General features: G+C 34.6%; 4 protein-coding genes and 1 long non-coding RNA gene across 7 annotated transcripts; 2 read left to right on the top strand and 3 right to left on the bottom strand.

The window, feature by feature from the left end:
• Positions 1-30849: 30849 nt before the first annotated feature.
• On the top strand, positions 30850-34095 carry LOC118681851 (17-beta-hydroxysteroid dehydrogenase 13). The gene is made up of 6 exons (XM_070105573.1): positions 30850-31097; positions 32860-33015; positions 33078-33254; positions 33338-33410; positions 33475-33781; positions 33861-34095. Exons 1-6 carry the CDS (start codon positions 30939-30941, stop codon positions 33925-33927), a joined length of 939 nt encoding a protein of 312 aa, XP_069961674.1. The 5' UTR covers positions 30850-30938; the 3' UTR covers positions 33928-34095.
• A 365-nt stretch (positions 34096-34460) lies between these two features.
• Positions 34461-35953, bottom strand: LOC118681092 (uncharacterized). Of its 3 annotated transcripts, none has more exons than XR_011394810.1 (5): positions 35852-35953; positions 35588-35609; positions 35226-35489; positions 34820-35100; positions 34461-34760 (listed from the first exon to the last, which is right to left on the bottom strand). It is a non-coding gene; the product is annotated as an uncharacterized lncRNA (long non-coding RNA). The 3 variants fall into 3 exon arrangements; XR_011394809.1 differs by having other exon boundaries at positions 35796-35924; XR_011394808.1 differs by lacking the exons at positions 35588-35609; positions 35852-35953 and having other exon boundaries at positions 35226-35581.
• On the top strand, positions 35837-40648 carry LOC106617296 (17-beta-hydroxysteroid dehydrogenase 13). Its single transcript, XM_070105574.1, has 6 exons — positions 35837-36143; positions 39507-39662; positions 39738-39914; positions 39976-40048; positions 40114-40420; positions 40489-40648. The coding sequence occupies exons 1-6, from the start codon at positions 35985-35987 to the stop codon at positions 40535-40537; spliced, it is 921 nt and encodes a 306-aa protein (XP_069961675.1). The 5' UTR covers positions 35837-35984; the 3' UTR covers positions 40538-40648.
• A 13199-nt stretch (positions 40649-53847) lies between these two features.
• LOC106617284 (uncharacterized) lies at positions 53848-55046 on the bottom strand. The gene is made up of 2 exons (XM_014234373.3): positions 54270-55046; positions 53848-54200 (listed from the first exon to the last, which is right to left on the bottom strand). The coding sequence occupies exons 1-2, from the start codon at positions 54960-54962 to the stop codon at positions 53985-53987; spliced, it is 909 nt and encodes a 302-aa protein (XP_014089848.2). The 5' UTR covers positions 54963-55046; the 3' UTR covers positions 53848-53984.
• Positions 55047-56025: 979 nt separating this feature from the next.
• On the bottom strand, positions 56026-71878 carry LOC106617285 (estradiol 17-beta-dehydrogenase 11). Its single transcript, XM_014234374.3, has 7 exons — positions 70838-71878; positions 60545-60700; positions 60034-60210; positions 59899-59971; positions 58382-58559; positions 56983-57108; positions 56026-56653 (listed from the first exon to the last, which is right to left on the bottom strand). Exons 1-7 carry the CDS (start codon positions 71156-71158, stop codon positions 56566-56568), a joined length of 1119 nt encoding a protein of 372 aa, XP_014089849.2. The 5' UTR covers positions 71159-71878; the 3' UTR covers positions 56026-56565.
• Positions 71879-72089: the final 211 nt, after the last annotated feature.

The raw sequence follows: 72089 nt of genomic DNA, 5'->3' as shown, positions 1-72089 counted from the left end.
TCAACACCCGATATCACCGGTCAACCGGTTTTCCGCGCAAGAGGACGATTTTAATCAAAATTCCAGTCGAATCGACGTCGTTGTTTGATTTGACCACGTGCGGAAGGGTGGATTTTAAAAAAGTGAAAAAAGGAAAATCGGTCGGGTACGCAGTTCTACAGTGATTTTTCGCCTTCAATGGTGACCATCGAAAATTAGCTTAACGATTTTAATATGATTACACATCAGTTTTTTATTAACCATACCCAGGTGCTCCGAAGGTGGGCATCTAAACGATCGCAGAGTCATATCGTACTAGAAATTTTGGGCATAAGAAAGTTGTGACTGCTCAGTACAACAATGGAGACCGACCACTTCGCAGCAATATTTGAAAATATAGTGTTTGAATAAGAACTGCTGCACCATCCATCGTATTTCCCTTATTTGGCATCATGCGATTTCTTTCTGTTTTCCGAACGCCCAAATACGTGATTACAAAAAAAAAAAAACAATTTTATTCCCACATACTGGACTTAACAAACAATATTTAAGGATAGTAGCATCGGCGCGCTACTTTCAGAGTCACTTCTCTGAAGCAGGCTACACTCCGAGGGAGTAAGTACACCGCCACCTTAAGGCTAAGACTTAAAATCTTAGTTTGAAAAACGCTACACTTGATTAGACAGTAAGAATTTAAAAGTCACTACAATATCAGGTAGGTGCTGCTCGGGATGCTAGTGAGTCAATTAACTGGCTCCCACTATACAAAAAATAGTAATTTGCGTTTACAAAGAAATAAATTCCTGAGCTTTAAAAATTAAGATAGCCCTTTAAATATGACTAGAAGTTGTTATGTAAAAGCCGGTTGCACCCTGAATCAATTGCATACGAGGTGTGTTCAAAGGAAAAGGTGAATTTTGTATTTTTTTTAAGTACTTATTTATTCATCAATATCTATTTTGTCCCCTTCAAAGTAATCCCCCTCGGATATAATACACTCGTGCCAACGCTTTTTCCAATCCTCGAAGCACTTCTGATTCTGACTTGATCTCATCAATTGTGGCAAAACGCTTTCCGTTCATTAGTTTCTTTAATTTCGGGAATAGGAAAAAGTCGAGGGGAACCAAATCTGGTGAATACGGTGGTTGAGGCATGATTACGGAGTTTTTTTTGGCCAAAAAATCACCTTCTGAGTGATACTAATGCGACATTGCTTTTGCTCAAAAATTTAATATCGGAACAAACTTAGCTGTAGCACGTTTCATGTCCAAAACATTCGAGAATTTTAAAAAATTTAATGGCATGATCCGATTGATATGCCGATATCCTCTGCAACTTCCATAATAGTGATTGACCGATTTTTAAGAACATTTTTTTCACGGTTTCGATGTTTTCTTCGCTTGTTGATGCGGTCGCACCCGCAGGATGCTCATCGTCATCAACATCTTCCCCGCCTTTTGTAAAGCGCTTGTACCACTTATAAACACTTTTTTGAGACAAATTGGACTCACCGAATGCCACAGTCAACATTTCAAATGCTTGGAGCACTTTATTACATTTTTAACGCGAAATGCATATTCTTTCTGATCCATTTCTTTCAAATGTCAAAAATCGAAGAGTACACAAACTAACCTTTTCTGTTGTCAAAAACAAACTACCTATCGAAATTTAATGCAATGATTAACATATGTGTCCGATTATAACAAAAACAAAATATTGATAATCGAATGTACGCAGCCCGCGAAAAATCAAAATTCACCTTTTCCTTTGAACACACCTCGCACATTCCCGACTACTAAAAAAAATACCCTAGACTGATTTGCAGTGCAAAAAACTTTTATTTGAATTAATTTTAAAATATTTTATTAAAAAGTTATACTTTTTCAGTGAAAGTATGAAAAAAGTTATCACATACAAATACACCAAATATTCCATTAAAAACTCTCCGATTTACCAATTCTTTTAACATATTTTCATGCCACAACATTTCCATGTACATACATGCATACATATGTTGCAATATAGCCATAAATAAATACATGTACGTATGTACGTATGTGTGCGCCTACAGACATTGTCTACTCCAATTTGCCTCTTGTGAAAACATTCTCAATCATTTGGCGTTGAACATTCATAATGCCATTGACAATGTTGGCAGGGCTCAGATTTCAATTGCAGCACCATAAACTTAAATAAACATAACGAAAGCATTGAATGAAAACAATGCAATCCAACAGCAGCAACAGCAACAGCAACAACAAAGTCAAATGAAGCATACAATGCATTTGGGTAAATAAAATAAAATAAATAAAGCGACTGCGCTTGTGTGAGTGAAAAGCGAAAAGAAAATAATAAAAGTAACAACAACAACTACAAAACGCTGACACAAAAACAGAAACACGAGTAATTGGTGACATTTAAAAATCATCCTGTCGAAAGGATTTGTGCACCAATGCACGTCAACTCACACACACACATATATGAACATGTAAGAGAATTTATGTGCACTTGTCAGTGCAGCGAAAATAATTGTACAAACATTGTAAGCCACTTGAATGACAATCAATTGCATTTTTTTTTTTAAATATTTTTTTTTGGTGGGTTATTGCTTTTTTTTTTGTTTCTACTGCTGTCTGTCTGTCTCTCGTGATCGCATTCTGCTCTTATTGTCGCACATTAAAAGGCTACTTGAGCTCATTTGGCTGCCAATTGTAAGTATTTTGCTTACTTAAATGGCCAACAAGTGCATTGGTCCAGCTGTTGGCATTGTTGTTGTTGTTGCTGCAGACACCACAGGACGCGTTAGCGAGGCATTAAGGACATTGAAGACATTGTAGTAGTGCAAGAGCAGCATTTAATTGAAATAAATGAACTACTTATATTCAGCCAAAAGTTTCGTTAATAGAGGCGAATGGAATTTTATGTGCAACAGTTTTCAAAGATGCTCCAATTGTTGGCAAGGACTTTGAAGCACAATGAGTGCTCTTTCGACAAAAATTAAATAGCATCAAACTCACCCTATTTAGTTTCCGATGAAAAGAGCGAATTTAAAGCGTGATATCTGATGAGCCATCTAGATCCGAATTTGATATTTACATTTGTCAGCCTGCTAACTCGAAGTTTTTTATCTGCTTATTTTTAAAAAGACATTACAATAACACATAAAGCAAGTAATATGTTCTATGAAGTGTATGTAATACAAGTAGCTAGTCTTGATTTGTCAACCGCCAGAGAGTAAAATATATCAGTTGTTCAAGCAAACTGACAGCACTTGCCTTGCAAGCCTTCGCTAATATGATTTCTGGCGCATGCGCAATAGTGTTGCGCTTCTTTTATTGTTTGAAATTTTTTTCTCTCCGAGAGTTAGAAGCATTTAAATAACCTCTAAGTTTTCGGGACTTACTTGTCTATAAACAGTTATAAATTATTTCAAGTCTTAAATTTGTGAAAATCACCAAAAAAAAATTTTATATTGTCATTTTTGGAACAATTTCTTATAATCAAAATGTCTAAAACGAAACCACATGTTCTCTATTATTTGTTGTTGGTTTTACAGAAAATACATTTTTTGAGAAGAGAGCAGCTCGCAGAAATATTGAACGGATAAATTACGAATCGAATAGAGCTAATAACCTCCTCTGAAAGTTATTTCTAAGTAGCCGGATCGCTCCAGTTTTTAATCCGTACAAAGGCTTTCGACTCAGCATCTTTCTCTAAATCTAATAGAAAGTATTTTGTGCTGTTTATAATAAAAAACGTCTAAAAAAATTAGATTATAAAGATGAACAACACCATAAACAAAGTTAAAGTAGGTCATACGCTTAGTTTAACCACCTAAACTCAATATAAGATGTGATAACTCCAGCCTAGCTGTATAAAGTACTATTTACTCTCCCTCCTCTTCTGTGTGTCATCAGCAATATCTACCATAAATAGGCACTTCGTTCAATATTATATACATTCTTGAGTTGTCTACTTTAAAGTGCTTTTATTATTTATTATGAATAACAAATTAATACTAACTCCTAACAGTTATTATCGATTCAGGAAATTCGCATTCTTAATGCAATATTTTGGACAGTTCTCAATTTGAACAGTTTTGAACAATAATGCTATATAGGAAATGGTAGCAAATGTTTTCCGATTTAATCTATTTTTAATTCATAGCATAAGCGTATTGGTAAAATTCAATATTATGTGAAAGTTCGTTTCGGATCCAAAATTTTGTAAAATATGTGTATTAAACTCACTAAAGCCTTAAGTTAGCTGAATACGATTACCACTATGTTTGAAAATCGATTTATAATTCGGTTTGGCTAAACTTCGATATTAACATTGAGTGGGGAAAGATTATAATTCTAGGTGGCCTTAGAGATAAATTACTTGCAACAGTCGTAGGCAGATATTCTTTATTTAAACCAATAAGAAACTGACTTTAAATAACCTGTCGAAGAGCTTTATCAAGGTCTTAGGTGTTCTTGTAAAATTCCGAGACGAAAATTCCAGTCACAAAGATGAGCTATCTTTTAGAATTACTTAATAATAAATTATACCATCGAAAAATGTCTGCTTAAAGTACAGGATCGGTTTAGGTTTGCTATTTGTTAGAGAGAGATTGTTGTCAAAGCAGATGTAAAGTGAAACCATATATATTGGACATTTTGATTCTGAGACTGGAATATCCTTATATATAAACTTATGGAAAATTGTTTTCAAAACTTGTGAAGCCATCGCACTATTGAGACGAGTTTTTGGTGTCCGAATCAAGACACAAGACTACTAGACTTTACTACCGTAAAATGATAAATTTTACATCTTCTGTAAGGGCAAAAATGCAAGCCAGGCGACAGAAAATGTGAATAGTTTTTGCCACGAAGTTTGTTACACCTAAAAGGAAACGTCGGAGAACGTGCAAAATATATATATTATTGATCAGCATTATGAGCTTAGTCGATTAACTCGAACTAGTCCCTCAATTTTAGAGATATCGACCACAAATTTGCACACATACTTTTCAAGTCAAGAACTTGCTCATTTGTTGGAATAGCCGATATCGGACCACTATAGCATATAGCTGAACGATCGAACTTAAGTGCTTGCATCGAAAACTTTTTCATTTGATTAGGTATCTTCAGGAAATTTGGCATAAATTATTACTCAATACTCAAATCGAATTCTAAATCGAATGTTTATTTACGACAACGTCAGTAGGAAACGGTTGTCATCGACAACAGTCACAATCAAGACTGTCTGAAGGAATCAATCGCCCAAAAGCTACCAGCTTTGGCCAATAAGAGTGGAATTGCGTACCTTCGGAACAACGTCTGGCCACTCACAGTGATAGTAAGTGCGCACATGACACCAACTGATTACTACATATTCCTGTCGCTGGCGAATGACTTTGCTGCTGAAAAGTTCTTGTGAAAATCGGCTGTCACAGTTTTTGTCAAAATGGTAAAGCGTTTCTATGAGAGTAGCATAATGAAATTACTTTCAAATGCCGTCAATTTATCGAACAGTGCATCTTTGACCTAAATCGGGTCATTCTAACTATGCTAAAAAAATTCAATTTAACGCAATAATAATGGAACTGTGTTACATAAATGTTATCCAGATGAATTATATATAAGAGTATATGAAAACCTCTTTACACGTAGATACTCGCTCCTACAACTGAGTTTGAGATTTCGAATTTAAGTAAATTTAAATGTGTAGAAATTCTGAAACTTAAGTAGGTCGTGGCAAATCGTGGTGCCTATTTTTAATATTGAAAAATTTTTAGTACAAAATGTCCAAAATTCACCATTCTTTAATAATAAACAGAAATTATTTTTAATGAGCCAAATTGCAGACTATTTTCGAAAAGTCAAAAATGGTGAATTTACATATTTGACTTAAATTATTTTGCAAGCATGTACACACATGCATATATGTACGTACTTTAAGACACATATGCCCAGGGTTATGAGTTTGTATGCATGTGTACACTCTTGCTTGTGTCAACATTTGCCGGTATCAGTGACATTATTATTGTTATTGTTTGCGTTTGCATTTACCACTTCCAGCAACATATCAAGTGTTTATTTTGTTCAAAAACAAAAGAGCAGTCGTATATACCATGTCAGACCCACTACTCGACACCTGTCAAGGCATCCTCTACAGCACACTGAAGCGCTTGACCTTAGCCATAACTGCTCAACCTGCTCGCAACCACAACCGCACTTAAGGCTTTCATGCAACATTGGCAAGAGCCACGTTCATCCTACTTGCCTGATATAGGCTGTCTTTTTTGTCGCCATTTTCTTTCGTCTCTTTCCTTCTACTCTATTTTTTCAATTTAATTATTCGTGCGAAATTTGTTCCTGTCATTCGAGGGACTTGTGGCGCTTTTGTGCAATTAACACTGACTTGTCTACAAGATATTTGTACACTTTGCTGTTGTTGCTACAGAGACAGTAAAAATGGACGTGGTTTCGTTTTTGCAATTTCCATAACGGATTTTGGATGGAAAATTCTCACAATGGAAAATTACAAATGTTCTGATGGAAAATATGAAGTACGAAATGCTGCGGGGGCAGAAGATCGTCTAGAATTTAAAACCATTTTTGTGACAACTCACATGTGTTCGTAGCTGTCGTATGCCCTTAATAATGCTCGTATTGGTTTACATCTTTCGTGACAGATGTGCATTAGACGATTTTGTTTCTAATTGGAATGGAATAATAATGAATAAAAGAGATAGAAAAGGTTTAAGAACCTTGTGTAGGAATTTTTAGACAGAGTAAGAGGTTAGTAGAAATATCAAATGAGGTAAGAAATAAACAGTGAGGTGAGAAGCAAAAATGTATATACATATAAATTTTAGTCATAAATTACGACTATTCGCAGAGTCTGGTAGTAGAAGGTAAAATCAGTTTAGTATTATCTTTTTATAAATACAATGATATGAGCCTTATTATTATTATAATCATAGCTCTAGTCAAAATAAATCCATTATTCTAGCACTTAATTGATGCCGTTAGCATAGTTAAAATGATTCGATTTAGATCAAATATTATACAATATATATATAATACATATATACAATTTACTAACAAAACCAATCACTTGGTACCAGGTACAGTCTATAAGGTGGATGCATATTAACCTCCATGTCAAGCTCCCGGAACTTCTGGCGAATCAGTTTTGTGGTGGATCATTTTAGCATGAATTGATTTGGGAGCGATTCTGTCGGGTTTTTTACTAAATTCACTATAATGTCTGCCTAGAAAGGTTTGCTTAAATATCAGCTTAAGGGTTCGAATTCATATTGATTTACTTATAAATTTTTTTTTATCTAAACCTTACCGTACAAAAATATTACGACTTGCTAGGTTCCCATTGTAATACATGGTAACTTTAATAAACAAAATGACTGTCGAGATGTTTCATACGCAGTCTTGTTTAACAACGGAGAAGAAAGTGCCTGCATATTTTCACATCCCTTCCTCCATACAACTTGAGCCATTTACGCAGTCCGATAAGATTTTTAACTTTGGCGTATGAAATCAAATTTGATAATGTCCAGTAAGAACTTCTACTCGTGAGAATGATTGTGATAAAGAAATGCGAGTAGGATAATGCTATTGATAGTGAGGACAAACACTGCTTGATTAACTATGAGCACACAGTGAGCGAGCACAACGCGGATATTGCGGCTCTACTGTCGGTGTTAAGGCTCTCTGAAAAAGGCGGCTCCTCGGAACGTAGTAATCCACTAATAGTTTTTGAGAATGCTGTAGAAGTAAAAGCGTTCAGTAAGTTAGAAACTCAGCCCATTTCAATTACTCTTACTGAGGACGCCGTAGCGGTGGTAGGAAATAATAATGAAGGTTAAAACAAAATCTGAGGCTTTGAGTGTATTTTTGATCCGAAATAACTCTTCTCTCTGTAAATGTCAAATTACATAAAGAAAGTAAATGACGGTCTAATAAATACCGTACGTTTTGTCAGAGAAACAAATTATTGCGAATGCCAAACTTGTTTGCATAACTGATACTCGGAAAATGACGAATAATAAGTTCTTTAACACTTCTGTATGTAGTTAGATTAAAAGTTTTACCGCAAAAGTAATAGGCGAATGGTAATTTTGCTCCAAGTCATGAAGAAAATGTTTACTATGTAACCTACATTTACAAGAAAGTTCAAACAAGCTGAGTTAAAGTAGTATAGAACTGCTCCATTTGTATTTAACAAATGACACTGACTTTCAGTGAACCAAAACGTGTCAATAAATAAGAGTTCTAATATTTATTTTTCTTTGACTTATATTTCACTTAACGTAAATCAAGAGTAATGAACCAGAACTAGGGCAATGTCTTGGCAAGCCCATTGCACATACATAGTATTAAACTACTTAGGAACATATGTGCGTGTGTTTAGACTTACATACGAGTATTTGTGGAAATCTGAATATGTGAGAGTGCAAACAAAGATACCCAGTCGGAAAATTTTGTCATTAAATCGATTTTGGAAGTTTATAAAATGATAATATTTTATATTTCATGGTGTCTATCATTTATAAACTACGATAAAAACTTGTACCAAGTTGATAATGCTAACTTGGTAAATTCTTATAAAATACGCCTTTAAATGTTTTGATTGGAATTTTAAGTACTCTACTCATAAGACGTCAAATTTTAAGATACCAGATGAAAATGCTTGGGTAAAAGCGTCGTGCCGTGAAATAAGATAAAATGAGTGCTGAGTATAAGAAACATTTAGAATCAGCCTTTGTAACGAGACACTTTAAGTTGCTTCCAAAAATCCCAAATGGACTATTAAAACAAACTACAATACAAAGCATTTAAATACGAGTTGTACATTTGTGAAGAGGTGGTTGCATCATTATGGAGAAACTGGAAACGTCGATGACAAGCTAGGAAGTGGAAGGAATCACGTAACGTCTAAAAGTGAGTACACAGAAATTGTTCTATTTTTTGAAAAGTCATCAGATATATCTCTAAATACAATAGGGGACAGACTTCAGACATCTGACGCAGCAGTGCTGTCATCAAACCCCTATTTTCAAAAACGCACATTGAGCAAAGGTAAACACAGCCTTCTCTGTGGACGAAAACTAAAACAACAAAAAAAAAAAACAAGGAAAAATGGTAACTTCGGTTTCACCGAGGCTATAATACCCTCCACAAATTCAAAAGATACCTTACGACTCTAAGAGCTTGATTTTGATCGTTCAGTTTGTATGGCAGCTACATGCTATAATGATCCGATCTGAACAATTTCTTCCGAGATTTCACCATTGCCTTGGATAATACATACATGCTTTTAATTCCGATCGTTCAGTTTGTATGCATTGGCTGACACATGACGAATTTCGTGACGATATCTTGTTTTCCATACAAGAACTTAATTCCGATCGATTCCGACAAATGAGCAGCTTCTTAAAGAGAAAAGAACGTGTACAAAATTTCAGATCGATCTTTTAAAAACTGAGAGGCTGGTTCGCGTATATACAGACAGACAGACAGATATGGCTGAATTGTTTCAACTCGTCATTCGGATCATTTATATTTATACTTTATAGGGTCTCCGACGTTTCCTTTGGGTGTTACAAACATCGTGGCAAACTTAGTATATCCTGTTCCGGGTATTATTATTTAGAACATATTGTTATTGCAATGACTTACAGCCGAAAAAAATCTGCAAAATGGCGGCATTTAAAATAATTGAATTTCACCCAAAATTTTGGTAATTTTTGGCCTGCCAAAATTCGATCACAAGTATGTAGAACCTTACATGTATATCGCATTATTTGTCTCTGAGTAATGATTCAAGAAAATTTGAAAAATGCAGTTTTGAGGATATCACATTTAAAAATAAACTGATGGAGCTAATTGAATTGACCGGCTATACTTTAAACGGATGTAGCTCAAAAACTATTTCAGATATCGTTTTAAAATTCTAGTATGTTATTTTTAAAGGTTTGACCTATCAAAATATAGACGCAATAAATTTTTGATTCAGCTTAAATTCCATCTTAAGGCTTAAATAATTATTGACAGTGAATGCATGCTATTAGAATTACCTCCGTCTAAGTGATTTCCTACAAGGCATTCAAATTATGACAGTTTACTGTCAAGTGTAGTCCTATGCGGTGCAGCGCAGGATGCGTGAGAAAATTTTATACTTGCCAACAAAAACAAACAAAACATGTAAATAACTAACTGTGAACATATATGGATATACTATACATATGTATATGAATGTACTAACATGAATTCAAACAGACATAAAATAATCACGTTGCAATAGAACGAAGCAAAATAAGAAGAAGCAGAAGCATAACAATAACAAAGTCAAAGAACAGCTAACGGTAGCTGACAGATATTACACATTATTTTCGCAGGATGCAGTGTAAATAGTTGCTCAAGGAGCTGCTGCTTGTTACACACACACACACACATGGCCCAAAGGGTATTTACATGCGAATGAGAGTTGCCGAAAAGTACAATGAGGTGATTGTGTATTTGTGTGGGTGTGTGTTTTTCATGCAAGGATATTTATATACATATATGTGTGTATGTGTGTTTAGTGCACTGAAGCATTCTAGCTACTGGTACATCTTGTTGGCTCACATTACATCATCATAACAGCGTATTGTTGTCTTTGCCTCTCCTCCCCTGCTCTCCACAAACGTTGCTACCGCAAGCACTGTGCAACGCTCGCCACCTTCTCCAGCGATTTCACTTGCCAATCCTCTTATGTGGCTTGTGGTTTCACAGTTTATTGAAAATAAGCTGAAAGTGAATACTTAGCATAGAAAATCACAGAAAAGTAAGTAAATAATATGAGTTAAATTGACAGTTGTCCATTGAGTTAAGTCTTTTTTTTCGTCTTTGTTGTTTTTTGTGCGCAGGATAATGAGCATTTATGTCAACTGTGAAATGAAAAAAGAAAATAAAAATATTTCTGTGCTGTAAGAAGTAATAAAAATTAACTAGGCATATCATTTTCAAACAAAAATATTGCTGGTATTTAGTGGAGAAAAATGTTGTGGAACGAAATTGAAAATGAGCCACAGCCATGAAGTACAATTGTGACATTGTATGTGTCAATTAAGGATATTTTTACTAAATATTTTTTATATATATACATATATAATTTTTTCATGTCACTTTGATTGGTTTCCCATATCCTTTAGCCTGAAAACGCATATTACTCACTCTCAGAAACTTGTCGCTTCAAGTGTTTAAGGGCATTGGCTTCTCAATCGAAAACAGATGGTTGCATGCAACACAGCTATTAATGAGTTTTACGTGCTAACAACGGCAAATGTGTATAGCAACAAACATACACATACATACTTATGTCTGTATATATTTCTGTGTATTGCACGTGCAAGGATGTGCACTTGCTGCATAATGCATTGTTGTTGTTGCATAACAATTACTTTCATTGACGCTCACTCTTTTCCAAACGAGTTCATCAAGTTCCCACAGTAATTACAGTTCAATACCATACACACACACACCTACGCAGGACAATAGAAGGTAATCACTATTGCTGTACTATTGTACAGTTATTAAATCTGCCACATGTACATACATATGTATGTAGCTGTTTGTTGCAACACATGCTTGCGTTTATGCGAAGCACTTAAAATTCGTGTTGACAGCTCTATGAAAAATTACTTTTTTAAGTATTTGCCAGGTTTATACTCGTTCGAACACAAGAAATATGGAAAACTAATCAATTCTGCTCTTAATCCTACTACAATGAAATTTTCAAAAAAGGCGTGGGAATTCTACAACACCTATGTAGTACATAGAGTACCATACTAATGTTATTTATATATAATATGAAGGCTTGACATAGATTAGATTAAGTTTAAAAAATTAGATCGTCGAAGATTAGATCAATCGATTTCTTGTGTATTTCTACGCCAGACAAATGTTTTACGCTATAAAAGCAAAATAACACAGCCTTCTTATTCTTCATTGACACCTATACGATTTTAGCCTAGTCTAAATACAAGTATAATGGCGCTTACTCGTTTTATAGCTTTCTTGAAACGATCGAAACAAATCAACAAATTAAGTAAAGCCAAGTATCCTTCGAAAGCGGAGAAAGTCACTCTCTTCTATGCAAACATCAGCTGGTACCTTGTAGAATAACTGCAAAGCTGGAGGCCTTCCATCCATTCGAAGATTCGGCGCACAAATTCCTAATTTTCAACTCACTGCAACCAGTTTGGTGGCGTATAATTAAGGTTTTCAATAAATATTTCACAGAATATGTCCCACAATCCTACATTTTTCTAAGCTAAATATCAGGGAGCAAATAATGTCAGTCTAATTGAGTAAATTTTATTAAGCACTTTAGTTTTAGGTTGCTCATTCAATCCAAAAGAGCACTTCTTGGCTAGAGTATGTCTAGGTTATATATATTTTGATACTTTTGGTGGTCCACAAAAATTAAAAAAGTTGCCTGCAACTTTGAGTATTAACGAACTTATAAACTTTTCTTAATTTCAGGCGTTGGCAAAACTTTATATTAACACTAAGGGGATCTAAGGGAAGTATTAATTGGTTCTACCCATATTTTACATACAGACATAATATTAGGTCAAGTAAAAAGTTCGTTCGGTTTTTATCTAAGAGATGGCGTTATTGTCCATAGTACTAGTGTTACGCGTCGCATCATGTCATACTATACGGCGCTGAAAACGTGTTTATTCGCGCTAAAAGTTTTCAGTTTTTCGATTGATTTACTCAGTTCGTTGTGAGCGCTCGTCAAAGATGGACACCAGCAAAGAGAAAATTCGCTATTCGCTTTCGATCAAAGCGAAAAAGCAGCCAAAGCGACTGAAACAATTAATTTAGTTTATGGGCCCGATACTCTAAACGAACGTGTAGCACAAAAGTGGTTTGCTAGGTTCCGTTCCGGTAATTTCGATGTCAAAGATGCATCACGCGTCGGGAGGCCTGTCGTCGAAAATTGCGATAAAATCATGGAAATAGTGGAAACAGACCGTCACGTGAGCACTTAATTGTTAATTGCTGAGGAACTAAAGATAAGCCAGAAAACCGTTTGGAATCATTTGCATAACCTTGGATTCAAAAAGGAGCTCGATGTTTGGGTGTCACACGAACTAACGCAAAAAACATGATGACCGAATTTCCATCTGCAAATCGCTGCAGAATCGCAACAAAATCGACCCGTTTCTGAAGCGGATTGTGACTGGCGATGAAAAATGGGTCACTTATTATGACAACATCGAGCGCAAACGGTCGTGGTCAAAGCTCGGGGAAGCGGCCCAGATGGTGGCCAAGACATAGGAAAGTGAAAGAATCAGATGGATTTTAAAATTGTGTTATATGGGAAATAGGTGGTAGTCCGATTTCTCTCGTTTTCACACTGGAACATCAGAATGTCCAGATTATATTACATACCAAATTTAGTCAATATCGCTTTTAATGTTTTTAACAAAACCGTTATATGGAGTGGATTATGAATCGATTTTTACAATATCGGTAGAAGAGCTTAAGGAATTTATCCTGGGCAAATTTAGTTATGGTATCTTAAGTGGTTTAGGAGATATGTGCACTAAATCTCTTAGAGGGCGGGCCATGCCCAGTTTTTGAAAATAAATAAATAAATTTAACCCACAGGTGATATTTCCTACTGCGATAACGTCTGCCAAATTACAGTTTTGTATCTTAATTTAGTGCTTAGTTATTGTACTTTATGGGTATTCGTTAAAGGAGTTTTGTAGGCGCGGTATTGTTCCGATTACGCCCATCTACGATACATCATGTTAACTACCCAGATGTAATTTTATAATGATAATTAATGAGATGCAATAATTAGTAATATAGATTTTGCGACAGATGGGCCTATTGGTGGGACTCACACGGCAGTCATCCAATTATTTTCAAGAGCATTATTATTCTATAGCCACATTAGTCCAACTTCAACTTCTTCATCAGTTAGGTAGAGGACGGTATAAATTATCTTCTGTTAGAAAGTAGGGTTCGTCTTTCTTTAAACCTCATTGATATTTGCATTAGCAGTTTGGAGAAGTAGTCCGTGACTACCAAGTCTCTTACAAGAAATGTGACTTTCCGCTTTCTTTTGTCGCTTTTTCTGCAATCGATTAATACATCTCACTATATCGCATGAGGGTAACGCAAATTAGATTGATGAACCTTAGTCCATTTATTGAATTGCATTAACTACGACCGAATTTTGCAAGAGTCCGTACCTTCTCCAGCCATTTTGACTTTAAAACAAGAAAACAAATACCCTTTACAAATAGAAAGGCTCTATACAAGAACTTGATTCCGACTTCATTTCGTGAAGATACCTCGTCAAACAAAAAAGTTTTCCATGCAAGTACTTTATTCCGATGGTTCAGTTAATGTGGCAGCAATTATGCTATAGTCATCCGATCTATACAATTTCTTCGGAGTTTACATTATTGCCTTAGAAAATAACTCATGCCAATGTTCAGTTTGTATAGTGTATAGTGGTCCGACATCGGCCGTTCCGACAAATGAGCAGCTTCTTAGTGAGAAAAAGACAGTTGCAAAATTTCAGATTGTTAGCTTAAAAACTGAAGGACTAGTTCGCGTATACACAGACGGACAGACGGACAGACAGACAGACGGGCATGACTAAATCAACTCAGCTCATCATGCTGATAATTTATATATATATTTTATAGGGTCTACGACGTTTCCTTCTGGGTGTTACAAATTTCTAAATCAGCCCACCTTACCTATTTGTGAACGCCATTTTAAGCCCCACCCCAAGTGTGAAATTAAAAAAAAAAACGTTATTTCATATTTCGTTAGGTCATACCGTTAAAAATAACATAATAAGAGGTTAAGTCGATATCCGAAATAATCTTTGAGTTACAATCGTTTTTCTGAAAACTACATTTTTCAAATTTGTTTGAGTGAAAACTCGCAGATAAATAATGCGATCACTATCACTTTTTTTGAGAAAATTCTATTTTTTTAAACTTAAGTTCGATTGAAAAAATGTTTAAATTTTGCAATTCAGTAATAAAAGACAAACTTAGGAGATTTTCTTTTAGTCAGTGGTGGCGCATAAAAGTATGCAACAATTGCTATATTTAGCGCTATATGGTAGATGATACCCAAATGAAGAATACTTGTATCAAAATGAATTACTAAAATTAAATATAATAATAATATGTATGTATACACCACGTAGCATGCAGCATTTTCACATAATCCAGCAAAAAAGCGCCACAGCTACGCACCAGGTTCAAAAATAAAAGAGTGTCACAGCCAGAGCAAGCACATAAATCAATGTGAAATTTTTAAAGAGAGAGCACATAAGAAACTCACAAGTATGAATGCCATGAAAAAGTGCATAATTATACGAAAAGTGTTGCACATGCAACACGCGCAAAAAGTGTGACCTTAATTTCGAGACGAAAATTTTTTTTTTTTTTTCATAATAAATACTTGCATTAAAAATAAACTTTGCAGGAAGCAATTTGCATAGAGGCTGAAAGGACGGAAGGCGTGAACGTGTGTTTATTTTGGCATATATACAATTATGTGTGTGTGTGTATGTTTTTATTTATTTATATACTTATTTGTGTATAAAAAAAGTACTTTCAAGCCTGACCATAATGTGTATTGCTTTTCAACAGGTCAATCACACACACGCACACTGTCATATACTTGCTGAAGGAGCAGCAGCAGACTCGTGCGGTTTTAATCAGCAATTCATAATGAAGCAACTTCACACTTTTGAGGCGCCACAACATGCTTCCTTAAATACATATTTGAGTATGTTATATGTGTAAATATGTATACATATATACATATTTATATACTTCCAATTAACACACCTATATGTGGATATGTATGTATATTGACAGCAATAAATATGCTCGCCTCTGCGTGCCACGAAGATGAAAATGCTTGCATTTTATTGAATATTTTTTGTAGAAAAGTCTGTGTTTTTTAAATTTTTATTTTTGCATCCTTTTTTATTTCTTTCTTATTTTCCATAACTCATTTATTATTTCAATCGTCTCGAAATGGAGAACAGCACACGTGCAGAGTTGTCAATACGCTTTGTTGTCGCTGGCTGTGCACAAATACATACAAAAGTGTGAGCGACACGCAGCTACAACAACAACACGGAGCCATGCTTAACAATATTGCTTTATACTTCGATGAAGTGATTGAAAATATCAATAATTTACTTACCGCTCAGTTGCTGTTGTTGTATGACGAGTGGCAAAAACGCTTCACCTCGACCAATAGCTTTTGGCGTGGCATAGCATTTGCCTTAGAGTGGCAGCAGCAGCAAAGCAGCTCGTGCAATTTAACCACAATGCAACAGCGTGATAATTTTTTGTTGTTATTGTTGTTTTTTTCTTTATAAATGCATTTAAAATACAATTTTTTCTTCGATTTTAATTTTACTATACATATTCATAGGCATATAGGAGTACATATAAGCAGCTGCAAATATGTCTGTGCGTATAAATATCGATTTGTGTATGTGTTTGCCTGCATGTGTTTATGTGTGCGTGAATTTGAAAGGCTTAATTTACGCTGCTCGCGGCAATTTCACGTCAAGTCAACTCTCAACTCATTTCATAATTTTACTTGTTTATTTAAACACACACATACGCAACTATATAAATACATATATATACATATACGTATATATGTATATACATATATGCGCATAGTTCTCAACTCAGCAGCATTAATATAATATTATTTCTTTATGATTCTCCAATTTGTTGTCATTCGTTTACAAGCGCAATAATTCCAGCCTCTGTGCAGGAGGTGAGTTTTCTATTTATTGATGACATGCGTGTCGCTGCTAGAACACGCTTACGCTGCTCCACTGTGTGCTTATGCCGTTCTGACTTCGTTTATAGTTATTAAAAGTAGCTCTTTTCCAAATCATTTTTGTTTTTTGTAGTTTCGTGATGTGTTTCTTACGACTTGAAGGCTATAAATATTTTTCTGTGTTTTTTGTTTTAGAACTGTCAAGTGTTGTACGGTTAATGATGCAATAACAACATATTGTTTGTATTAAGAAACAAACGTATGCGTTTTGGTTCAATTTAAATTTTTTCCCAAAAATTATAATTATTTATGTTGAAAATCTCATTTATGTCAACATATTCTAATTCATTAAAGTCGAAAACAAATGCACACGTCTACATATAATTTTTACTATATACATATGTATATAAATACATACACGACGATTTCTTTTGGGTGTTACAAATATCGCGGAAACTTAATAAACGGAATCAAGTGTAAAAATGTTTGTATGGAAAACTTTTTCATTTGACGAGGTATCTGCAAGAAATTTGGCAGAGTTTATTTTCAAAGGCATCGCTACAATCTAGAAATATTGTTATACAACCGACCAATCAAAGGCAAGTCCGTGTTTGGAATAATATTTCATTGTCAAGGCATCTTCTCGAAATTTGGCGTAGTAAGGTATCGCTAAAATCACTAAAGAAATGATTCAGATCGCCTACTATTATTCTATTATATTCTTAATTCTACAAAAATGCACCTGTGAAGGGTATTATAGCTTCGGTGCAATCGATGTTAACGTTTTTTCTTGATTTTCTTCTAATATTTTTTTGTAAACCCGTTAAATTTTGGAAAATTATGTCATTCAAATTATTACACTGCTCTACAAAAAATGTTTTGTTACCAAATTTTGATGTTTTCACGTGTCCAGATAACAATCTTATTTATGAAAGTATTGAATGTGCTATCGTTTTTATGATTATGACATATTTTGATAATTTAGCAACTTAATATCCCCATCCTCCGGCTCCGTACCAAAATATAATAATAATTTATATTTTAATAAAGAAATATCTATTTATATACACTTATTGTAAACAAAATGTTCTATTTTACTCAATGGGAATCCCGTTTTCGTTTCAAAAGTACTTATATTGGACTACTCAGAAACAATGATTTCGTACAGTCTACCGACGTAAGTGAACAGGTGAGTGAAACATCTACACCAAAATTATTTTCTCAAAATGAACTCGGTGATTTAATACGTGATCAAGTTATGAAAGATAAAACAATTTGTCAAAGCGTTGGACGTAGAAAAATATGCTTTTAATTATATTTGTAGAAAATGTCCGAAGTTTAGCATAAAAAAGTCGAATGGTGAAATATTTGATAACCCAATTAATGAAATATCACATTTTATCATAGTTAAGGCTGTTCTGGAAAGTGAATGGTAGAAAAGTTTTGTGTAGATAGTCGAAATGGTGTTAAATATGGCAACAAATTTTTAAACTCTAGGAGCAAATATGAGAATCAAGTTACATTATCTCCGCAATCATCTGGATAATTTAGGATATTATATTGGGGAAAGAGGAGAGTTATTCTACCAGGATCTATAAAAGATGGAAGAAAGCCGACTGAAAACTTATTTAAAAAAACATCATACACATTTTAATGAAATAACATATGTTTTCGATATTTGCCTCTCTGTTCACTTCCAAGAATTCTTAAACAAATTGAGATTATAAATATAATCTTGTTATTGTGTTTCATGTTTTTTAATCTTAAAATTTAAATTGAAAATAAAGATGTAAAAATAAACTAGAGCAAATCTTACAAAATATTTGATGCTATCATGAACTGTGGGAACAAATATATCGAAAATCGATCTTATACATATAGCGCAACGGAAGCACTCGAGACCAGTGTTTTCAATATGTTCTAAATAAGCTGAGTTTAAGTAAATATTAGCTTGCCACCCTGTAATCACATTTTACATATTCTTGATAATATTTAACTTCATAAAGGGAGTTTCTCATTGTGTTTCAGGTCAAGTCCTGATGTTCACCGCAGCAAAGTAGGCTTTATTTTCGGGAGTCGAGAGCAGACTCTCTTCTTTGTTTTATTGTTAAAATTTCTCTTTTAAGACATCTACACGATTTGTATTTGCAAAACATCAATTTTCTAAATTTAAGTCTGGAAGTTAAACGCCTAAAATCTAAGACATGAACCAAGCTAATGATACCGTACCGGTATTAATTTTTTACAGCGTTTTCATTTTTCATCGTATTGTTTATTGAAGGTTCTGGAAGGCAGTCAGAGCAGTAATTTCATTGGATATCCCAAACCTCAAACAAATAAATATTTATTCGTAGTAAAATCATTATTCCGATTTTCAAAAAACATTTACCAATTCAGAAATATTTTTTTACCAGTTCTATGCTCGCACCCAATTTAAATTAACAATTCAGACTTCATTTTCATCAGAAGCCATGAAGTCAAACATCAGACATTTCCAGAGAGTGAAATATGTACGTGCCATTAATTTATATCCCACAACTACTGATCTTTTTTAACTAACTTATAAATAAAATGTATATAATACAGAATTAGAATAGTTAACAATTTACAAAAGATCCGGCTGAAATCTCTTGTATTTTTTAGCCCATAACCTTATTTCAATTTACACTAGATAACACAAACATTAGAAGGCTTTCAAACCAAAACTTCATACCTCGAAAATAAAAAAAGTTGACTTTTGGTGTGGATTTAAAAATTTTCTGCACACTAAAAATATCAAATAGTAAAACGTTGCCTGCAAGTAGGCACTGAAGTAAATTTTTCCAAGTCGCATACCCAACCTGACTTATCTACAAGAGCGATTAATCCTATTTATAGCCATATATAGCAACAATGAAAAGAATAATATCTTGCAACATATCAAAAATTTATACGAAATCGTTCTCAAATAAATTTTATTAAATTTTTAGAAAAAAATGATTTAAATTACTAACTCAAATAAAGCAACGCTGTTTATAGACATTTTGAGGCACCTGTGAGGAACAACATGAAGCCATATTTTTATGATGTATTCCTTTTTTTCTTTCAGCTAAAGAAAATTGAAAAAAAGCGCATATTAAAACAATAACGCCCACTTGTCGCCGACTTTATTCACGTTGTGGTTGTCATGTCAGCATTCTTTTTGACTGCGCGCTCTGTTTCTCGTCGCACTCCTCATGCATATTAATAAATATATATGTAGTTCTTTTTATTTTCATTGCGCTTTCTTTATTTTTATTTCGCAAAATTAAAGACTCTCAACAAAAGCACGAAAAATATATGGAAATGCACAATTTTGCTTTTCGTAGCATACATTGAGGCGTTGCGGCTGCTTTGTATGTGTATTAATAATGGTATGAAAAGAGATAGGCGTGAGGTATGCATGGAAAGGGAGTTACGGAGCGCTGTAAAAGGCATGTCAGCGAGAATAAAGCGCAACGCAGCAGTTTAAAGTAAATATTCATACCTTCATAAATTTATAAAAAATATATAAGAGGATGTGGGCAACCACCGCGCTTAATAAATGCACAATATGAATACAAAATGCTTGCACTTGCCCAATTGAATGGCATACGTACAAACATATACATATAGACATGTTCGCATATATATACCCCTATAATATATATATGTATATGTTATATATATATGTATATATAGGTATATATGTACCTTGTGATGTAAGTGCGAATATTCATAGAGATGTATTATTGCAAACATGACTATTTTACACACAGGTTTTTGTTGGTTCTGCCACTTGGAACCTTGCAACCAGTCAACTGCCAACTGTCAATGGCATGCATTTAGTTTTAATACCGAAATTCAACTTTCAACCTTCTTTCTGCCTACTTTGCAGTTTGTTCTCGGAAGTTTTCTTGATTGTCGCCAAAATTGCTGTTGTTGACTGCTTGTGTTGTAGTTACAGTTTGTTTTAACGCTTAACAAGCAGTGTACTGCATGCTTACACTGTTATTTGAGCTTAAGTTGATTTGTGGTGGGGGAGTTGCCACAGTGCGCGAAATTAAAAAATTGTTTTCTTAAAGTATGTTAGTGCTGGTTCTGGAAGATAATAAGATCTGCAATATACAATATAATATTAATGCTTTGGAAAATTAAGAGAATTGCAATTAGGGTAGGTAAAATGAATTTCCTTTCACTTTATAATCTGAAAAATTGTTTGTAGAGACCTCAAAAAATACTCTCTAATATGAGTGCTTAAAGAAAGATTCTCCGCTTTACAGTTTCTTACTTTCTCTTTATTATTGGAAAAAAAACTCATATTTTAATATGTACTAAAAATTTAAATAAATGGTATCTTGCATTTTTTTCGTAAACCTAACCGTTCAAAAGTTATTGAAACAGTTGATTTTTTTTTTATCGTGTTTCTCTTCTGGAAATGAATTAAGAGCGCGAAGGAGTTATGTTATGTTATTATATGTTATAAATATGTTATTATATTGAATATGTAAAATGGTATAATTTGCAGTAGGAGTAGGGAAGGTTGGAAGCAGTAATCACTTCGGCGAATGAAGGTCTCAAGCAAATCCAAGTTAATGCGAGATACACAGCGAATAAAAAAAAAGTTCTGTGATTACTTGGAACACTTGAAAAAGATATCAAAAACAAAATATTTGCTACAAATGTAAAAAAAAACTGCCGGAACAATGAAAATAGGCTGATCAACTACACCGATACTATAAACATGACTACCTTCAGCGCTAGGTTTTAGAATAGAAACACAACACAAGATTGTCCCCAAATCGAAAACCGCAGAGACGAATTCGATCGTTTTTAATAATATCGACTCGAAAGCTCACATTTTTTTAGCCAAAATACTCACCATCTCTCAACATATTATCAACATCAACATTACAAGAAATTAATCGATAGTGTAATTTAAATCGGACCATCAGACCTGAACGGTAGTTTTGTTCAATGCATATGAATAGTAATCTAAAAAAGTCCCCAATCATATTCGTTTCACCAATTTCTTAAATTATATATGACCGACTATAAAACTCATGTTGGAAATTAAAATGTTGAAGCTTGCTATTTAAGTTCGAGGTACAGAGAAGTATATAAATGGCTTTATAACGACTCGCTCTCAAATAATGTCCCTATAATAAGCAACATTTAAATATTGGGAGCAAACTTTTTCTTCGCTGCAAGTCTCCCATGAAATGATTTGGCTGTGAGCTCGTAAAACTTGTGCACATCCATTCATCAAAGAAAATCACATAAAATCGACGAAAAATTATGGGCACGAATTCCCACAAGCCGCATATAATTTAATCAACTTTTTCGAGGAAAAATTGGAGGAAGAGCACCTGCGGCTGAGGAAAACACGATATATGTATGTGTGTAGAACAAATATTTCATGCATTTGTAGGCATGACTTCACGATTATTGTCTTTCGCGGCTTACTCCCTAACAGCTAATTACCGATTGTTGACACTTTCTCACGCCAATCAATCGCTGCTGCTTTCCTATAGCGCTATAGCATTTGTTATAGACTTAAGTTGTTGCTGTTATTGTTTATGTTGCGCACATTGTTTGCTTTGTTGACATCGAATGTCACTGTGCGGCAGTAATTAACTCCTTTCCGATTGAATAGGACTGCTAGCGCGCCAGCGGAAATGTCTTGTTTGTCAGCGCGCGCGTTAATGACGCTTTCAACAAGGCTATGGCTGTGTATTTTGACAAGGCGTGATAAGCAGCGCTCGAGGGTTGCTTCTTAACCCCACCGGAGCTGGCCAACAGTGCTGATCACTCAGTTCGGCAGTGAAGCGGCAAGTCAAACACGAATCGAGATTAAATGAAGGCGCGACTCCACTTTTGGGCCATTTTCGGGCACATAGCGGTGGGATGAGCTGGGAACGACAAATTTACTAGAAAAATAGATATAATACATATATACATTGGAATCAAAATACGAAATTAAAGTAAAACCAAAAGTTTCAACTGTAATTCCGTTCAAATGATTGCCTTGTGCACATGATTATATAGTTATTCTAATCCTACTAGCTTTTCCAAAAGACGCGTCAGCGAATGTATAACAATATAATTTCTATTTACTTTAGCAAACTTTCAATGGAGGTCACCGCAACTGCAACAAATGTTCGGTATTTTAGTATTTGCGAAATGAGTAATCAACGAGTTTTAGCGAGTTATTCCTAGCCTAATCGCCAAAATAACACAAACTCGCTGAAACACATTTAAATATATACAAAAATGCATGAAAAACTTGCCAAATTGAAATTTAAGCCGCAGAAAATTAAGACGTTGTACATTACGTTCCACACTCGAATGATATTTAAGTGTGTTTTTCACTGCTAGATGATAGCTAACAGCATCGTCGTCCCATTAAAATCACACGATTTTATTCTCTCAACGAAAATCTTAAATGTTTTGTTATCATTTTAGTTATTGAACAAGAATAAGATTTTTCGTGATATTTGCTACGACAGACTGTCTATCTCAAATGCGACTCACATGTATTCTCTTTGTACTCGCATTCCAACTCTAACTCTCATTCTCGCTCTAACCTAACTCTACATCTAACTCTAACTCTAACTCTAACTCTGACTCTAACTCTAACTCTAACTCTAACTCTAACTCTAACTCTAACTCTAACTCTAACTCTAACTCTAACTCTAACTTTAACTCTAACTCTAACTCTAACTTTAACTCTAACTCTAACTCTGACTCTAACTCTGACTTTAACTCTAACTCTAACTCTAACTCTAACTCCAACTCTAACTCTAACTCTAACTTCAACTCTAACTCTAACTCCAACTCTTACTTGCATAATGTTACGATCAAGAATTTAGCTAAGATAAAGATTTTAAAAAACGATTTGGGGCAAGTAACCGTCGCGGCTGAATATTCTCTTTCGAGGCGTCAATCACATAGCACCAAAATTAATAGTCCAGCGATGTTAAATCGTCCGATCTTGGAGGCCACGCCATAGGCCCACGACGCCAGATAATGCGCTCATCAAAAATTTTCTTCAATAAATTGATAGTTTCATTGAATCCAAAGGTCCTCCACATGAACATTCTCCAATTCAAACACGAAAACGTCATTAATCATGGTTCCATAACCTAACCCATTGACTGTAACAATATGGTCGGTTTCATTTTTGTAGAAATATGGACCAATGATTCTCTCTGCCTATATAGCACAAGAAACAGGGGTTTTTTAAGGATGTAACAGCGTCTCAACAATGGCTTGTAGATTATCATCACTCCAAATGGGCCCATTCATAGAGCGTGCGTGCTTGATGGTCGTTAGCCTTCAATTCTTGCATGAGTTGGATTTTGTAAGCCTGCAAACCAACATCCATCCGCGAATGCTCCAATTATTGTGCGTGGTACTGGACAGATTCATTCGGGTCTACTTCGATACTCGGCTCCACAGCAGCAATAGCGTCTTCTCCCCAAGAAGTTGCTCATTTGTTGCAACCGCCGATATCGGACTACTATAGCATATACCTGCCATATAAACCGACCGATCAAAATAAGTATCTGGTATGAAAACTTTTTTATTTGTGAAGGGTATTCTAACTTCATTGCAGCCGAAGTTAACCTTTTTTCTTGCTTTAGGTTTTTATAAGCCCAGCATTCCTCGAAAATTAGAAGGCCTTGAATGTTACAAGGAATTATATAGCTAACATGTATAAATAAATCTCTAACATTTGAATACACTCGCATATTCATTACAAAGTTCTTAAATAATATTTTTCTTGAAAATGCAAGTAAACTTTAAGTGCTCTTTTAAATTTTCAGTCAAAACATTTTCATCCCAATAATTTATCCAGCAACACTCGACTACTTAATATGCAGCCGCATACGGAGAATACTCGTTGCAATGAAGTATTTATAAGTATATCTACTACTTAGTGGGAAATAATTGCCCATAAACCACTTGGAAGAGCTCCCCTACAATTTGCAAGAACAACAGTGCAAATAAAGTCTATAGTTCCAGAAAATGGTTATATACACACAATAGTTATTGTTGTTGAAAGTCTTTACCATACAACAGGCATTGTAGTTGTTGTTGTTAGTGTGCATTGTACCATGTGGCTTCAACACTGATGCACTTTTAATAATACTTAACAACACGCAATATGTTATGAAAATTATATAGAATGCATGAAAGAACATATAGTTGTAGTTGTTGTTGTTTCATTCCAGTTTTCACTCTGCAATCGATTGTTTTGGTAACAAATAGAGACCTAACACCAGCATTTGTTGGAACTGTGTGGCTCATACGTAGGTTTACCCATACGTGCGTGTGTTTCTTTGTATATAAGTATGTGTGTGTGTGCGTAGGCAAGTAACACATAACGGTTATTTCACACATCAATTGACTTTACTCTAGTACGAAGCAAAATTTCACTTCGGTCATTGGCCGAAAAGAGAGAGATTTTACTTCAAATATTTGCATATGCCATGTTCTTTAAACACACACACACACACACTCACATAAACCTGTAGGCGTTAACCTGTTGCTGACACATAACCGACATGAACAATGCAGCAATCATGTGATATTTGCCGTGCAATGAGACATTTATGCCTCGTAAGGTATGAATTTGCTATTTTCTATTTTGTGTGCAAAATTTCTTGAATTTTTCATAGACTCTCTTGTTCATTTAGCCGCTCTCTGGCCACTAGTATTAAAGCTGATTGTAAGGTTTTGTGTCGGAAAATTGAATTTTAATTGAAATTTTAATTAAAAGTTGAAATAGTTTACCAAATGTTTTGGCAAATATTTTCCCAAACGCATGTAACATATACATACAAACTGACAACTAAGTTATAAATAACGGGCAATTTGCATTTGAAATCATCGTACAAAAGGCCTAAGCTTGTTACACAATATTTTTTGCATATTTACCCAGTGCGATGTAGAAACAGAAGAAAAAAATACATATAATAAAAGTTTAAATTTTTTTTTAATAAAAAAGAAGAATTTAAAAATAAGAAGATCTTGGAAGGAAATAAAATGGCAGGTTATACAGAATACAGCTTTAACAACCTGCTGCACACTCTCATATCTCAGCAACTGCTCGACAAATAAAATCGGTACATAACATTTTCTTGATACTCTTATGTATAAGTTTGGAAATGAGTCGCATCGAACTACAACCACGCCTACTTTCCATACAACAAAATATTAAATGGAGCAACAATGTAGTTATGGAGATAAATCTTTGCACAAATGGTGCAAATCGGACCATACATTTTTAACCCTATGATACCGATTATAAGCAATGCGGCCTTATACGAAAAATATCAGCATATTTCTAAAATACCTTAATGAAATCAAATAAATTAAACCGATCCAGTACTTTCACCATGTACTTTTATTATGAATGTATTATCTTGAATATCCAAGAATAGTTTGGTGCCGAAAATAAGTAAAATCTGTCCACGAATTTCTCTAGCTCTACATTCGTTATTTTAGTTGACTTTATATCGAATATTTCTATCCACATGTGATTTACCTTAAGAAAATTAGATAAAACATTTTGATGAATATAACTTAATGCCAAAACTATAACTTCAGACCTTTCACTACACTCTATATACCCTATATTCCCATTTGTATATTTTACGTAGATCTAGTGAATCATATTATATAACTCAAAAAAAGTATATGAAACTATTTCGTTCTACATCTTATAATCAGCTGTTACTAAAAATTGGAGATATCTTTAACTATGTTCACTGCTAGATGAGTTCAGATATACAGATCTTCATAGAACGACGAAGCATTTTGAGCTTACCGCAAAAGACGAGAAATAAAGGAAAAAGTGATAAGATGATTCCACCTTACCTTCCTCTATAAGACTTTGGCAGCCACACTGTCCAGTCAGAAGTAGTTCGGAGGATTTCTTTGAGTTCTTTCTAAGTTAGAAGCCTCTCGCAGCCGCACAAGTTCTGGTTATTGTCCACCATTTGGTGAGCTCACAAGAGATCCATATGTGCTGGGTAGCGCAAGAAGACATCGGAATACCTGCTCGCATTCCAATCGGATGAAATCTCCCCATCAAGCTTATCGGCTTTGCAGTTTTCGGCGATTCCACTGTGACTGTCCACCAAACTAATATAATTAACAAATAATATAATTTATACAAAAAAAGCTTGATGCTACTGTTAGTGAGGTCATGCATTCTTGACTAGTTTTGAACGAATTGAAAGTCATTACTGCGGCAATCAAATTGAAGAAAGCTACACTTCGATGCAGTCATCAAGATTGTCAGGAATGCAATCGAAATAGTGTAGAGTAAGTTTAATAGCAGCCTTCGCCGCAAAGTACCACTAAACGACGGTTTCATAGAACCAGAACACCACTTGAAGAGTTAGAAATCGCACTTCTTCCCAAATACTCCTCTACAGCGACTTATACATTCACTCACTCTATTCTCAATATTTGGCTTCTACGAGAACTTCCTTTCAAGGACAAGTTCCAAGTTCGGCGACATATACTTACACGGGATATGGTAATCAACAATATAAAGTCGTGTGTCAGAACTGGAAAATAAGACTTTTTCTGGATTAAAGATTACTCGAAGAGTCTAGAGAAGTTCAGCAAAACAATAATTTGTGATGTTACTCCTGTGTATGACGTATACCAAGGAAAAAGATACTGTCTGTTGATATTGATTATACTAGAGAGAAAACGAAAACACATAAATTGAAAGACTATGTGACTATTACATGATTTTCATTCTTTGCTTTTTGTTAAAAGAAATTTTTTGCATCGTTTTTTTCCTTCAATATTGTACACTTGTACACAGTTTCATGTAACCTACTCAGTTGGGATGCCCAAAGTCTCATAACCTCGTTAGACTGGCTAGGGCAATAATATATATTTATCAATAATTTCCATGAGTTTATGAAGATTTCTTAGAAAAACGAATTTATCAGAACTCATTTCATTTTTATCAAGTTCACATTATGATGAGCTCACTGTAGCGCACACCGTATATCACCTTAGCATGGGGTCAAAAGTATTGAGTAATTATTGTTTGTTAGTCGAATGCTTTATCACGCTTTTTGTAAGTAGAGCTAGATCTATTTATATTATGCTTATACGGCAGCACAGCGTCACACAAAAAGTGGCGTAGAATCACGACTTCTATTTTCTCCACACATACATACGTACGTACATACATTCGAACAGGTTCACAATAATATCTTACATATGTCGTATAAATGTCGTAAAACAAAGGCAAATAAAAACCAGCGGCAAGACAATTTAATAAAATTGTCTTAGAAAAAATTTCAATTAGAGGAAAGGCAGAATGTTTTTCTTTATAAATATTTAATTTTTACAGGAACAAAAATAGATTAGCTATTCAAATTATTGAATATATTTATATAGGGATCGCACTTCAACTTTTTTAATTAATTTCAAAAGTAAAGTTTTTTTGACACAAAACCAGCGATTTTGTAATAACAACGTTAACTATTTCCGGTTTTGGGATTAAAAAATTTTTTTTTGTAGAATTAAATATAATTTTCTATTTTTTAATCTCATATTTTAGACTAGAAAATAAAAATTTGACTTCAATTCTTTTTTTAATGAATTATTTGCAACCCAGATTGTAAGTAAGAAATTAGGTGCGATGTTCTATATGTAGTATCTTATCTTATCTTTGTATGGTATTTCCAGTCTGTTTATACAGTGATCGTTGGCTCTCCTACTAGAATTCTAATGTCATTCCTTTTGAATTTAAACAGTCCGGCATGTGCTGCCCATATTCCATAAATGCCACGCTTATCTGCTTGTTGAGCAAGTTGCGGATTAACTCCACCGAGACTGAGCTATATATGGGTCATTCCATGTCAAATCGACAAATAGTTGGGCGCAACCCCCACCGAAATAATTTTTCGGCGAAATAATTTTTTTCTATTTTTTCAACATTTCAAATTCAAAAATTTATATCTTTGAAACGAAAAAGAACACACCTCTGAAAATTTCAAAATTTCTTTAAATATGTTAGAGGTATAATATAAAAAATTTTGAGGGCAAAATTTTCCCGCGGCGGGTACTTTTTACAATTTTGAAAATTTGAATACCTCTTAGTGTCGCACCAGCGTTTTTTTTCATAATATACAATAGTTTCTGAAATATTGAATAAATAAACTCATAAAATCGGAAAAAACAGTGAAAATTCCAATTTTGAGTAACTCTTTTTTAAAATTTTTTCCTTTGGCAGAACTTTGTTTTATGATGAGACAAAACTCGCAGCCAAAATTCAACCAAATCGGCGGGGGTCGGGTCCAACGCTTTGTCGATTTGACATGGAATGACCCATATATAACATGTTTATCGGTATTTTTGATGGTCCTCAAATCAAAGAACTAATAAAGGACCAACATTTGACTGATTGTATAACTGATAAGAAGAAATCGAATGGATTGAATTTATTTGGATTGTGCAAAATTTCTTAGGAAATAAAAAGTCTTCAGACTACACATTAAGAAGCTCATGTTGCACTTCCAGAAACTAGGATGTAATATGGACATCAAGCTGCCCTTCCTCTTTAGCCATTTAGGCCCTTTTCAGAAAATTTAGGCGACTAAAACGAAGTAAAAGGAGAACGCTTTCATCAGTATATTCGCACTATGGATGAGCGATACCATGGTCGTTGGAATCCAAATATAACGGCTGATTGCTGCTGTAGCATTCAAAACAAGACTGATGCTTCTACTCATGCAAGAGAATCACATAAAAGAAAGATTTTTTCATATTAAGTACGAGCATTATATTTTTGACTTCTAAAATTGTAGTATTTTCGGCTAAAAATGTAATATGTTCATATTTCGAAAACTAGAGCTGCTAGAGAAAAACTGACTAAAAATTTGGAATCAGTGTGGCAATATCATACAAAAACAGGTAAGAAACAAAAAACTATTGCTTCCCAGTAATGTAAATGCGTTTGCAGTATGAAAATATAAAGTACTTAAACTTCCTACATTGTTAGAGATAAATACTTTTATCAGTTTGTAAGCGATTTATAATAATTTTATTGTTTACTGTGAGAAAACAAAAAATGCATTTGTACTTAAAGAGTACTTTAAGTGTGCTTATATATTCACAGAAACCTTTTACATTATATTAACTGTCCCTTCGAGACAACCCTCTGACTGTTTAATATTATATTTAACTTTGTGGATAGAGTAAGCTGCCAGTGGCGGATACACGGAGGATTTTTAATATGAACCCATACCACAAAATTCTCATCCCCCTTCCGAAATTATCCGCCCCTTTTAGCTGCATAACTAATTATTTGACATGCTTGTAAAAAACAATTGAAGAAAAACACAATTTTCTACTGAGTTTTTGTCTTTTTCTTTTCGGTTTAGGTCTAAAGTAGACTAAAATGCAATGAAATGTAAGCTAGGTTTATATTACTAGTATTTCCGCAATTTCATAGAAATAATAGAATTATTAACAATATTTCGTATTCAATAACTTCAATTACGAAATTCGAAGGCCTAGATTTTCATATAGGGCGCTGATTCCTTTTTCAATACTTACAGAATAAATTGTATATTTTAAATATTCAAACGTAACGCTCTAAAGTGAGAAAGTTTGTATTGTTATAGAACAAGTTCTTGTCCAAAAAACCTATATTCGTATATATAGTTTGACATCAGCTGTCATTTCAGATTCGAACATTAACTTATGGAAAGGTAGTCAATATAGTAGTATAAACCAATATTCTCGCTTTGGTGCTTCACTAGTATAGTATTGCGACATGCCTGTGATCGATATGTGAACCTACGACACATCATGTAATAGTCGCACACACACAACCCTCCAGCATGACAGCTGATTTTTTGTCTTTCCGCTTTATTAATAAATTTTGATTTAGTTTTTTTTATGAATCCTTATCATTTCTATTTTTTATCATGTTTAATCAGATATTTAAACGACGAGACCGAAGTGATTTTATAGAAAAATTGTTATCTCAATGTTAACCTGGCTACCGTCCAGTGATACTGTTACACTTAGCTGAGAATTAACTCTTATACCTATGTTTTAAAAATGGTTGGAAAAAGTGCGCAAAGAGTGATTATCTGGATATTCAATATCATATTGGCGGTTTTCATATGGCCTATAGTGCTTTTAGTATCCTCCATATTTACTAATATTGAAAGTTGCCGACGCAAAACGGAAAAATCTATTAAAAATGAAGTGGCCGTTGTAAGTGCAATGACATGTTTAATATAAAGGAAATAATATTACTAATAATTATTAAAACTATTAAAAAAAAAGAGTATATAGTAAGCATAAACTGAAGTAAATCGAGTTTTGTAGATTGATAGTTGCATCAAACTTCAAAGCTTTAGAATTGCATCATTTGTGATAGATTTTCATACGACAGCGAAATGACAAATTTTACTAATGCCATTGATGACGGTATAAATATTCTAAATTTGCGAATTACTGACGAATACTTTAAATGGGAGCTTCGGCCGAGTCCTGAACGGCGCCTTTAACCTCTAAACAGCATAGCGCTAGTCAAAATCAAAATCATTACTAAGTTTAATTGCGTTACTAAATTTAATTATTATAAAACTAAAAAGAACTAACATCAAATGAGTCCAACAGAAAAAAATAATAATTTTAAGTGTAAATATTTAAAGACAATTGGAAATAAATTCTTAAGCATAGTGATAAGAAGCATGATCAGGACGCTGAGTCATATTCGTCTCCGGGAATCTGAACAGGGTATATTAAGTTTTTCACGAAATTTGTAATACCCGGAAAGAAACGTCGCACATCTTATAAAAAATATATATAAATGATCAGCATGATGAGCTGAGTCGATTTAGGCATATCCCAGGGTCCGTCTGTATATACGCGAACTACTCCCTCAGCTTTTGAGATATCGAACAGAAATTTTGTTCACGTCCTTTTCTCCCAAAGCAGCTGCTCTTTTATAGAAACCGCTGATATCGAACCACTATCGCATATAGCTGCCATACAAACTGAACAATCAAAATTAAGTTCTTATATGGAAATATTTTTCATTTCACGAGGTAACTTCACGAAATTGAGCACGTGTTATGGTCTATAATAGCAGTGCAATCTCCGAAGAATGTTTAGATCAGATCAGCATATAGCTGCCATACAAACTGAGCAAAAACGAGATTTCTCAGTAATATAATATAACTGTTTGCTGCGCTAGTGAACCTTGTTACGTTACAAAGTAATATGCATAACTAGATTATTGCTTAACGGCTACTTTATAATACAATGTTTGGAATTATCGAAGCGATTAGATGCATGTTCAGTTCTTATGTAATCGATGTAGTATATATGTCTGTATTTATATTTGCACACAACTCGTAACAAAAAATCATCAAAGATTGTTTACAAAGTTCAAGGAAACTGCAGGGAAAGAAAGTTGGTCGACCTAAAATTAAACACAAAGAGCGCCACTAACGATTGAAAAATCTTATTTAAACCAAGAAAAATCGTTAACTTTGGTTGTACTGAAACGAGAATACCTTTCACAAATAAAAAAGTTTCCATACAAGAACTCGGTATTGATTAGTTTGAATGGCAGTTATGTGGTATAGTAGCTCGATCTAAACAATATATTCGGAAATAGTAGCGTTACCTTGAGCATTAATTCATGCCAAATTTCGTGAAGATAACAAGTTTTCCATACATGAACGATTCCGACAAATGAGCTGCTTCTTAGTGCGAAGAGGACGTGTGCAAAATTTTAGATCGTTATTTGAATAACTGAGGGAGACAATATACGTACAGACGGAAATGTCTACATCGACTAAGATCGTCATGCTGATCATTTATATTTATACTTTTTAGGGTCTCCAACGTTTCCTTTTGGGTGTTACAAACTTCGTGACAAATTTAAGGTACACTGTTCGGTATAATTCAAAAAATACTACTAAATTGAACACTCTATTTATAGTAAATTTTAAATATATTCAAGGTCACTGGTTCAGCAAGTGGGCTGGGTAAACACATAGCCATACAATTGGCCGCCAGGGGATGCCATGTCGCAATATGTGACATTAATTTCGATTTGGCTGTGACGACAGCGCGAGAAATAGCCGAAAAATATGGTGTCAAAGCAAAAGCTTATAAGGTTAGTGAATTGAGGGCTTAATTCAAACATCTCAATTAGTTGAATAATGTCTCATATTACAGGTGGACGTCAGCAAATACGATGAAATTGTGAAACTCAATGGCAAACTAACAAATGACATAGGTGCCGCCACTATACTCGTGAATAATGCGGGGTTGTTGTTCCATGCGGATAGGATAAAGCCCACAGTCGAAGAAATTCAAGCGATGATAAATGTTAATTATACTTCACATTTCTGGGTGAGTTAATGAAGAATTTAACAAAATGTCGTCGAAATATCAAAGTAGACAAAAATATCATAAATATTGAACATTTTTTCCAGACAAATCGTGTGTTCATGGAGAATATGAGGCGTGCCAAGAAAGGGTATATTATGGCCATATGCTCTGTAGCCGGTAAGTTACATAAACTTTCAAATAAAAAATTTAAAAAATTGATTTGATTTATATTTATATCAAGGTCTACAGGTATTGCCGCAGAGCGAACCGTATAGTAGTGCTAAATTCGCTGTGCGCACCCTGATGCGAGCAATGCGGGCCGAACTAATAGTTGAGGGACTGCGTTATATTCATCTTACTACCGTATTTCCTTTTTTTATTGCAACCAACGCTAAGGTTATCCAGTTGTCCAAAGATGAAGGCTTCGGTACTGTATATCCATTACTAGAAAGTGAAGAAGTAGCGCAGAGAGCTGTATCGGGAATGTTATGTGGTGAAGTGGAAATTATAATACCGAGTTTCCTTGCACTCATGTATCGCCTCTTAGCGTAAATAATTACAACATTTTAAAAGCAAATAGGAATCTGAAATAATTTAAAATTATTATTATTTTTGCTGTCTTTGCAGATTTTTACCACAACGAGTTCAAGATTGGTTGAATTCTACGTATGTTGGCTCATCACAAAAACTTTAAAACAATAACAAGTAAAGTAGGACTAGGTTCGAGTGGCTGCACTCTCACAATTCTTATAAACCAAAGGCGAAAACATATTTAGAGCGTTAGCAAAATTGTATATTAATAAATGTTTTAAATGAATTTAAAATTCGTTATTCGACGAAACGATGGTATATCGTGAACCAATTTCACTGCTTATTGATATTAAAGTGTTTGTCTAAGTTAAGGCGCTCATTTTATTTTGTTAAGATAGCTTACATACTTAACGATATGTATGCATATGAGATAAAGTCAACCAGACTAACGAAAACCATTATATCAGGCGTATGGGGGCTAGGTTAAGTACTGAACCGATTTTATATATTTTAGACAACAGATCACAATATTTTTGGGGAAAAATGTACTCTTAATTTCATTACATATCTTACAGATATTTTGTAAAATCAGGCCTATATACTGAGGGCCTCAGATAAGGTATCTGAGACTAGTCTAGTTAGATTTCAACCAATTTCAGTTGAGAGTTGACTCATATTAGAAATAAAAGCACACGATTTTATTTTCTGCCGATATTTTTACTGCTACTTGATTTATATTTTATAAAGTTATATTATGTTATATGGGAGATATGAGTAGGCAAGATGATGTTAGGAACCGAATTTGGTTTCCCGTGTTTTTGCTGAGATGTGAGATTTATAGAGGGGCCCATTCTTTAAAAACTGTTAATACCTTTTCCAGCTGTGATTCTCTTTAGCAAATTTTATATATAACTTCACGAATAACGGCGATTTGGGGCGTGGTCTTTGATTGTCATAATTTATAGTATAGCCGAGTATAAAGAAATCATAAAAGACCTGGCAAAGGAGATCAAAACCAATGAACCAAAATAATGCAAATACCGTTTAACAATTACCGAATTGTGATTATTTTCTGTTCGATAGGCTCAGCTGTCACGAGGCATACGTTCAATAATGCCAGCGTACTGGTTCACACCTCCGTCGTCGCCATGGCCAAACTGGTTGAAGTAGGCTACGAATTGCTGCCATATCCACCATATTCTCCAGATTTGGCTCAGTGTGATATATTTTTTTTTTTTTGTTCCCAAAGTTGTGAAATTTACGAGACAGGATAATTTAAGCGAAGCAGAAGTTTATTGCCGTCAGGGAGGCCTACTGCTGTACCAGGTGTAACGAGCTAAATTTAGACAATGTTTAAAAATAAATCGACAGAGGGGGCAATATATATGTCATAAAAAATTCCGACTTAAATCTATCACGAACTATATATGTACATGCAAACAACTTCTATTTGCTACTTACCAAGATGGAAAGATTTGCAGATTTATACGAATCTCTATGAAAGCGAACTTATACCATTTGTAAATATTTTCATAGAGAGTATTTGATATTGCAGATTTTCTAGGTCTACGATGTCATTTCACGCATTGAAAAATCTCGCCTTATTGAGGAGGCCAGCAATTAGTCCGGACCTTAATCCAATCGGGGAACTTTGCGGCATACTCATTGGAAGAGGAGAGCAGTGTAAAAAAATGTACTCAATTCCATGCTTTACAATTACAATTGCTCGTAAAAAAAAGAGATTATATATCTTACAAATCTAATCCCTTACAGGAACTTCGAATATAAATCATACTTTTATTTAAATAATTTTTTCGCCCTACCTTTGCTTTACAGAGCTATCAACTTTTACAATTAATTATAATTGAGTTATAAATAAAATAATTCTGTAATTATTTTGTTTATTGACTTTCAACATCGAAATCGAACAAGTCAAAGTTCGGAAACATAATACCGAACAGGATGTACAAAAATATCACTGAGGTAATTAATCGCTCTGCCGCATAATATTTATGTGCATATAAAAAGCACCTTTAAATGAATAATGATTAAAAATGGTAATAATTTTTGAACACAACAACAGTTACTTGCTGACAACAGCTTGCATTTAGTGGCTCAGTACTATTTCAGCGGTAGCGCAGAACGCAACGGTTTTCTTCTTTATTTACTGCACAAATATTTATTTGATAACAAATATTTAACGAAATACTTGCATTACGAATGGCGACTGATGCATTCAAAAAATTACGCGCCTGGTCAGTGGTCGCCCTCTTAACGCTATTTATGCCGACCATTCTGTTAATTTCGGTGTTAATATATCTCTACGATAATTTTGTGAGAAGTAAAGTGTGCAAAGATATTACCGGCGAAGTGGCTGTGGTAAATATTTTATTGAAAGTTATTTATATACAATATTTAAGTACGTATGACTAAAAATTTTGTGTGACTAAAAATTTGTTCTATACTACTAATCGCATAATTAACTCTAGATTAATTTTTTATAAAGGATCACATGAGCAGAAAAGAATATTTCATAAAATATAAGCCAATGACTTATGCTTAGAAGTGTTTATGTTGCTCCTATTAATGGCATTGAAAAACTATTTAATTAAAAAGGTAGACCCATTAAGTGATATTTTAAATTGAGTTGAATGTCATTTTTGGAATGCTAAGCTAAGAACACTCACTAGGGTTCAGTCTTTAAAAATCATGCAGTTTTAGATCATAGGGACTACTTGTATGTTAGATTATGAAGTTGTGGTAAAAGAAATGAAACGTCGTTACTATATTACTAATTTAAATTACTTTAAAAAAATTTTACTTTTCCATTCTTACGCTTTGTTTTAATTAAGTTAATTAACAAATTGACTACAACTATGAATCAATTAATTAATTTAAATATTTATTCGTTTTATATTATATATTGTGATACTATTTAATATATTGTGACATTATTTAAGCAATTGTTTTATTCCGCTATCTTTATTGGTGCTTGATTTATGTATTATAATTGAAAGAATCTGATGGAAGTTAGTATTGCGTTACAGCAGAGAAGTAGGCAAGATACTGTAAAGAACAAAATTGGATTGAAAATTTTCGTGTAGTTGCTGAAATATGAGATTTCTTGGCGAGTTCACTTTTTGGTTTCATTATACGACTTAATTGAGTGCTCATTAAAAGACTTAATTAAGTCAATTAACAAAATTGCTACAACAATAAACAAATTAATTGATTTAAATATGTATTCTATGTTTTTTATACGTCTTAGTTGAGTCCATTAGTAAATTGCCTACACCAATGAACTCATTAATTGATTTGAATTTAGTTTAATTACTAATTTAGTCAATTATCATATAAATAAGGTTAAAAATTATCATAAACTGATCGTCAAACCTTGGGTGTGTAAAATTATTATTTAGTGTTTATTATGTTTAAGACAGCGTAAAACCGAAATAATTGTTATGTTTTTCTGATTCTGATTTAGTTTTGCTATGTTTTAAACGAACTTACATACAGGGTAGCACATACATTGACTTTCTTTCATTCATATAATACTTTTCAAATAGAGCTAGAAAACTGTTACTCTAGCAACTTTTGTAATGAAGTAGTTTTCTATGAGTGATATAATTATTCAGTTTTTCAAATACAAGGTGTGTCCTAAAAATAACCAAACTTTTTAGATAAAAAATTAAGAAATTTTTTTTATCAAACATTTTTTCACTTTTATGGTTTTCATTTAATTCATGAGGAACTAAACGCTCACAGATCTTTCTTTTACCCAAATCTTGAGTTGAATTTCTCCAAAAAGTGTTTTTACTCGCATTTAATACTTCAACCAACATTCTCGTAGAAAAATCTCACGGACTTTCTTCATCAAATCAGCACTATTACTAGCTTCTGGACGACACAACTGTTGGTCATTTAAATCCTAACGGCTATTAAATCGTGTGAACCACGTGTAAACTTAGTACGACGCATACAATCACCACCGTACAATTTTTTATTCAATTCGTGCGTCTCAATGTTTTTTTCCGATATAAGGAACACAAAATTGGTTTTTTGTTTTCCTAAAAATTTAAATATGATGAATGTACACTTTTCAATTCTACAAATCGTTGAATGATTTATATATAAAGTTCGGTTACACACTTTGTAAAATAAGTATCCCACAAACAAATTTTTGAATTGAAAATATAAACCACTTAAGAGCCACCCTGTATATAAATAAAATTTTTTAAACACAATTTTAACACCAGCGAGTGAAAAAGTTATCTCCAAGCACATAAATATGTTTATTCGCTTTCGCTCTCACTATATCGTTATCAAAACTGCTAAAAAAAAAACAAAAACACAAAAAGCAAAACGAAAAGACTTAAATAAGTAAATATATATATTACATATGTATAGCTAGTTTTGTTAAAACTAGAACTTGTTTTTATACCAGTTATCTTCTAAAGACTTATCTATTGATTTTACTTCCACTTGCGGAAAAAAACACAAGACCTTCAGAAGATTCACGGTCAATGTTATGAATTAATTCAATAGCAAAGCTATCGTAGTGGCAATGCACCAGTTGCAATATTTTTTTGTTTTCGAAATACAGACAAACATAGTCATAGCTTAATGGGATTACGCGTCGATTCATTAACAATACACGATTGCATACTAATTTTTTCAATAGAGAGCAACCGTTTAGGAAAGCACTCGGCGTTACAGATTTATAATTTTTATTGTTTACTTTGCAATTTGCAATTTAATAGCAATTCGTCTCATATATGGCAAGCATTTGCTAAATGAAATGCAAAGTTCAGACGCCTTTCTTTGTTTTGAAAAGCTGACAATGAGAAATGAATGCAACCTATAAATCACCATAAGATAGGATTTCGAATAATTTGAGCAAATATGTTTACTATAGATAAAATTTGTAAAATTTTAAAATTTTATCGCATTAATTTGAAATATTTTATACCAATTTTTAATGTAATCTATAATAGCGGTGTAGTTGAATGAATTGGAGATTATTTCAATTGCCCTGTATTGGCTACAAATGCAACACTGTAGTACCAGTCAAGAATTCAAGTCACGTCAAAATATCAGATTTTCTTAAAAAGTTCGTATGCCTTATGTGTGTTGAAATCTCCACTTTCTGATGGTGTCAAAAGTATACACATTACTGTGGTAAATTTTCTCCAAAAATTGCAAAAAAAAACACTAAACGATTCAAAGCTGATTAAAAATCTAAAGAAAGTTTCCTCCCTCTTATTTTAAATATAAAAAATACAATTTACTTGAGACATAAGTAGGCAAGTTTAAACCAACTTTCGTCAAAAAAAAATTTTTTTTTTTGTACAAGAAAAATTTAAAAAACCAAAAACTTAGAAATTTGAATTTTGCATAGAAATTATGAAGTTATGCGAAAAAAGTATTCATACAAAAGTTGTAGATATTTTCATTATTTAGAACTTTATTATCTACAACTTTTCCATAAAACTAAAACATGATCGACATAAGCCGTTTTTGACCCTTAAAAAATCGACCACGCCCCTCCGCTGCCTCTTACTGACGTCAAACCGTCTAAACTAAGAATAGAAAGTTTCAAGTTTGAAGACGAATTTTACAAAGATTTTGAATGGTTTTTGAAATGCATCCGGAATGCATCGAATTTTTCAGGAATGTTGCATTCTGCGGTTGTTTTTTCTAGCATACACATACCAATCATCCTCTCTTTTAAATCCATTCAAGGTTACCGGTGCGGCAGGTGGACTGGGTAAATGTATCGCTATAGAATTGGCCGCCAGGGGATGTCATGTCGCTATATGTGATATTAATTTCGATTTGGCTGTGACGACAGCTAAAGAAATCGCCAATAAGTATGGCGTCAAAGCAAAAGCTTATAAGGTGAGTGAACTAGAAGTTCGGTTCAAAACACTAAATTTAAAATCTGATTTTATTCAATAATGTCTCTTATAACAGGTGGACATCACCAAATTCGATGAAATTGTAGAACTCAATGAGCAACTAACCAACGACATTGGCGTCGCCACTATACTCGTGAATAATGCAGGGTTGCTGGTGCACTCTGATCAGCTAAATCCCACAGTGCAGGAAATTGAAGCCATGGTTAAGGTCAATTACTTGTCACATTTCTGGGTAATTTAAAGAATTACTTACATTTAATATATTCTAAAGTCATTTCACTAATTTTTTTTAGACAAATCGCGTATTTCTCCAAAACATGAAGCAAGCCAAACGAGGCCATATTGTGGCCATCAGCTCGTTGGCTGGTAATTCTTATAATATAAATTGCTTATCAGTTAAATTCAAAGTACATTTCCTCAATTCCGCACAGGTCTGATTACGCTGCCACAAGCCGAACCATACTGCAGTGCTAAGACCGCCGTGCGCACTCTAATGCGTGTCTTACGCGCTGAACTGAGACTAGCCGGCATTACGGGCATTGGCACGACCACAGCATTTCCCTTCTTTTTGCAAACTCACGCAAGGGTGGAAGAGCTTATTCAGGACACTGGTTATGCAGAAATGTATCCAATTTTAAAGGGCGAAGATGTGGCTGAGCGAATTGTGCGTGGCATGCTGCGTGGTGAAGTGGAGATTGCGATACCCGGATTCTTTATGATTATCTATCGCTTTATAACGTATGTAATATTATTGAAATATGTGCAGAAAGTTAATTTTTATACTTTTTTTGTAAATGAAATTGCAGGCTTTTGCCGGCACGAGTTAAGGATTGGTTCTTCACTGTCCATCATTAGCTAGTTTTATTCACCAACGCGTGTTGACATCACTAAAAAGGCAATAAATTTATGTTTTCTTGGTTTATAAATGTAGTTAATTTCTCAAATAAATATTATAGACCAGTCAAATGATTTTTTAATTGAATCTTCTTAGTCCACAAACTATAAACCCTAATTTTATACAGTTCCGAGAATGATCGCCGATTGCAAACCATCTAAGTCTTTGGATACCAAAATAAATTTCATACAGAGAGAGGTTATCTTGAAATTTTTACCTGCTCTGGATTATCTAAACGTAAATTGAACTGTTGTTAAACGTTAGAGAGAAGCAACATTCTACGGCTAAAGGCATAAGATTAAATGATGAGATGAGGAAGCTGTATTATCGTTATGAAGTCATCGGCTGTGATCGGTACTTTCATGCCTCGCTAAGTAATTGCAAATTTTATTAAAGAATTTTTACAAAAGAAGGCCTAGTAAAAGCAATGAATTTTAAAATAAAAAGAATCGCACTGTCGATATAAAAAACTAATTTTACACAAATAAATAGTTCTGAAGAGAATTTTTTAATGACACCAAGGTAATGTTTGGTGGGATTAGAAGATCGAGGTGAACTAGGAAATAGAAGCGAGCGATTGAAGGCAATAATTTTCCGTCATGACAACACACGGATGGAAAACAGCGGTTAGGAAGATTTGATCTTGATCCTGATCGATTTTGAAGCGAAACTTTTTATCTTAGATATCTAGTTGGTGATTTTAAATTTTCGTCCGGCGAGTCACAGTCCGATTCAATAATAAGTACATACATCAAATTTTAAATAAAATATCTAGACGAAGCCAATATTTTAACTAGTGCACAGTTAAGGGACGTTTAAGTTTTAAAATATGATTTTCATGACATAAAATCCAACTCTATACTCTTTTGCAACCAGCCTAGAATAACTCATCTATTTAAATGCGCACGAGGTCAAAGACCGTCAACTCAAAATCATTGCACTCTCACAAAAAAAAAAATTAAGAAAACAACAAAAACAAAAATGCGCAACAAACAACCGTTAAAGCCACTCATGCGCATTCCGTTTGCTATTTTGGTACACAAAGCAGCGGTCGCGCATGAGCCCTGCAGCGCCAATGCACAGCGCACACGTGCACACACACACAGGCACATGTACAATAAGAGAAACAACAAACGAGCAATGAACCGCCACCATAAAAATAACAAACCGACTGCAGTGCGCGAACATCAGGTGCCATTGCCACAACCAAAGCTACGAGCGGCCGGCTTGCTATTTGCTAATGCTGGGGGTCTTTTGAGGCGACGATTTGCTGCACCGCTACTCGTACGCCACCGACTGTCATAATTGTTATTAGAATTTCACTGCGCGTCTAGAGTTTACGGCAAGCAGAAGTGCAGCTTTGAAGATACAGAGTGTGTTCGTGGATGTGTGTGTGTGTGTGTATGTGCGTGTATTAATTACAAATATTTATGTAGCGCTAAATCTGTTGCAGCTCAAAACTCCAAAACTCTGGGGTTTACGTTGCATGCCGCATGTTGCATGCTGTTTGCTGCTTACTGCTTGCTGCTGTCATGTGACAAGTGCATTTGAAACGCCCTGCTACTGTCGGTCTCCTCCACACAACAGAACCGCACTTTATTGCTCTTTGCTCCGTTCTACTCCTTTAACTGCCTCTTCAAATCACTCTGCACAACTTTTTTTTTAATGACAATTTCAATTAATTTTGTGGAGCTCCAGAAAAATTATACTTGCAACCGATTCATATTAAGGGCGCAGGGGGTCCAATACGATGCAAACGCAATGGAGTTGTTGGTATTATTATAAAATCTTTATTTTTTGTGCATTAACGACACTTAATGGCGCACATGCACGTAAATATCAGACAAAATGTTTATAATTGTAATGTAAATATATATGTACGTTTGTATGCGCTTGCCTAGAAGTGCATAGGTATTTAAAAGCCTCTAAACCATCATAGATGTGCTGAGTTTGCATAATTAATATTGTAGTTTATTGTATTCCAGCTATGAGCTAGCAGCGAGATATATAAGTTCAAGCAGAAGGTTACAGTTGGAGAACTGTGCTTAGTAATCACTTTTTTCGAATTCATGATTATTATTTTAATAATCGAAAAAATTAATTGTTGGATGGCGCCTAGAGATGTTTAGAATTTGTTACATTAATCAGACAGTAAATTAAATTTTTTTTTACACAAAAAACGTACTTTGTTCAGCAACTTATTTTGATCAAAAGGTCTGGAGACAGTGGTTTCGGATTCTTTGCTACATTCGAAAAATAGTAAAATTATGCCAACGATTTCTAGTCTAACCAATCCTTAAGCAAACTTTTTACACTAGATATCGGTATTTTACTAAGGTAAGAAGTTTTGAAAAATCAGTTTAGTACAATTACAATCAAGAATCGCTTCACACCGAAACAACTCGACGAAATACTTGCGCTTTACATTGAGAATGGACCAATAGTTTTATATTAGCATCATGTGCATATCATAGAGATCCATTTTACTGTCTTATCAATAGCAAAATTCCGTTCTTGGAAAAAAAAATTATTTTGAAGTTTATGCAACATTGCTGCATGTTCAAAAAGTGAATGTTTGGGACACCATTTTTTTTTTCAACGAAGCAAACCCATCAACGAAAAGTAATATCGATTTATGTTATTTATTATGTCTACCCGAAAAACCGTTAAAAAATCTAAGCGGTTACTGATTTAAACAAAACAGTAGACCAGGTGAATTAAATAACAAAAAAAACGTTATATTTGAATACACCGAAGGTTATAATATCCTCCCCAGGTCAGTTTATATGGCAGCTATATTCTATAGTGGTCCAATATCAGCGGTTCCGACAAATAAACAGTAGGGGAGAAGAAGACATGTGTAAAATTTCTGTTGGTTATCTCAAAAACTGATCGACTAGTACGCGTGTATACAGGCAGACGGCCAAACGGACGGCTAGATGAACGTGGCTAAACGACTTAGCTAGTCACCTTGATCATTTATATACTTGTATAAACTTTATCTCTGACGTTTCCTTCTGGATATTACAAACTTAATATGCACTATTCAGGGTAGAAAAATATCTCAAATATAAAAGGCGATTGTTTTAAATTTCAAAGCTATTGAATGTTCAAATACCTACAGTAACACAATATATACTTAATGCTTACATATTAAGGCCGATGATCATGGATACGCATTGATAAAGTCAGTAGTTCAAAAGAGATACATAGAAATAAATTTTTAAATAACTTTAAATTTAATCACAAAATATAAATATAATGAAAATCCCGTAAGTTTTAGATTACAACGTGTTTTGTCTGAATTTCAAACAAATAGAGAAATATGAAAAATATATACATCTATAACATAACCTCTCTAACTGTCTATCAATATGGAAAATATAATTACAATAGAGAGAACTTTTGCTGCCTCGGAAAGCTGCTGCTTGATGAACCAAATATAAGAGTGAATAATAAATGTTAATCAAAGCATCGTTAATGAGTAAATTTGCTGACTTTAACACATAAGTATAGTTAGTCAACATAGATATGGTTATTTCGTATATTTACCAATACTCAGTATTTAATTAGCCATGCGGCTATTATTAACTTGCTAACAGGTTGTTTCAAAACCTGTGGACTGCAAGTTTACCGTTTTATACGTTTTAAGTTAAATACAGGTAAATTGTGTGAGATCGCCTAAAAGTATGCGATAAAAATTGATTTTGAAATAAAAAACTAAGTACGAATAATTGCAGGTGCTATAGAAGGTTCTAATGGCATGACATTTCAAGTAAGCAAGAACGAATTGTGGAAGCTAAGCATTGCTGCTCCGAACATCACTGCTCAATTAGCTTTGAAAATTGCAGTTGTATGTCTACATTGTTTTTTCTGAAACTATTTCAAAATTTTAGCGATTTACCTTATAGATGTTAAATTGAAAAATTCTCGATCTCTCGATGTGACAGGATTTTAAATAATGGCAAACACTGTTATCTTGACTTGAGCTAGCATCACTTAACACAATTTGACAATTGTCTCACAAAATGCAAAACCAATGCAATAATTTGCAATTTTACTAATTTTTCACACACGAATCGGAAACATGTAAGCAACAACTGAAATGGCGGCGGAAACTGACAAAGTATATAACAAAATAGTGTTGCCAGTACGTTGAAAAAGTATATGCCATAATGCATTGTATAGATTGTTACAGATTTTTATTGAAAACCTTATTAAGGTGTCTTGAATAAGTTGTGAATGACAGGAAAAATTGTTGGTATGTATTTTTGTAGGTCTATAGCCTTATCCATAACAAATTAACTTATGAAGTGGCTTCAAGAGGACATTTAAATATACAGTATATATAAATTTGCTCACTTTTTAACAGTCTGGTAAGACTTCTCTTAGGACACTTCTAATATCTGTCATATATCTTGTGCTTAAAAGTAATTTTGGCTATAATAATATTCCATCAAGGCGTTCACTATGCGTAACAATTGCTGCGTTAAGTTAAAATAACGTAATTAAAACCTAAATGACTGTAGTTAAATGAAAATTTGTACTAAAATTAGTTGTCTTAACTACGTGGAGGTGTAATAAAGGCTGCATAAGTAAAGAAATAGAAAATAGGTTAAAAAAATTGCAATTTTCCTTGGAGTATAAACTGATAAATTTGTATTTTACTATCGAACTATTAAATTTACTAATGTAATCTGTAAAAATTCTTCAAAAATATTTTTAATTAAAAAGTTGATTCATGAGTTTTTTTGTCATAACATTTCAGTTAAATTCGATTAGATGGTATATTATTGCATTTACACACGTCTGTAGATTTATATGTATATTATGTATTGCTTATACAATATATTTAATTTTATTTTTGATTAAATCAATATTTTTAAGAAAAAAATAATATAAAATTAATTTTACATTACACAACCAACAATCTGTCAAAGTAAATACAACTCAATGCATTTTCAGTTTCCTCGCCATTTTAATTGTTGTTTTCGTTGCGCTGAAGAACAATTATTAAAAATTTTGATTTTTACCATCAAAATCGATAGAAATAAAGTGTTTACTGACAGATATAGATGTAGTAAGTTTCTTTATGAAAATCTGTATGCATAGCCCGTATTTTGTTAAATAAAAAACTCATGTGGTTTGTGAAGTGCTTGGTAGTGCCTTGCGAAGGCCACAACAGAAATCATGTTAGTGCTAATATGTGTAAATGTTTAAGTAAAATTTCTGCTTCGTGGCATGATTGATATTTTATCGTCTGCAGTTTTATTTTTTAAATATTCTAAAATATTGATGTCAACAAATATTTTATTTATTACCTTTTTTGTAGTTGGCTTCAAAACTGCTTGGTTGTTCTCTTATCAGAATTTGACAGTTTGAGTTCTATTATGTTCATTGCATGTGGAGAAAAGTTTTGGAAGCATATATATTTATTCGTATACGAGTATAAAGGGATTAGGCTGGTCTAGAGGCATCAAAATCCAACAATCTATCTATTCTAATTTATTTTAAGAGTAAGTAAAAAGGAATCGGTTTTCTTTCAGGCCTTATTAAACATATACGAGTTTTTAAGTATAACAAAAACATTTTAACCAAAAAAGTTAGGAGTAAGTTTCTTATAAAAAACTGCACGATAATGTTTATTTCAAGTTTAGCCGATAACTAAAGAGTTGTAATTACGCTATAAACTAGTTTTCTACCCACCGTATTTCTAGGTTCGGCTGCTAGCTAGTATTACTTTTTCCCAAGCTCAAAAAATGGCTCATAAACCAAGGTTTAAATCAAAAGATCGGGTTAAAATAGAAACAAACGCCGATTTTGAAATTCACGAAGTTTAATACTATCGGACCAGTATAGAAATATTGAAGGAACGTTCAAGAAATGTGTTATTCGATCTAGAAAGATTATGTCGAAAAATAAAGTCATATTTTCATTCAAAAAACGTACTATTATTATGAGGGCAAGCTAATTTGTGCAAAAGCGAACAACTTCTTTTCAATCTCATACAAATGGATTCAAGTATTTTGGAAAAACACATTAAATATATACAGGTTGGTTGAAAAGTTTATCTCTTAAACCAAGATCCAAAGTAGGTACATCTGTCATGTGAACACATGCAAAGTAGCAAATCATTCTGTCAATTAATTCTTTGTTTACACGCCATTTGAAGTTGACGTGTCTGAGTAATTTTTTAATATGGAAAAAATTAAAATCGCGCAATGATTAGATTCTTTGTTTTGAATGGTTTAAAAGCAGAGGAAATTTATGAACAACTGTTAGAAGTGTATAAGGAGTATTCATCTTCAAAACGTACCATTGAATTTCGGGCTGTTGAATTGAAACGTGGTCGTACTAGGCTTGATGGCGAGCAAGTTCATAATATTGTTAGCAAGCAAGTTCATAATAGTTAGTTATAATTTAGCTAAGCGTAAAATTGCTATTACCGTAGGAATTTCAGGCGAACGAGTACTTCCTATTTAAATAAATAATTACATATGAAAAAGCTGTTTGGAAAGTTAGTGCAGCACTAGTTAACAATTAAACAAAAATTGAATCGTAAACAAATTTCTCAGCATAATTTTGAGCGTTTTGGGCACAAAGAAATACATTTTCATCAAGACAATGCACCAGCGCCTGGTGTTTTAACAATGACAAAACTCAACAAATTAAAGTACGAATTGATTGAAGACCCACCGTATTCACCAAATTTGGCTTCCAGCCACTACTACCTCTTCAGACAGCTGAAACAATTCCTGTGTGGAATGCGTTTTTGATCGAATTAAGAAGCTATTCCAGCCGTAGACGGGTATTTTGCAGAGCTTCCGGAAATCAATATAGGGATGGCATAAAATTATAATATTAGCGGATCATTAGAATAAGTGTATTGAAGTTAAGTGAGATTATATTGAATAAAAAAATATATTTCGTATCAAAAACAGTACTTTTTCATTTCGAGCACAGCAACTTTTCAACCAATCTGTATGTACATATAAATTCAATCTAAGTTAGAAGTACCGTTTTTTGCATACCAATTAGAATCGATTTCGAAATTCAAATGTCGCAAAATGACTGTCAAACTCACTCACCTTTGACAATTTCCTCGCTAACAGAGAGGTGCAAATTTGCGTGGCAACTTCTATGTATTTTAGTTATGCATGCAACGGCATTGACGATGCGAAAAGCAAATGCACATTACATATGCGCGCATACATATATACAGCTGCATACGTACATACATATTTATGTGCGCTGCGCAGATGCGAATTTGCATTCATATTTCCCGTGCATGGGCTACATCAAATAACGGCGTTTTTATATGCACACATACAAAAGCATATGTATGTGTGTTGTTAATTAAAATTTTAATTTAAGCAAAAGCGGAAGTTAACACGGTGTACGAGCAGCAACAAATATACATACACACACACTTTCCACTTACAAACATGTTGCATGCCACACAAACGATGCCAACGTTGGTCGCATAAATACACAGGCAAATGTAGGAGTAGGTAGCACTATCATGGGTCCTCAGCCGGGCACTGGGCGTATAACCGATATTCATTGGTTCTGTTGGACTCCACTGTTGTGTGTATGTGTATTTATGTATATCAGTATGTGCGAGTGCGCATATGGATAAAATTGAATTTCATTTGTGAGGACAGTTGTTATCTCGCAATTTATTGTAAATTCAATTTCGCGGCACTTTTTACAGCTCTCTTTCGCCCTTCATACTCCTCGTTTACTTTCATGCTTCTCACATGTTTTTTTCCTCTTTTCTTTTCATTTTATTCTTTTTCTTTATCTGAGAGTGTCAACACTGACTTAAATGAGCATTTATTCAAATAACTGTTTATACGTCAATATGTCAGTATGCATGTAGATGAATTCATTTGTACGCAGGTAGCTGCGTACTTCAATAAATGGACCAACATATTCACAAACTCAGCGATATTACTGCTAACAGCAATTTTGTAGCATTAAATAATGTACAGCATTTACTAGCATGCATGCATATATGCCCTGTAGGAAATCAGCTGGTCATATATAATAGAAATGTGAAAAAAACATTAAAGCAACAACAAACACGGACAGTAAACAAACTACAAATGATATTTGCACAAACTTTTTTTTGTTTCATTAAGTAATTCTTAAACTAGAATATTGAAAAAAATATATTTTTTGTACGTCTTGAACTTTTATAGCCTTGCAACATTTTGTTTACCTAACGGTTGTTTGTATCTCCTAAAGCTAATCCCAAGATATATATAATATTTATATATGTTATACTAGACGCCCTCCGCTGCGCTCCGGGACGCTCGCTTCGCTCGCTCGCCTACGTCCGCCCCCCGCTGAGCGCGAGCTAGCTCGCTCTTATGTTAGTTGATTCTCGACAGCAGCAGAAAACATTTATATATAATAGAGAGATAATCAGGATGACGAGACGAGTTGAAATTCGGATGTCAATCTGTCTGTCTGTGTAAGCTGTAACTTTATATATGGCACCGTAAGAAGGTTGGTATTGCAGATGGGCGTAATCGGGCCATTGACACACCCACAAAATGTAAAAAAAAAAACTATAAATTGTCATAACTAAGTTCCACTTGATATTTCGTACAACGAATCGCATTAAGGAGGAACATCTTTGTTTTAAACAATTTATATTAGTGGACAATGCCCCGCCCCCTAATAGGTTCAATGTATATATCCTTTCAACAGCTCTTATGACAGTGTGAAGAGTTAAATCGGATGATAGCCCCGCACAATTCTCATATAACTGTTATGTCAAAAATTTGTAAAAGTGCGATTAATCAATAAATAAATTCGTCAGAGACATTAAATTTTACACCCAGGATGGTGACAAAATAGGACGAAGGGCGTGGCTAGGCCACCTTTAGGTGTAAAAAATCACTAAAAATGTTCTTCTATCTAGTGCCTAAGCATAGCAACTAGAAAAGAACAGTACTTTTAGAAGATGCTTTTAAAGTTGCCTGAGCGACGTGAATAGTCAGCGCGGAACCGGGTATAGAGCTCGATATATCGCTAACCAGTATATTTTCGAACAAAACTTTTATAGAGCATAGATATGTCTACATTTTGACTAGTACTTCAATCATTACCTGTGTTCATCTATTGAAATAACGTTTTTATACCCTGAACAGGGTATTTTCCAATAACGTCGGATACCATATAAAATATATATCTAAATAGGCAACATGACGAGCTGAGTCGATTTAGCCATGTCCGTCTGTCTGTCTGTATATACGTAAAGGACTAGCTCAGTTTTTGAGATATCGATCTGAAATATTGCTCACCTTTTTTCCTCCTCAAGAAGCTGCTCATTTGTCGGAACTGCTGATATCGGATCACTATAGCATATAGCTGTCATACAAACTGAACAATAAGAATCAAGTTCTTATAAAGAATATTTTGTATTTGTGAGGGTATTATAGCTTCGGTGCAACCAAAGTTAACGTATTTTTCTTGTTTTATTTTTGTTTTTAGACTTGAGATCAGTTTAAGCAGAAAAATCTTGATTTAAACCGCCAGACACCTTTTTTCGGAGTCCTCCTGGAGATCGGCTACGGGATCAAGAGAATCTAAAATTTTTCAAAATTTTTCGCTGATGTACCTAAATTACATTAAATCTGGAAATATACATTTTTATATTTATTTATCAAATAAAATACCACTTAAAAAACTGACTTGCAAGTGGATATAACGCCTTATGCTATGATTTGTGATATCACTTGTTCAGATTTTATCTGCTGGGTGTGCGCTTATTATACCACCAACTCAATCCGACTTCTCGACAACACATCATTAAGTGTAGTATTGTGGGTGGCAAACAGTTGTGGCATGCCACATACGCTTTCCGCTTACAATGTCACCGAACAAAGGGTTGAGTTTCCCCACTTCATTCATCACTTAATGCACATTTTGATGTGTGTGTATGTGCTTGTGATGTCGCACAATGTGGCAGCATGAATCTGAGAGGCTGTAAATCCCCACACACACCTGACGCTTGGCTTGCGCACAAATAAAAATATGTATTTATAATTGTAGGTGTATTTGTATTAATGTTTTAAATATTTCAACGGCACATTTGCCAAGAGCAGGCGCTCATCAACTGCCTAATTAAGAATTATGATTTTCACATCATTTTATGAATACAAACACAGGCACACACACACACACACATTTGCCTCACTTTAGTGATTGCAGCAGTAAATGTGTATTTGAGTGTGCGTGTCTCAGTTTCGCGGTGATTTATTTGTATTAAGCGGTCGTTTTAAGTATTTATTTATGTACACAAATGAGTATTTAAAAATACATTATACTTGCAGCATTAAATGGTTGAAATGTAAATGTCGACACTCGCACAAACAAGCGTGCAACTTCATTGCAAATGCAAAGCTTTTTCCATATTTTTTTACTCAGTTAATATAATTGTCAACACATACATACAAACGTAAGTTAACATTTGCCATATTTGTTGACAATTTGTATGTAATTGATGGCGGAAAATAAAATTATTCAAGATGTTAATGGATATTAATTTGCGCGATATTTATTGGCAGAACTCATATTGGGGTTTCCAATAGGGATGATATGAATTCTAAGTGTCGTTTCGGCCATTTTTTAATATGTCGTCGTATGTAATTAATTTTATTTTTCATAGTATTCAGTAATGTTTACAATTTCATCATTTAAAGATATATGCAAGAACAAAGTTTACAAATTATTCACTTTTATTATCATTTTTTTAAGAAAATCATCTTCTCTGATAAGTCTTATTTTCTTCTTTGGGATAAAGAAAATCCACAAATTATTTATGAACAACCATTACACTCACCTAAATTGACAGTTTGGTGTGGGTTTTGATTTGATGGAGTCATCGGTCCGTACTTCTTTCGAAATGAGGCTGGTGACACCATTACTATCAATGCAGAGCAGTATAGTTCGATGATAACCAACTTTTTATGGCCGCAATTGGAAGAAGTTGATCTTGGCAACATCTGGGTCCAACAAAACTGGGCTACGTGCCACGTAGCACTTGCAACAACTGAATTATTGCGAGAAAAGTTTTGAGATTCCATAACTTCAAAAAATTGTGACATTGAATGGCCTCCAAGAAGTTGTGATACAATAAACCCGACTCTCTTCAAGCTTTAGAAGTCAATATTGAACGTGCTCTTCATGCCATATAACTTGATTTAGTGGAAAAATACTAAAAAATTGGGTTCATCGAATTCGTTACTGGGTAAGAAGTCGTGGTTGCCGTTCAGAACTTAATTGTACTTCACATTAAATACAAAACATTTGAATTTCCTTAACAATTAGTGCTTTTCTTTTGAAAAAAAATCATATCGCTCTTATTAGAAATTCCTGTATATTTTTGACACGGAAAAATCTTTATATTTTAAAGCCATTTCTAATTTCCACTTTTTCTAGAGCATATTCTTTGATGTCTTAAATGTAGGAATTTTTATCAAATGACTCAGATCCAACGGAGTTGCGAACATTTGATCCCCAACTTCTTCGAAATTTCACAGTTCCACTGCAGGCAGCTAGAGCATGAACAAATTCGATCGCACGATATTCGGAAACAGACTAGGATTTTTATCCGACCAAGTACTGTGAAATTCGTTGCATGCTTTAAAAATATTTGGGAAATATGTCTGCCGCACAACAACAATAATAACGTAAATGTTTAAATTATTTCCACAAATTGATAATAAATCAATTCAATGCCCTATCAAAGTTAGTCGAAATAGTGGAATCAGACAGTTTAGAACAAAGGCATTTAATTTGGGATTACATGAAGAAACCTTTCAAACATTTTAGTCCTGTGATTAAAACTTCATTTCAAGACATTTATTTGCACTTCAAACGGTGCAACATTACCAGATCCTTATACAAATGGTGGGAAAAGCTATTTTCAGAAAGTCATAAAGGTATAACGAACAACGAAAAAGCATGACTGAACCCACCATGATCAAGCACTTCAACGCCTTCAAATGCAGTTTGAAAGAATGTAATATAGCACCACTACTGATCTATTAAGATGACTAGAACAGATTTTCACAAGCATCTATTGAGGCGAATTTTCCACCAGCAAAATTATTCGCCATAGACGTTAACAGATAGTAATCAATTGATGCAAAGCTCAAACAATAAGGTGGATGTATACGATTAATCCAAACAAGCTCTCAGAACTTCTGGCGAGTCTTTATCGATGAGTATGGCCTAACTGATTGTACTGATAGAACACAATTCCTTTCCTATTGGTGAAACCTACCTACTTCTGCGCAATAGCTTACTTCAGACGGTGCAATTGCTAACTGTACAGATGATAGGGAAGCAGCGCATAGTAGATGATTCCCTTCCAATCTCACCAAGTACAGAATAAACCGTTCTAACCGTCATTACTGGCTTAGCCACTACCGTTTTCGCTTGACGTTATCGTAGTTGACCCTTTTTTCATCACCAGTAACCATCCGCTTTAAAAATTAAAAATATTTAATTTGCTTTTGCAGTAATTCCCAGAGTAAAATTCGTCTATGAGGGTTTTTGCCTTAACTGCTTTGGTTTTTCAAATGATATTAAACGGTTTTTTGTGCCATGGGCAATCGAAACGGTACTTTCATTCTGATCGGACTACACTATTCCCAATATATTCGACAGTTGGTCTTCCAGAGCATGGTCCACCTTTGATATCAAAATTGTCTGAATGGAATCGACGAAACCTTCAGTATCAGGACCATAAGCACTATACATATTTTTAGCCACGTTACTTGCGCTTTCGTCTTTATCAAAAAAAACTGTAAAATATGGCGTATTTTTCGTTCGATTAGCCTTTTAGTATAAAATCTTATATTTCTTACTTATTTTTGAATTTCTCCTGAAGAAATGAGAACAGTTATCTCTATGTTCCCGTTAATTGTTGAAATAAATGTTTCGACAATTGGTTTTTTCAAATCAGCAGTGTATAGACGCTAAACTTATCTGTTTTGAAAAAGAAAGAAGAGAAATATCTTATATTATCAATCATAAGACCTACTTGAAGACAGCAATGGCGTCAATTCAACCAAATCAATAGTCAGTAAACACAAAATGTACTTACGCCGGGTATATACCAAAAAATACTATTGCTTTTTAGTTCCGATAGCTATCTGATTACCTGTGAGAATATGTAATTTAGATTTGAGCAACCTGTATGACACAGATATCTACCTAGTTCGAGCACAAAAAAAAAATTGTTGTTCACTGCTGACTTCCATATTTAAATCTAAATATGTACGAAAAAGTGTACCAGTTTTATTATCAGCTAGAAAAAATTATGCGACAGCATGTGATCTACATATATACTCTACATATATACATATGTACATATATCTAGTGCCTCTAACTGAACATCGCTTCCGCAATGGCGCTAGAAAAGCATTTCGCTTCCGCACGTTGTACGCAGGAGCGTCGCTCATAGTCCCACAAATACTGGAAGGGACACTGGAAGATCATCAAATAGCCATTGGAGCAGAAGTAGTAGTAGCCGCAATTACGCGAATGCGGAATGTAGTCGTAAACGCCACGATTGCATATCAAACGCACCGGCCGATCATACTAAATGCAAAAATAAAATTATAATAAGTGGCTACACTAGCAAAACTGAAGCAAAAACACACAACTTACCGGACAGTACATATTGTTTTCTCGTTCGCAATGCGACGTCTCCTGGTTGAAGTAGCTGTGCCGTGGACAAATCATCGGTATGGCAATACCGTTATAGCACACATAGTATGCGGCACAAGACTGGGTGTTGGGCATGTATATAACATTTTCTAGACCATAACGCCGTGGACACAATGGCGTCTGTGCCATTGAGGTAGAAGAGCCTGTGTTGCCCACATCGATGGCATTCAGCGCCAAACCAGTTACAGCCTCGCTGCCAACAATACCGCCACCAAAACCATCCAATAGTTGTTGCTCTTGACTCATCCATTGTCCACCCAAAACATTCCAATTGCCAACAATATTATTATCAATATTAAAGTTGTTGTTGTTGTAGGCATTGACGGGATCAACACGCAAACCATCACTGCTCGCACCGCCCAAACCGACTTCGCCTGTCGATTGTTGACCCACTTTACACACGATCGAGGCGCGTTCATCACATTTACCCTCTTTCACATTGAAGTAGTTGTCACCGAGGCACGCGCCTTCAAAGGAATTTTTGCCATCACAGTAGATATATTTGCCGCAATCATCCTGGCTCGCAACATACTTCTGATCGTTTTCAAAACCAATGCACTCACGGTAGAGTTTACCGCGCACCATGGCCGCGAAGACAAGTAGTACATGAAAGATCCAATTATATAGCACCATTGTCGTTGCTGTATTCAAGGTTTTCCGTTCAATAAATTCTAAAAGCTGTGTTTACTTTGCGAATATCGAAAAATCACTGGAATTCACTTGTTTGGCAATTTCGGTAGGCAGTCACAACTTCTGTGTCTTGTTATCTTCTAAGATTTCTCATTTGTTACTACCGATGTTTGTGTCACATACATATACATATTTTTATCAAAATAGACATACTCAGTTTCATTTTCAAAAGTTTTGCAGTAATTTTGAACTAAATTCTGTGCAAAGTTCACATGTGCCGATCACTTCATTTGCATAACATTTCAATAAACGCTTTAGTACTAACTACAGTCTAATCACTCTAAGATATTTATGCCAATTTAAGCAACTTTCAGTAAAATTGGAAAAAAGCGAAGCTGAAATTCAAATTCCAAAAAATTATCTGTCTCTCGTTCGCATAGAATCAAAAATACGCACATACATATGTAGTATTATTATCCGTCTTTAATATCTTCTCTTTCGAGATTGAGATATTTTTCTAGAAATCCAGTGAAAATTCTTTTTGACTTTGCTTTTATTAGAGGGGAGCTACGAGCACTCCATATTTTCAGGCATAACCTTCAAATATATATTTATCTATTTTTCCAGGCAATACTTAAAACTCAAGAAATGAATGGAAGGAAGACAGTATAAATCGTTCTTTATATTTGAGCTTATTTTCGAACGTCAAATTAAGTTCTAAGTAAATGATTTGCGAGCGATAATGCGGTGCAAGGTTCCACCGTTTGCAGCATTATTTATTGGTTCCATGCAAAAATGCATATGTATATCGATTACAGAGTATATCGCTTAAATAATCCAAAATTTTTTTAGATGTTGTGCGTGCGTGACCTTATATAAGCTTTTACTGAGTTTAGTAGTGGCTAGTCGCACACCTTCCTATTTCCTATCCAAAGAAATGCAATAACAGATACGATATGTATGCAAATATAATATATAATCTGCCGCAGACTATTTGGTGGTGGTAGCTACAATTTCTGTGCATTGAACTGTAAGTTTTCCAACAAAAATATAAACACCTCACCAGTTATTTTTATGTGTTAATATAAGTATATATTTATTTAGTAGATATGACTAACATTGTACTCTTATGCTAAATATATATTTAATACACTAACAATATAAAAGTGTAACGCTTTACGAAAACACAAAATAGTTAAAATACATTTAGAAAAAAAAAAAACAATTAAAGTTTTCAATACGATATGTGATAATCAAATTAAGGCTTCACAATATAAATGTGAAAGAAGAAGCTAAATGCAAACATGTGTGCGGCAGCAGCGCCGGTAATGCAATAAAGTGTGACCGCAAACTGGATGGAGGAGCAAGGCAATACATAGTACATACAAATACATACATATGTATTATATATATGGCATAAGCTTATAAAGATTTGAAGACGCGCCGGGCTGTCTGCTGGACTGGAACACATACATTATAAGCCAACAACCGCCGCGGACACCAACTTGAACACACATACGCCTACTGTATCGGTTGGAAAGGCACACATGTGTGTACTGTATGTATGTATGTTTGTGGGAATGCTGGACCGTGGATAGCCGTTTACTTATTTCCAGTAGAAAAGATGGGCGCTGCGTACATCGAAGTGGTAGAAACGCAGCAACATGTAATCCTGCCATTTAGTGGGCAACAATCTGCGCCAAAACAATAAAGAGAAGCGAGAGAAAGGCAAAACGAAAAAAAATACGAAATTTCATGAGCAATGCAGTAAAGTGAATTAAAATAGAATAAATGCGAAAAATGCAACGGCAACGCGTTTCGCAATTGCAACATAATTAAATAATAACTGTTAAGTGGCGCAATCTTACCAACGTTTGCGCTTTTTATGTTCATTTTCCTTTTTATTTTTTAATTTTATATTTTGCTGCCACTTTCTTAATTGCATTTAATTATTATATTTGCCGCGTTGGCAACAATGCCTTGCACACATACCACACACATGCACACACATGAGCGTACTCACCTGAGCAGCCACACGGTGAGCGCGAATATTTTCGGCACGTACACTATGCGCTCATTGTAGAGGACACCGCGTACGATCTTCTCGGCGACGTAGGGTGTCGGCAAGCCCGGATAACTGGCCATTATGCTGGATTTGCACGAGCAGCCACGCAAGCAGTGTTTTTGTTGTACAGCACATGATTTGAGGTTAATCCAATTACACGCACACGTTGGTTATACCAGATGGTGATTGTCATAAAAATTACAATATAAAATAATTAAGGAATCAATAAAAATACATGCGCACACATGCATTTCGGTATATTTGTATACTAATAGGGTTTCGTGCAGGTATTCATGCGTTTTGTAGTAGTATAATCACAGAAGTAACGCTAAAGTCCAAAAATATGAGACAGGGATAGTGATTTTATGCATACATTTGTTTATATTGGGGTGGTCCTTAAGTATAAGAAAAAAACCTCAGATCTCTGAAATCAACTCCTAATTTTTTTTTAATTTAGTCGAAATTTCGGTGACCATTGGAGATGACTAAGAACTCTTACAGGGAGGTTTAGCTCAGATTCTTCTGTAGAATCAAATCAAACATATTATTTTTTTCCTTAAGTACCAATAATCGATAGCATATTGTAAACCAAATTTTTAAATTTTTCTGTAACTAGGGTATATAGGATAGATTTTAAGTAGAAGATAAAGCTTACACGTGATATATTTGACCATGTTCTTCGTTAGATAAAGTGAAGGTAAAAGAAGACTATCCTAATGCATATACAAAAGTCGTGAATCATTTTATTGAGAGAAGTACTATCGTTTAAAGGTGTGAAACTCAAAAATGTTATTAATTTTACTTTGTTAGGACGACTCTTATGCAAATATTGTCTTCTTGGGTGTATGATTAGCATTTGAAGCGATAAAACTAAGAACAAGAAAAAACGTTAACTTCACTTGCTTCGAAGCTATAATACCGTTCACAAAAACAAATGTTCCTTATTATTAATTATTTGGAACATTTTGAATAAGGCTGGATACGAAAAGTAATAATTAGCGCATTCAATTTCATGAAAAAATAATGGATTTCTTTTTGCTACACCTAATTTTTTCTTTGTTTTTTTTTTTTTTTTTTTTTGTAAGGAACACCCTAACGCACACCGAAACCACAAAATTTTGCATAACTATGTTTTTATGTATGTGTGTTTACAATGCATACTTTTGATTATTACATTCTTGGAAAGTTGCTCCACACACTGCCACCTGCCACCGGCATTCTTGCCGCACGGCATTAATTGCTTTTAACTTAGACGCATTAGCAGCGGCTTATATAATATCTCAAACATATGCACGTAAACACATATCTATTATGTAACTCGCTAAGATTGTACTATAATTATTGTTGTTGCACTCACCCCGCATCGCTGAGTAAGGGCAAGTCGCCACTAGTCTTCATTAGATAGGCATTTGCCACGGTGGTGCGTATGTAGTCGCAGTCGGAAAGGCGCAATTCGCCGCGCAACGCCTCCATAAAGCCCAAAATGCCATACTTCGTGGCGGTGTAAATGCCAGCACCGGGCAGCGGTACTAAACCTGCAATTATGGAATTTTCATATGATTAGAAGAATTTCATGCACTATGTGATGCTATGCAACGCATGTAATTAAATCGAAGGTATGTAGGTAAGTCATGACTGTGTTGAGAACTCATTTTCGGCGGTCGGCGGTCTGAAATGCCGAAGATATTCACAGCATAGCCGCTTGTTATTGGTGGGTGGTTGTGTAATAAATGGAGCACTTGAGAAGGTGTAGTACTAGAAGTATTGTTCCCCATATGCTTCAAGTTTCATTATATGCTTCAAAGTTCATTACTTTTCGTATAATTTTGATCCATTTTTTTCAATTCACAGGATTAACCCCAAATAATATCAGTGTAAGTCACCAGCATGTCATGGATGGACATGATGCGTTTCAATAACAACTCCAAAACCAAATATAAAATTTAAACCATTAAGGAAAGGGTATACTAATATGGAAAAGGTATACTAATAAGGAGTGTTAGGTTAAATAGTTTTATGACTGATAACAAGTATTAACTTCATCACCTGGACTGCTAAATCAGTCCTTTATGAAACCTGTAAAATCTTTGAGTCGAAACTCTTGTATCGACAAAGCATCTTGACCTCGCCACAAATTTGCTTATGTTAGACGTTTTATTTCTATTCCCACAAGGTTATTTGGATGTCTGAAGGAATGAGATTCAAGAGGTTTTAGCTTTGACTTGGCAAAGCCGATATACTTGTACTCAAGAGGAAAGTTTTTAGGTGATTCAAGTGCACCTGTCACCTCTTAACATTTTTTTAATTTACCACGTGGACATCATGCAACAATGGAAAGCGACCATTGCTGAGCGAATAGAGTTCACTATACCACTTATGATTGCCTCACGATTCTAACTGTTAGTAGTTAACCAGCGCTTCTTAAGTTCTCATAAAGCTCAGCCATCCAGTAGTAAAACACAGATAGTGATAATGAGGTGCCTTGGAAGGAAGCTCATCACCTTTACAATTTTGATTTTTTAATTTTTCGAAAAAAATTTTCAAAGGCAGGACTTTCAAATCTCCGAGGAAAATGCTTATTATGAAAATTTATTATTTACAATTATAGCAATTTTCGAACTTCTCGATATCATTTTGGGCCACTTCCGGAAAATACGATGGATGATATCCAACACATTTTTATGATATCTCTAAAATGTTAGCTCTCTAGATTAACTTCATTTTCTGGTCTTCCAAAATCATTTATTGTATCCTAAACTTATTCAAAAGTTAAACTTTTTTCAATCCATTTTTTTAAATGGAAGCCTCGAGAGAGTTTTGTCCACACCAAAGGAGTATGATTTTTGATTGTAGCGTTGATTTTAAACCACTCACCTGCTAAAGCGGCCACGGCCACAACATGTCCAGATTTTCGTGCCACCATTTTCGGTAGAAACTCCTTAACAGTCTGTAAGTTAAAGGGTTCTACTAAGAATACTAATTATTTACCTAATATGTACCATCACTCACCATAATATATGAGCCCAAATTGACCGTAATTATGGTTTCAATTTCATCATTGGTCAAATGTGGTGTGGAGGTCATAGGCATTAACGAGGCGTTGTTGACTAATATTTCAACTGGACCCAACTCCTTCTCGACCTTCACCGCCATCAACTGTAACTCACGCGGCGACGAAACATCTGTCTATATTATGAAAGAGAAAATTATAATTTTAATAATATGCACCTTGACACAGGTGATTTCCATTATGCAGAAGTCACATACAGTAGTACAGCTCAATAAGCATATGATAAAAAAAAATCCAGTAAGCGTAGCATACTTTTGTGCGCAGTCATATGCAAACAGCCAAGTGGGTTCGAAGGATAATAGTCTTGCATGTAATTGACTTATATTTACCGCTATAATTGAAAGGAAAGTGATTTTACATGCATGCTCATGTATTCGTATGTTTGTATACAGTTGTTGTTGTATAAGCACACACTCGGCGACTTTGCATGAGCATTATATGCACGCCTACCTTATACGCTTTAGCCACAGCACCGGGTATTTTGGTAATGAGGTCAACTGTTTCATAGCAGCCTTTTGAGTTCACATCCACAATGGCCAATTTGCAACCCTTTCGGGCCAACTCAATGGCGATTTCCCGGCCAAGGCCATTACCTGCACCGGTCACCTGCAGAGAAAACAGAAAATTTGTGCTTAATTTTATGCAAAAATAAAAAAACAAATTTATTTACATATGTATGTAAGATTAAGTTTATTTACAGGCTACATTTTATACAAAAAAGTTGGAATGAAGAAAATCGTGCTTTCATGATCCATCGCCGAAATGTATGTACAAAAGCCATTAAATTATTTCGCAGCATTAAGAACTATTATTACATTTACTATTGAAGTATAATTTTATAGTGTGAAAAGTTTTGAATAGCAACTGGACATACGAGCTTAGCCGATTATCGTCCCAACGTACCAAGAGATTGTGTATTGCTGTGGCTGTGTTTGACCGTTATTCTATGCACGCGCAGACAGATGGAAGTATGGCTATGGAGACTCAAATTAGTTTTTTTTCTAATGTTCATAAACTTATCTACTTTAAATAGCCTAGGAAACTGTCTAGTAGTCTGTAGAACTTTATTAGTAAACCATAATATATGCTTGTAGTTGTATTGAAAAATTATACTTTTGATTATTTTTAGGCTTTCTAGTCCATATGGAGCGGATATCTCTAGCCCTAGCTGTTATTTTCTGGAATAGCCCAATGGGACTGATATTTATAGTGAAGGTTGAAAATATGTTCTTCTGATTCTCTTTTTCGAGAAGAAATCTAGCGCATATAATTTAATTTTATGAGCAACAATTTAGCTTTATTATGAAGATAAGGGTTTGCCATTATGTTTTAGAAATGATTTCGGGCAAGTGACATTCGCGGCTGTCTCGAATAAATACCACGCGAGAGACCCAATTTTCGACCACTTTTTGCAGCAATTGGACCCATATGTCAGCAATAACGCCCCGAATATTCTCTGCCAAGACGTTAATCGTCTCGGCCTTATCTGTGTAGATTTCACATAACCTACAAAAAGAATCGCAGCATTGTTAAATCGCACGAACTTGGAAGTCACGCCACAGACCCACCACTCGAAATAATGTGCTCACCAAAAGTTTTCTTCAATTAATTGATCGTTTTGTTGCCTGTATGACATGTAGGTCTTTTTGGAACCGAAGGTTGTCCATTTCAATATCGTACAATTCTGGCACGAAAAAGTCATTAATCATGGCTCTAAAGCGTAACCCATTGACTGCAACATTATGGCCGGCTTCATTTTTGAAGAAATATGGACCAATGATTTCCGCTGTCCATACAGTACACCAAATAGTGATTTTTTGGGAATGTAACGACGTCTCAACAATGGCCTGTAAATTCACCCGAAATATGATAATTTTTTTCTTTTAGCTTACACATTCAACCAAAAGTGAGCTTTGTCGCTGCACAAAACCGCGCTGACCGAACAATTATTTTGGTATACGTAATGAACTTGCACGATTTGCAAACGTTCTTCCTGAATAAGTACATGCGAAAGCACTGTGCAGAGTAGATAAAAGCCGAATTCTCAATCAACCGATTTATTTTGTCTTAAATCAAATAAATTGGTAAAAATCTGCACACTCACGAATTCGGCTACGAATCACTTCCTCGTCCTATCTATTTTTCGTTTCTGCCCTATCCTCAAACCTCTTGATCGCTTCAAAAAAACTTGCCGAAATTGAGACCTGGTTGAAGTAAAAAACCAGTTGTACTACAAAAAATGTGTCGAAAAGTTGGATCATCTATAAACTGCGTTTCGCCCTCGATGGCAAAATGTTGAAAAATAAAATAGAATTTTGCCAAAAAAAAAAAACAAAGTTCTTTAAATTTGGCCAAAATCGTTGTCCCTGCATACTCGTTTCTATAAATTCTTCCTTGGCCTATTAAATGAACAGTCTTATTATTGGAAAATAATAAAGAAAAGATATTGTTTTTGCTTTTATAAAAATATTTTCATACAACAAAAAAATATTAGTCGTAAAAACAACTATATATGATTAAAAAAAATGATGTCAATTATTAAAAAAAAAATACGCAAAAAAGTGCCTATAGCAAACTGACCTGATTACATTTATTAATAAAAGTAGCGCCAGCGGAGAAACAAAACAACTAAGCAGTATTCACAACTAAACACTCCCATACACACTTTACATGAATCTTTCATATGACTTGCCATGCTCTAACAAGTATTACTACATATATATATATGTGTGTGTGTAAGTGGCCAACAGTGCAGCGCATGCCCCCATCGCTAACTCAATTAATGTCTTTTTTCATGTAAATGTTGCGCCACTCGCAGCATTGCGCAGCCAACAATTCAAGAGCGCCGCCACCCAGCTGGACCAACAGCGCACACGGCTGCAGCTAGCAAACAACAGCAGCAACATCTTTGTTATCAAGATGATCATCAGCAATTTCATTGCTCAGTCAGCTAGTCATCTAGCAGCCAGCAGAAACTAAGGCAACCCATTGAGCCCTCGCTGCGAGTCAAGCAGCCGCCTTCAAAGCACAGCACAGCCGATGAAATTTAATATGCCACATTCTGAATTTGCGATTCTTTCTATTTCTCGCACACACACACTTACAAATATGCATACAAATATAAAAGCATGCATTTGTGTGCGCTTTATTGTCTCTTATTACTCATCCGCCCCAGCGAGCGGTCACGCAAAATGCCTCAAATAGCAAGTGAGTGGAGTGCAATTATTAGTTATGCATGTGTACATTTGTGTGAGCGTGTGTGTGTATTTATAAATTGACATATTTGGCATTATATTAACATTTTGCCGTGGCCTTTGTCGCTAACCCCTCGCACTTAATTTTACGGCTGGCGCGCGTTTGTCTGTTTTAATTTACCGTTGACAGCCGCCAGTCAGCACAAGCCGTCTTGCTTGTTGTACACACACATACATACATATAAACGCAACTACAATATGCTAATTACTACTTTTCTAATAACAAAACAAACGAAAAAATTCCCATGCTTATCTTTCATCATTGCGATTTTTCATATTTTTATCTTCCCTTATTTCAATATTTCCTACATTTTCCATTGATTTCACACTTTTATTTTTACTTCGCTTTGTTATGTCTGTCGTTTTGCTTTGGCCGCGTTTCGCATTTTCTCACTTTGTTGTTGTCGACCTTTGATAAACTAGTTTTGCTTCTTCATGTTTTTCGTCATTAACAAAGAATTTGTTAAAGAAGAATCAAAAGAAAATAAATTTTAATAGTTTCTTTTACAACCATTAAGCGTACTAAATGGTAGTAATTTAATGTGAGTTAAAAAGCCTAATTGACATTAAATTTGCTGGTAATTAGTACTCAGAAATGTGCTTCGTTAAGCGCGAAGTTGAAAACGAGTATTATTCAAACGGTTAACCTTAGCGAAGTTCATATTACAAAGTGGACATTTTAGTGGTCATTATAGACAAACCTTTCAACTAAGTCAATTAGTGTCATTTCCCTACACAATTAGCTCATTGACTAACTTAAGCGGAGATCTAAAAAAGCTATTACGAAATCCATCACAGTATATTAGTATATTATATTATTGATTAATATTATTATTGGCGTTCAAGTGGAAGAATTTTCTGTTGTCAATAATCGCTCTTTAGTCTTTTAAAAAGATGTCAAGAGTTTTTATAAAGGTCCTTAAACCGCCCCATATATCCAACGACATGTTAGGAAACAAAAAATGTTTGTACTATTGGAATTTTTAATTTCAAATAATTATGGAACCAAGGCTCATATTGATCTCTCCTAATGATTTATAAAGTCACGGAGCAATATTTTAATGTTCATTTGCGTTTTTACATTCCAAACTACATTTCGTATAAGGACAAATATATAAAAGTATAATGTATAATTTCTGAAAACGGTGTTTTTAGTTTTCCATCTGATTAAAAAAGACAAACACGGAATATGTATTCGATTCGCCATATCGCTACTCGCTATGATAAAACTCCACTTATTTATATAAATGATTGAAAAGTTAGCCAATTTGGAATTGTGTTGTTGGATAGCTCATTTTGCTGATGGAACAATTGGGTACATCTCCTCTATTTGATAATGTCAATCCTATGATTTATACCAGTTGCTTGTTCGATTCGCTACTTTTCAAAACTTGGTGTGTCGAAGATTGCTAATCTATATATATAAAAAAGTATGTGTATATTATGAAATCGATATATCGATATATCGACGTATAAAACAGTTTTACTATATCAGCTTAGACACTCAGAAACAATATTACATAAAAAAATAATTGTTTTGTATATTTACTTCCCTATATAGCTACAAGCTGCGTAACATTTAGAATCGATGATCCCACAAGTTTTAATCTTTTTGCAAAATATTTGGTCTATAACTAAATTTGTGCATTTTTTTACAGTGAGCATTTAAAAATAAAAATGGACCATAGTATTATTCAAAGTATTGCCCTTCTGAAGCCACTACAACAATTTCCCATCTTTTTGACAATTTATGGATTCCATACCAAAAGAACTTCACTGATCTAACGGCCAAGAATAAATAAAGCAATTTTTGCCATTAAAGTCTATTTTGATGTGAACCGTATTCCAGTGAGGGTGTGCTGCATCGACCGAAACGAATGGTAGTCAAATGGTGCAAGGACCATAAGGCGGGTGAGGTAAGGCTTCCAGGCGCTATTTTCCAAATAGATTTTAACTAGTCTTATAACATGAGGCTGAACGTTGTTATGATTTATTATTTCCGAGTGTCTAGTCGCGAATTCCAGGCATTTTCAGCATTTAGCGTTATCCATTAATGGTTTCTCCCAGTTTTAGAAGCTTATAGCAGCACGCTCCTCTGCACCCACCAAATACAGAGCATTACCTTGGCGTGATGGATATTTTTCTATATCGTTGATTAAACTGATTGGCCAGATTAAACATATGATTTTTTTCATTAGGGTTGTCGTAATAAATCCATTTTTCATCACCAGCGGCAATCCGATACAAAAACGACTTCTTTTTGTAGCGATCACGCAGCATTTCTGGCATTCAAATCGACTTTCAACGTTTCTTAGCTTTAATTTATTTAACACCCGATTTCTTTGCTCTTGAGTGTATCCCGTTTTTTTTTTGAACATTTTGCAATGGCTGCTTGAGTCATTTCCAACGTCTCTACGTGCTCTTCTTGTGTTTGGCCACAACCTTCATTGAGTAATGATTCCAGTTCCTCATCTTCAAACTTAAATGTCAGCATAGGACGTTCTTCTTCTTCGAAGACAAAATCAACACCTTTAAATCGAGCTAACCACTTTTTGCATGTTGGCTCAGTTAGAGCATGTTCATTATACACTTTCACGAAAAAACGATAACTTTCGGCTGAGCTTATTAAAGTAAAATAAGAAGAACTCCTCGACAACACTTTTTCAGGCACAAGGTTCTACATAATTGAGTGAAAGAAATATTGTTTTTAAAGCTTTAAATGAATGGAATGTTCGGAATATTAGAACAAGGAATAATAATGAAGTTACGCCATCTCTGTGCAAACCGCACGAATATAGTTATAGAGCCAATAATTGACCAATATATAAAAGTTTTTATGAGGAATCATGAATCAAAGCTCTCAAAAAATTCACGTCGAACTAATTAACCACATTGTAAACATATCAAAAATTTATTATCCATGTAAATTTTAAATGAAACAAGTCAAACGCATGATTAAATTGAAACATCAAAGATTTAGGCAACATTATAAACAATTACAATGACTGGACACGTCTTGCCAAAATTCAACGCAACAATAAAGAATTGTATTTGCTTAAATGGAGATTTGTATTTACATACCTATGCATATGTATACGTAAATACCTACATCCATATACATGCGTTTATATATCTTTATATTTGTGTATATATTTTTTTGTATAAATGCTTGAATTGATTGAATGATTGAATATAAAAACACATCTAATGCTGCTCGAATATTTAATATTTAATTTAACAAAAAATATGCGCATCTACGGCGCATCATGCTAATTGACGCGCCATACAAATCGAATTAGTGCTCGTAGAAATCAACACCGTATTCTACTTGTAGGTATTCAGAACTTAGAAACACTCGAACGAGTCTATCATGACTCATCCACAAACCGTTCATATCTAAAAGCACGTGATCTACACTTGGGTAAGTTTACGAAGGCAATGAATTTGACTACAGTAGACAGACACTGTCTGCCTAAACATTTTTCCTCCGCAAATTGAAACCGAGTGTGAATATTCAATATTTTCTATTCTCTCTCTCTTTTGCGGACATATAACCGTTGAGAAGTGTAATGCGAGTTGATAAAATTGCTCTATTTTTCTACTTGTACCTATATATGTTTTGCTATATTCCATATAGGCTATATGAGCACCAAAGAGCCCTGTTTCGAACGAATGCATCAAAAAAATTCAGAAAATGGGCTTAAATGACTATAAAACGGAGCTGATCGCGATAGTGGCACTGTAAAGATAGCAAAGGAATGTGTTGGACATTCATTCATTCATGGATACTTGGATGTGGGAACGCTCTAGGCTAACAATCAACCGAATGACAGAGTGACAAATCAATAGCCAAATTGCTTCGAATTGCTTCCTTACTGACCACATCTTCCGGAACTAGGGCTCAGCGACATTTTCTTGTCATCACACCTCAAGATAATGGGGGCTAGTGGTAAATCACCTGGTCTGAGAATATGAAGTAACATAAAAGGCCAATCGCTATACAGAAGTGATATAGAACCGTAGGAATATCTGTGAATTGAAATCGATAGAGCTTTCCGAACTGCATATTATAATATCCATGATGCTTTTCTTACGCTTGCACTTACGATATCGGTTTATTTTACTCCGAAATATTAGTAGAACTAACTACAAACTGGACACAGTTTAACTAGTTACTAACATTGGGTAGACTCATGTGAACAGAGCAGCGCCTACAGATACGCATATACACAAATAAGGGTAAAATCGACCAGCACATATCGTTAAAATCAAGTTCACAAAAATGCCGGACAACTGCCAGCTTTGAGGCATTGAAATCGATGAGTGAGTGTTGCAGAAACGTCATTAACTGGAAGTATAATGTTGACACATCATACAACTGAGAGACGCGCAAACGAGCTACAAGTACAAATGCCGGATTCTTAGCGAAGCTCCAGTATATGAGAATGATGAGAATGAGTAAACGATTGGTTTTGAGACTAACATTTGTCAAGTACTAGTTGTATATGAAGTGAGCAAGCACGTCACGAAGAAACAGGTTTCTATTGAGTTATGCGGCATCACGACATACATATGGACACACGAGTATTTATGTAAACAAGCGTGAAAAGCAAGCGGATAGGGCAGGGATGGGTAGTAAAATATGCATAGTTTAGCACGTCCGTAGCGCAACATTCCTAAAGCCGTTGCCACTTCCCGGGACTGACCTTGAGCACCTGTCTCATTTGCCAAGCAAAAAAGCAAAAAAAACACCAAAAACGCGCTACGCAAAAATTCAATACCGTTTCGCTTACTCATTCGCCTCCAGTTGATTTTATAAATAAATAAAAGTGCTGTTAATTAAAGTTGTTACTCGAATAAACAGAAACTTGCTTACTTTTTATATCAAAAATAAAAACAAATCTGTTCATTTACCGCTATAGTCGGGACTGCCAGTTAGTTGACCGTCAACAAACCCGATAGAGTTACCAAATTAATTATGAAAACAAACAAACAAACACACTACTGTCACATTAACACATATGCATATACATGTGTGTGTATGTTGTATGTGCTTGTAACTAATTTTTATTAAATGAATAAAGACAAACTTTTGTAAACAATTGACAAATAAATATTTTCACTTTTGTTTTCATGCTTTGCTAAGCGGTTAAACGCGCTGCGCCACACCCAAGCCGCTGTGAACTCGAATCAACTTTTTGTTAGGCGCGTTTTGAAAAATTCTTATTAAAGTTGCTAGAACGTTATTTAACGAAGTCATGACCAGCGACCTGATATGCTAATAGTTTTAATTGCTTTTCCGAAAAGTTTTCTCATTAGAAATACATACAGGCAGAAACTTATGTTTACATATGTTCTAAGATATATAGATATATGTATATGAATATATAAGAAGCTAGCACGAGCAATATTATTAAGCAAAACGTTATGACAATGCATATAATTTGGGGAGCGGCTAGTATCTCAGCAACTGCTTGCAGCTGTTGACTACACACGCATCGATGCGTTAAGTCAGCCCGATGAATCCGAAATGAATCTGATGATCTAATCGCTATTGGGAATACATAGGTAGCAAAGGTGTTGTGAAGAAAATATTAAGCGCAATGGGAATATTAATGCTAGTTTGAATATTATTACTTTATTTCCCAGAGATAGCAGCTATTTATTATAATTTTATTTTATATTAATGTATTCATCAGCTTATTGCTTTAGTCGGATGATAAAGTAAAATATAATATTTCAGTAGAAGTATTTCGTCCTAGAACGATTGACAAATATCTCAGGTTTAACAGAAGACAGCATATTTCATTGGTGGACATGAGGTGAGTTTGAAATATTAATGAAACAGTTACTAAGTATTACCGAGAACTAAATCTATTCAGAGAAGAAATCAAGGAAACGAACCCAGATCTTCAGTGAATAAAAAGAAATTGAAGAGTTCCGGTGACACGTATTGTGTACTCTTTACATCATTTAAGAGTCATCATTAGCCTTACAATATCATCGCGTTATGTAAAGATTTTTACATTTCGAAAAGTACTTCCGAAGTCATTCAATAATTTTCAACTATTTATTGCCTTGGCTGCTAACCGTAACTCTAAACTAGATAAATTCCAAAAAAAACATTTCATGAGTGGGCAAACAAAAAAATGGATCACACGTGCAAGGTCAGGACTGATCCTAATTTTTTCGGCTGTTAACTATTTGAAACAAAGTCAGGATACGCACTTACATTTACGTTTGCGAAATATGCATGTTGTTGTTGTTGTAAAGGCTAAAAAATATTTCCTAACTAGTTTTTAGGAATGCTGTCGAAGTCGACAGTCTTTGGGGAGTTATATATCAGAGTTCGTTCCAGTTGCGTAGACCCGACTGTGATGGCAACCGCAGGCATCATAAATTATAACCGACATAAAAAGTTATTTTTTTGGGTCAAGTAATTAAAACTAATCTTCCTTCTTTCCTGCCACCTCTTCCATGATTATATTATTAATAGAAAACTCGCTTCAAAAGCTATATAATATCGATAGACCCAACTGTATCGAAACATTGGAGAATACTCTCAGATAACAACGAAAGAAATTCCTGAGAAATTTATAATAGTCGATTTGGAAAGCAACATAAATTGTCTCAAAAACAGAAGTGGGAAACTTAAAAAGTGGGGAACCAACAGTATGCATTTACTTGTAACTCCTGGACCTTGAAACATTTTACCCAATGCTCTCATTTGTTGGTTTTAAGCTAATATGGCTAGTATCAATTTCCGCTCGGAAAGAAAAAAATTTCCCAATAGGTTTAATTTAAAAAGCAATATTTCATAATTTGACCGGCAAAGATCGAATAAGGTCTTTCACTTTAGCAATTGGTATCAGCAAAAGCACTAGAATTCGAACCTTTAGACTAGAATATATCCTTAGTTAAACGAAGTACTGTATCTAAAAAAAATGCTCAAAAAAAATCTGCGAATAATTATTTTTTTGCAACAACAATAGCATTTAACCAAATGGAATGATACCTTCGAAAATCATAACATTTACATTGCCCTACACTTAGAAATGAAAATATTACAGTTTTAAGGAAGTTGTATTTAACCGTATATTATATATATATATGTTAAATTTATCCGAACTTGAAATTTTCTCCTAATATCAGCAATATCAGTTCACAAAGCATATAAAACCCACTTCTCCCGCGAAATACATAAAAATTCAAATCGTTGACGTTTTTGTGTCGCACAGCGTCATATAAACTAAGTGAATTGCTTCCGTTGTTCATTAAAACTTTCCCATTGGTAATATTTTATGTATTTTTTTTTTTTTTTGCCGAACTGACACTGATACTCTCACCACGCCACTTTATCAAGCGCTTACACCATTCAGGTGCTTCCCCCACCATTACTACACTTCTGCATGGTTTTTCAAGACGCTTGGTCCGCACCTGTACCATATTTCCCCCGCACACCCAACGCGCGCTCTACAATTTCACTCACCACAGCGACTTTGCCGCGCACATCCTTCGGTTTCTCGCCCAACCCAAACAGGTAGTCGAGCAAATGCTTTAGAAACACGGCAAACAGGATCAGCGGCAGCAGCAAAAAGAAAACGATCACCTTCAGGTTGTAGATGCCACGCGCGGTCTCATCGTTGCCTTGCGCATTTCTGGCCGCCGTTGTTGCTGTCGGTGTCGGCGTAGCGGATGCTGCTGTGACGGGCGCGATTGCTGGCGTCGTTGCAGCTGCTGGTGCTGAGGCAGGCGCTGGCACGGCGGTGGTCGTACGCGTAAAAGTCGTTATTTTTGCAGTCTCGACCATTTTACCTAAAAACTTTGGCGCTTTCAGTTTGCAAACGAAAAAATTAAAACTAAAATAAAATGTATTTTTAAACACAAACTCTTCTGCACTAACTGCGTCTTCTGATTTCACTTATTGGCCAACTCGCACACTCAGAACTCGCGGAATCTACGCACGCACTGTTACCCAAAATATAATATGATTTGAAACGCGTCGCGTTGGCGATCTTGTTTCTCAAATATTTGTTGTGTTTTATTTACTTTTGCTCTTGCTTGTTATTATTTATAGTTTTCGCTTTTCTTTCTGCTGGAATTTCTTAACTGTTTTCTATGTTCATTGTGTGATAAAAGTACCAACTTTATTGCTGTTGTTGTCACTCAAGTGATCTTGGCGTTGGTAACCGAGCGCGCGCTTTGGATCTTGACAATCTCACCCGTTCGACACGTAAATCGCAAGTGTCGCGCCGCCTGTCGTCGAGCTAGTTGCGTTCACAATCTCTCCGAGTGCCATTTGTAATGCACACAAAATTCAATTTCTACTCAACTCGTTACTTTTTGACTCAAACTTTTTTAATTATCATAATTTTTCGTTGCTTTGGTGATCGTACTCAGCTCTGCGCGTCTGTAAATGGTGCCCGCTTTCCTGCCGGTCAGTCAGGTTGGCATTAAAACGCCACAAATGGCAAAACTCCCCGCAATGCTTCTCGATCTATAACAAAAAAAGCTAAGTCAATATTCCCCGTGTTGAGTGTTAGACTGCCGAGATGTGTGCTGTTATTTTGCTTTTTCTTTTTTTGTTCTCACTGCTACGCCGCTGTTATCTTAACGTTCGTAGTGTGCTTGGTAGCTGGCCTGGTGTCTTGGCCTTCTCGTGAAATTCAAAACGTCGTCAACGCTGCACTCACTCTCCACGCGTTCGGCGAGCTTCTCCAGTAACGATCATTGTGATCGAG

Source organism: Bactrocera oleae, chromosome 2, assembly GCF_042242935.1.
Source record: "Bactrocera oleae isolate idBacOlea1 chromosome 2, idBacOlea1, whole genome shotgun sequence".
NCBI lineage: Eukaryota > Metazoa > Arthropoda > Insecta > Diptera > Tephritidae > Bactrocera > Bactrocera oleae.
Note: the sequence above shows the minus strand (reverse complement) of the source record. Positions and strands in the feature narration are given on the sequence as shown.

What these genes read in the sequence shown, in the direction of transcription:
- LOC118681851 (XM_070105573.1), top strand. Translation starts at nt 30,939, where the DNA reads ATGGTTGGAAAAAGTGCGCAAAGAGTGATTATCTGGATATTCAATATC. An exon ending in ATTATACTTCACATTTCTGG is followed by an intron (nt 33,255 to 33,337) that starts GTGAGTTAATGA and finishes CATTTTTTCCAG; the next exon opens with ACAAATCGTGTGTTCATGGA. An exon ending in CTCATGTATCGCCTCTTAGC is followed by an intron (nt 33,782 to 33,860) that starts GTAAATAATTAC and finishes CTGTCTTTGCAG; the next exon opens with ATTTTTACCACAACGAGTTC.
- LOC106617296 (XM_070105574.1), top strand. Translation starts at nt 35,985, where the DNA reads ATGGCGACTGATGCATTCAAAAAATTACGCGCCTGGTCAGTGGTCGCC. An exon ending in TCAAAGCAAAAGCTTATAAG is followed by an intron (nt 39,663 to 39,737) that starts GTGAGTGAACTA and finishes CTCTTATAACAG; the next exon opens with GTGGACATCACCAAATTCGA. An exon ending in GGCCATCAGCTCGTTGGCTG is followed by an intron (nt 40,049 to 40,113) that starts GTAATTCTTATA and finishes AATTCCGCACAG; the next exon opens with GTCTGATTACGCTGCCACAA.
- LOC106617284 (XM_014234373.3), bottom strand. Translation starts at nt 54,962, where the DNA reads ATGGTGCTATATAATTGGATCTTTCATGTACTACTTGTCTTCGCGGCC. An exon ending in AAAACAATATGTACTGTCCG is followed by an intron (nt 54,201 to 54,269) that starts GTAAGTTGTGTG and finishes TTTTGCATTTAG; the next exon opens with TATGATCGGCCGGTGCGTTT.
- LOC106617285 (XM_014234374.3), bottom strand. Translation starts at nt 71,158, where the DNA reads ATGGTCGAGACTGCAAAAATAACGACTTTTACGCGTACGACCACCGCC. An exon ending in TGCGCGGCAAAGTCGCTGTG is followed by an intron (nt 60,701 to 70,837) that starts GTGAGTGAAATT and finishes TTTTCTCTGCAG; the next exon opens with GTGACCGGTGCAGGTAATGG. An exon ending in GGCCGTGGCCGCTTTAGCAG is followed by an intron (nt 58,560 to 59,898) that starts GTGAGTGGTTTA and finishes CCATAATTGCAG; the next exon opens with GTTTAGTACCGCTGCCCGGT.